General features: G+C 33.4%; 3 protein-coding genes and 1 pseudogene across 3 annotated transcripts in view; 1 reads left to right on the plus strand and 3 right to left on the minus strand.

The window, feature by feature from the left end:
* Window positions 1-28,948: 28,948 nt before the first annotated feature.
* Window positions 28,949-30,251, minus strand: LOC132309897 (germin-like protein subfamily 1 member 10). Its single transcript, XM_059808157.1, has 2 exons — window positions 29,813-30,251; window positions 28,949-29,496 (listed from the first exon to the last, which is right to left on the minus strand). The coding sequence occupies exons 1-2, from the start codon at window positions 29,931-29,933 to the stop codon at window positions 28,949-28,951; spliced, it is 669 nt and encodes a 222-aa protein (XP_059664140.1). The 5' UTR covers window positions 29,934-30,251.
* Window positions 30,252-35,121: 4,870 nt separating this feature from the next.
* LOC132309898 (germin-like protein subfamily 1 member 13) lies at window positions 35,122-36,957 on the minus strand (annotated as a pseudogene).
* Window positions 36,958-69,689: 32,732 nt separating this feature from the next.
* Window positions 69,690-70,786, plus strand: LOC132309899 (calcineurin B-like protein 4). Its single transcript, XM_059808158.1, has 5 exons — window positions 69,690-69,910; window positions 70,080-70,139; window positions 70,279-70,380; window positions 70,448-70,501; window positions 70,730-70,786. Exons 1-5 carry the CDS (start codon window positions 69,818-69,820, stop codon window positions 70,784-70,786), a joined length of 366 nt encoding a protein of 121 aa, XP_059664141.1. The 5' UTR covers window positions 69,690-69,817.
* Window positions 70,787-71,859: 1,073 nt separating this feature from the next.
* LOC132310449 (germin-like protein subfamily 1 member 11) overlaps window positions 71,860-72,089 on the minus strand; it is a 1,166-nt gene continuing 936 nt past the window's right edge. The window contains exon 2 of the mRNA XM_059808620.1: window positions 71,860-72,089. This exon is cut by the window's right edge and continues 318 nt beyond it. Within this exon, the coding sequence (XP_059664603.1) occupies window positions 71,860-72,089 (230 nt within the window).

Here is a 72,089-nt window from a genome sequence, read left to right on the forward strand (position 1 = left end):
AAAATGCACAAATGCAATTGGGCTCTGCTACAATCCTTGCACGCAAGACGTGAAAAGACTAAAATGCCCTTGCGGCGACAGTATCTCCGAAAAAATAAAAAATGCCGAAAATCGAAAACGTTACAATCTACCCTCCTTAAAGAGATTTCGTCCTCCAAATCTACCCTCCTTAAAGAAAAAGGCATAACCACATACCTTTTCCCCAAAGACTCTTCACAAATAAGACAAGGGACTTAACATCCATATTGCCTTTGACGCCGTCGCCAACAGGCAATCACACTCTGCCGCCAGAAGACCCAATGATCACCACCCTATAAGGGTACTCACCACTCACAACATTATACACAAACCCGCTGAATTCAATACTTGACTTAAAAATAACACCGGTCCTCTCTACATCGCTATATCAAGCTTGAAAGAAAAATGGTCACAAGACCCCTGAACATGACAACATTCTTTCTCAATTCAAACCTTTAAATGACACACAAGTCCTAGACAAGGAGTCATATCAACCACACAATCTGACTCAAACTTAGACTCACACCTCTCATTTAAATCAACACTTGACATCCAATATACGGCTATACGACTACATGATCATACAATGACCACTAATCACGCCAACCGGTAATTATCATACGGATAAACCTCAAGATAAGTAAATGATGAATCTCCCAACAATCATGCAATCATGAGTCACCAAAATAATAAAATGTACTATCTTGTATTCTGAACACAAATCCCCAAAACGAGATTCTTAATAATCAATGATTGTATCACCAACCCGTTATCAAACACCCAATACCTCCTAACACCTTTTGTAACCCAAGATAAATCATGTAAGTTCACATTGTCATACCAACACAACGCACAGTACCATACTCCCACTATCACTAATGATGAGCGCTGAAAAGTACACATTTAAACCCCTTAAGCTTGAGTATTCTAGGACCTTTATCTATCTTATTTACCCGTTTTAGTACTTATTTGTGTTTTTGTCTATTTCAGGTCAATAATGTTAAAATGGGCTAAAAATGAGTTCTTAAGGCCTTTTTGGAGTCAAACTAAGTCTTAGCGATGATCCGAAGCAAAAAGAGGCTGATTTGGAGCAAAAAGAAACTGATACTGAAAAGCTGAAAAGTTGGATGGATCGCTGAAAAAGTTGGATCGATCGAACTTTAGTTGGATCGATCAGAAAAGTTGGATCGATCGAAAAATAAGTTCGATCGATCGAAAAAAGTTGGATCGATCGAAAATAAGTTGGATCGATCGAACTGGACATGCTGGCAGCAAGCTGTCACTTTTTTCGTGTGCGCCCAAAAGTTCACCTACCAAAAAGTTATGGGATTAGATATTTTTGGGCATATATTTTAGACTTAGTGACTAAGAAAAGGACCTTATATATAAAGGGAAGCAACCCATTTGTAAAAGGGGATTTTTTAGGCTTTTTATCATTTTATTTTCTACATTGTAATTTTTATTTCTCTCTCTAGAAAAGTTAGAGATTAGGGTTAGAAGAAAAGAGAGAAGTGGAGGCACATCTCAAGAACACATCTCTAAATCCACTATCTCTCCATCTCTAGCGCTTCAAAGAAGAAGAAGAAGAAGAGGAAGAAGAAGATGGAGCCATGTTTGGAGCTTGATTCCATGATTACATCCACCTCCTCCATGATTGACTAGATCTACACTTAGGGCTTGGATGAGCCCTAAGTCTTGTGTAATCTAAACCCTTGTATTTCTATTTTTGGGGATTTTTATATTTATTGTTGTGATTAGTGTTCTAGCCTTGTGAATTTCATGAATCTTGGTATATTTCTATGATTTCTATGGTCTAATTCTTTCTATTAATTCTCTAGTTTATTTACATGTCTATGTGTGATTAAATTAGGAATTATGTCTCACATGATTCATATGGGTTAATTCTTCCATTGATTCTCTATTTTAATTACATGTTGTCTTATGTGTGATTATTTGGGGAATTGATCTCTACACTAGTTTTTCTATATTAATTGCATGTCTATGTGTGGTTGATTGAGAATCTAGTGATGGCTAGACATTAGTGCTTAATGGAATGCTCTTGTTATGTCTTTTGATGGTTCATACTTATTCCTTGATGGATTGTACCTCTCCCTTAGTTTATTTTCATGCTAGTAGTGTAGTTGTAGTGTAGTGTTAGATGGGGGAGACAATTCATGCTTGTTCTTTGATGTTCCATGCTTTTGAATGCAAGAAGCATATGCTCTAATATTGTGGTGTAATGGAATTTTGAGCTTAATGAAGGATTAATGACTAGTTATGATATGTTGTATCTTTCACATGTGTTTAGACAATTTATTCCTCTCCCAATAGATATATTGTGGCCTCTCACATGATGTTTAGACAATACATGTTTAACTAAGTCATCCTTGTGAATTATTTGGACTATGAGCTTAATGAAATGTTTAATGACTTGATTTGATATTTTGTTCTCTTCATATGTTGTCTAGACAATATATTCCTTTTCCAATAGATATATTGTGGCCTTTCACATGTTGTTTAGACATTATACACTTGTTGAGTCACCTTTGCTAGTCGAACCAATTTTGTTCACAACAATGTATTCCCCATTAATGGAAAGCAAGTGGTTAATTACACAAACTTAATGGTGATTCCAACACCCTAAATCCTCTCTTCTCATCTCTTAAATCCCTATCTCTACTTAGTTTTATTTTAATTAATTCTTTTCTAGAAGTAATCAACCAACCCAATTCTCTTTTGCAATCATTTGGTACGCTAGAGTCGAAATTGAAATTCCAACACGTATAATCCATTGGGACGATCCCTACTCACCCTATCTATATTTTATATAGAGAAATATAGTAGTGGCTTTCTATAAATGTAAAACTTGGCCACCTCCTAAATTCTCACAACTCTTCAAGCTTGACTTGGTATCGCGACCCTTGTAAAGGACCGGTCAGTTTTTGGCGCCGTTGCCGGGGATTAACGGTTTTGTTAGAATTAAACTAGAGACAATAGTGTTCATTAGATTGCTTCTATTTTTATTTTATTTTCCATTGTATATTCTTTTCTCTTGATTCTCATTATTATTTGTTCAATTAGGTACTTGACTACAAGGAAGGCGAACTTTGGAACTTAAAGCAATCATTGGAGCTTAAAAGCTAAATTTGAAGTTGAAGTGTTAAAGGACCGTTGTGAGCAATTCTTGGAACTCTTGTATTTTAATTGTTTCACTTGTTTGTATGCGTGTGATAGCCTTTGTTGAGGCTCATTTTATTGCTAAATTTTTGTCTAAGCATAGGCCCTTGTTGAGGCCAATTTTTTCTTGCATTTGGGTTTTAATTGTGAATGGAGGAATTGTTTGATCCAAGTTTGGGGGGGAATTACATCCCTTCACCTTATGCTCCTCCATCACATTTTAATCCTTATGAGATTGAGTCCAATTCATTTCATGCATCATCTTATTATGGACTTGATCACTCATTTAATCCTTCTTATGACTATTGCCCTCTACCACCATTTTATGATCAATCAATTCCACCACCTTCTAAGTACTCACCCGGATTTAAAGAAAAAGTGTTAGCTTTACTTGATGTGCATATTTCACACACTTCACTTATTAATTCTCATTCTCAAACTTTAGCCAACTTAGAAGCTCAAGTTGAGCAAATTACAAATACTCTTTCTCATCAAGAGGAGGAGGAAGAGGAAAATGAAAAAATGGCAAGAACTTCAATGCATATAGATGAGGATGATGAGAGTGAGGAGAATGAAACAAGTGAGCTAATGCCTAGCACTCTATCTTGTATAGAGGAGGAAGTGGCAAGTGAGTTAGTGGCTAATCCAATAGAACATAACATGATTAATAAGAACTTTCCTTGTTTTGATTATGATTTTATCTCGGAGATGGCTACTCTAGAGAGTAAGGAGATGTTGACCACACTTGAGGTAGGAGAGAAGGAGGAGGAACTTGTTGAAGAGGGCCTTCTTTCTATTATCTCTAATGACCCTCTTGAGGAGTGTCTTTTGGAAATGTATAAAAATTGTGGTTTTGACTTTAAAAGCTCTAAAAATGAAATAAACTCTCTAATGGACTCCTTAGCTTACTTAGAAGGTGAGGAAATGGTAATTTATAAGGAGGAGAAGAGGGATAAAGAGAGGGTGTTTCTTATTAATCCAAATGAGTCTTTAAAAGACAATGCCTCACCAATTATCAATATGGATGATCATTTGAATGTGTTTCAAGAACACAACAAAGAGACAAGCCTAACCATGATTGATTTTGTTTTCAAGACCGTGGATGAAAGGAACAATATCATCTCTTTTATTTCTTTTCAAGTCATTCTTTTGGAGGATGATTTTATTGTCATAAGTGGGACATTAAATGAGAAAAGTGAAAAGAGGGTCAATTAGGATGTTTCATATCCAGTTTTTGATTCATTTGATTAGTAAGTTGACCTAACGTCCTGCTAGAGACGTTAAACACTAGTATTCGTAGAGTTTCACAACTCTATTCCTCCCTCATTTCTTTTTATTTTTCATTCTTGTGTACATTCTTCCATCTATTTTTCAAATTTTCATTCTTGTTACCATCATTGGGGCTTAACATAGGATTTTCTACACTTTCAGTTCAAAATTAGGCATTTGGTGCCAGTTCGATCGATCACAAGAGCACCTTCGATCGATCGAATTGTTCTTCGATCGATCTAACTATGGATTCGATCGATCGAACTCCACTTGAGTCCCAACACTTAGAAAAAATTTTGAGCTTTCATCAATTTTGAAAGTGCATGCTCTCGGGATCTCCAGGATTTTCACTGTTCGATCGATCCAACTACAATTTCGATCGATCAAAGAACATTCGATCGATCCAACTTTATAGTTCGATCGATCTCGAGCTTCAATACTTAGAAAAATTTTGGACATGTTTCAATTCTGAAAATGCATGCTCTCGGGATCTCCAAAATTTTACATGTTCGATCGATCGAATTTCATCTCGGATCGATCATAGCTATGTTCAATCGATCGAACTTCATCTTCGATCGATCACAACTTTGTCCCTTTGACCCTTTCACTTTTTGACTTTTTCCTATTTCTATTTTTATTTTATTTTATTTTATTTTATTTCATTTAATTACCTCTCTCTCTTGACTAAAAAAAAAAAGAAGTTTTTGGAAATTTGTTAAAAATACAAAAATATTTTTGTTAATTTTATTTTATTTTCAAAAATTCCAAAAAGATTTTTATTTTATTTTCATTTTTACTTTTATTTCCAAGCTTTATTTTTATTTTTATTTCAAATATTTAAAATTAAAAAAAAAAATCAAATCCCAAAAACATTTTTCTTTTATTTTATTTTATTTCCTTTTATCTTATTTCCAAAAATCCAAAAATATTTTGTTTAACTTTAATTTTTAATTCTTCTAACTTATCAAAAAAAAAAAAAAAATCTTTGCATTCCTTATTTTCTTACATTTTTATTTACTTGCCTTTTTATTTTTATTTGTGTACATATTGTTTTGTCTAAAAAAATAAAAAATAAAAAAATGAGACGATTTTTCAAAGAAGCATTCCGTCTTGCTAGAGACGTTAAACTTAGCACCCATTTTGCATATTTCTTACATTTTTCATTTTTCTTTGCATGTTTTCACATATATATTAAAAAAAAAAAAAATGAAAAACAAAAAGTAAGAAAATTTTGTATATACTTGCATTGTACATATTCTTTCCATTTTTTTTTTTTTTTTTTGCATTGTACATGTTCCTTTTCATTTCTTGCATTGCACATATTGTTTTTCATTTCTTACATTGAACATATTCTTTCATTACATTTTGCCTTATTTAATTTTCTTTTTATATTTTGTTCATACATTTTATTCTTTGTTTTTCTTGCATTTTGTATATACTTGCTTTCATTAAATGAAAAATATAAAAAGATTCATCATTGTGCCCTTATGTGTAGTCATGCATACTTTATGCTTTAGTTAGGGCTTGATCTTATATCTCTCTTGCATCATGTGTTACATTGCCTTAGAATGCTTGATTTGATTATTCTTATCCCATTTGATATTTGATGTGAGTTTGCTAGCGTGGTTATTCAAGTAGGTTGTTGATTCCAAGTTTGGGGGAGACGTCTTTCGAATTGGATCATGACCGGGCTTTATGTCTACACCACCACGGTATACTCTTTCCACTTTTTTTTTTTCCATTGTTCTCATTGCACATTGAGGACAATGTGCGGTTTAAGTTTGGGGGTAAGGTGTCTTGTTGCATTCTACTTAAGATTTGAGCTTTAAATGCATGATTGAGATTTGAGATTGATGTTAGCTATGATTTTGATCTTTTGAGGACTATATTGTTTAAAATTTAAAAATTGCTTGACTTGAGAGTCCAATACTCCTTGTATGCCTCGAGGATGCCATTTAGGAGTAAATTTTTCAAAAGATTGATATCTTGCTTGCATTTGTGGTCCACATCATCCTGAATTTGTGATTGTTTTGAGATTCATTCTAGGATTCTACACTAGCACCGACGCACGCTAGCATTCAATTGTGGGGCACATGCTTTGTTGATTATTGAATTGGTTATATCCCAATTGGGCTAGTAGTGCATTGAAAGCTTTCATTCTTGATAAAGGCGGATAACAACCCCTTTTCATTGAGTAGCCGGGATTCTTGCCTCATTAAGCAGTGAACTTCTCGCGCCGAAAGGTGGAGGGCCCAAACTCTAGGTTAATAATTGATTTAAAAAAAAAAAAAAAAAAAAAAAGAAGTTGCAAAAGTAATAAAAGTGAGGACTTCTCCCAAAAGGCGAGAAGTGGGAAATGATTAGATGGTTGTTGTCTTGATTTGTAGCCTAATTGATTTGAGTTTGTAAGTCCGTTGGGGTGTCTTAACACCTAATGCCCTAAAGCCATCTGGTTTGGGAGTCATTGACCTAACGCTCGCTACATGAATCTTCTAGAAAGCTTAAGAGATCAACACATTGCACAATATTTCCATCTTTGATCCTCAATAAAATAAAATAAAATAAAAATAGAGTGAAAAGAATAAGCGCACCTAGAAGAATAAAGCTTTAATAAAAGGTCCACTCTCTTATCTAGATGATCGGTACTAGATTTGTGTGCTAGTTTGAGGGTAAGGATGTGATTACTTCTCTAGTTGGCTAAGATAGCAACACACTTGATGCCGGACCTCTCACATGGATTCTAGACTTGTTTCGATTTTCATGATCATTTTCTTGATGTGTGGAGGACCATGCTTGCTTGTTTGATGTTGAGATTTTGGGAGATTGCTTGGAAATGGTTGAAAAATTACATACTTGAGGTAGTTTTCTCCCAATGCTTGTTTGTAATATTGGTGCCTCTTTTGAAAGAATGAGCTTAATGTTTGTGGGTATCATTTCTGGAAACCCTCATGAGACTTCACTCGTCCACTAGGGGTAACCTAGGGGTTTAAAAGACTTGTTGCATATGTGAAATGCAATTGTGTTCCCTACAAAAGTGGCGCTATCATTTTATTGCTTTTTAGCTCATAGTTGTTTAGTTGTTCATTTCATTCCTTACTTCGTAGTTCATTGCTAGGGACTAGCAATATTTAAGTTTGGGGGTGTGATGAGCGCTGAAAAGTACACATTTAAACCCCTTAAGCTTGAGTATTCTATGACCTTTATCTATCTTATTTACCCGTTTTAGTACTTATTTGTGTTTTTGTCTATTTCAGGTCAATAATGTTAAAATGGGCTAAAAATGAGTTCTTAAGGCCTTTTTGGAGTCAAACTAAGTCTTAGCGATGATCCGGAGTAAAAAGAGGCTGATTTGGAGCAAAAAGAAGCTGATACTGAAAAGCTAAAAAGTTGAATGGATCGCAGAAAAAGTTGGATCGATCGAACTTTTAGTTTGATCGATCAGAAAAGTTGGATCGATCGAAAAATAAGTTGGATCGATCAAAAAAAGTTGGATCGATCGAAAATAAGTTGGATCGATCGAACTGGACATGCTGGCAGCAAGCTGTCACTTTTTCAGTGCGCGCCCAAAATTTCACCTACCAAAAAGTTACCGGATTAGATATTTTTGGGCATATATTCTAGACTTAGTGACTAAGAAAATGACCTTATATATAAAGGGAAGCAACCCATTTGTAAAAGGGGATTTTTTAGGCTTTTTATCATTTTATTTTCTACATTGTAATTTTTATTTCTCTCTCTAGAAAAGTTAGAGATTAGGGTTAGAAGAAAAGAGAGAAGTGGAGGCACATCTCAAGAACACATCTCTAAATCCACTATCTCTCCATCTCTAGCGCTTCAAAGAAGAAGAAGAAGAAGAGGAAGAAGAAGATGGAGCCATGTTTGGAGCTTGATTCCATGATTACATCCACCTCCTCCATGATTGACTAGATCTACACTTAGGGCTTGGATGAGCCCTAAGTCTTGTGTAATCTAAACCCTTGTATTTCTATTTTTGGGGATTTTTATATTTATTGTTGTGATTAGTGTTCTAGCCTTGTGAATTTCATGAATCTTGGTATATTTCTATGATTTCTATGGTCTAATTCTTTCTATTAATTCTCTAGTTTATTTACATGTCTATGTGTGATTAAATTAGGAATTATGTCTCACATGATTCATATAGGTTAATTCTTCCATTGATTCTCTATTTTAATTACATGTTGTCTTATGTGTGATTATTTGGGGAATTGATCTCTACACTAGTTTTTCTATATTAATTGCATGTCTATGTGTGGTTGATTGAGAATCTAGTGATGGCTAGATATTAGTGCTTAATGGAATGCTCTTGTTATGTCTTTTGATGGTTCATACTTATTCCTTGATGGATTGTACCTCTCCCTTAGTTTATTTTCATGCTAGTAGTGTAGTTGTAGTGTAGTGTTAGATGGGGGAGACAATTCATGCTTGTTCTTTGATGTTCCATGCTTTTGAATGCAAGAAGCATATGCTCTAATATTGTGGTGTAATGGAATTTTGAGCTTAATGAAGGATTAATGACTAGTTATGATATGTTGTATCTTTCACATGTGTTTAGACAATTTATTCCTCTCCCAATAGATATATTGTGGCCTCTCACATGATGTTTAGACAATACATGTTTAACTAAGTCATCCTTGTGAATTATTTGGATTATGAGCTTAATGAAATGTTTAATGACTTGATTTGATATTTTGTTCTCTTCACATGTTGTTTAGACAATATATTCCTCTTCCAATAAATATGTTGTGGCCTTTCACATGTTGTTTAGACATTATACACTTGTTAAGTCACCTTTGCTAGTCGAACCAATTTTGTTCACAACAATGTATTCCCCATTAATGGAAAGCAAGTGGTTAATTACACAAGCTTAGTGGTGATTCCAACACCCTAAGTCCTCTCTTCTCATCTCTTAAATCCCTATATCTACTTAGTTTTATTTTAATTGTATTTTAATTAATTCTTTTCTAAAAGTAATCAACCAATCCAATTCTCTTTTGCAATCATTTGGTACGCTAGAGTCGAAGTTGAAATTCCAACACGTATAATCCCTTGGGACGATCCCTACTCACCCTATCTATATTTTATATAGAGAAAGGTAGTAGTGGCTTTCTATAAATGTAAAACTTGGCCACCTCCTAAATTCTCACAACTCTTCAAGCTTGACTTGGTATCGCGACCCTTATAAAGGACTGGTCAACTAACAAGTCAGAACGATCATTGACCTTTGACCCAACATCGTGTCAAAGAGGAATTGACTCAAGAGAAATGGTTGGCCAGGCCATTCTTATCCTCAATCCGATCTCGACACCAACATCGTTCTTGTCCTCAGGTCTAAACCTCAAGCTCAACCCTATACAGTCCACAAAACAACCATAAGATCCACTCCCCAATCAATCTATCGCTCTACATAACCTCAATAACCATATAGTCACTAAATAATATACTAAAAGCAACACGATAATCATTCCTCGATCACACAATCCTAACAAACCAAAGTAACACATCGCCAATACCACAATCATCAATCAACCTAATAGCCTTTCAGTCACCTCATAACACCCACAACACGTAATCAACTTCATAACCTTATTCGATTCGATTCTGACCTCTTTAAAACACTCAATACGATCATTTCATGCTGAAAACCTCAAGACCAAAGTCAATCATTCTTATTATTCCTTGATGAGATCACACATTCTCCCTTTAGCTACTTAGCATTCAAACGATACCCACATTAGTCCTCAAGTCACTGCTCAATTTAAACATCAATAAAAGCATCAAGATATACAACTCAAACCACATCGCCTAATCATCCTCAAACTACCATTCACAACACATTCTCTAGCCATCACCGATAGTACTAAACATCGGAAACACAACTCTTACTTGACAACCCGTGCCTGTCATTCCACCAGTCGGAACCACTCTCAAAACAAGCACTACAAAACTTAAAGACTCCACCTCCATTTGTAGGAGTGAGTCGACCCATTCAACAAGTACCTCTACCGATGAACCCCAACAGCACAACAAATCACTCACAAGTCTGACCACCACGGACGTGCACAACCTTTTAACAAAGACAAAACTCACAACAACGATGTCCTTGCAAGACTAAAACAACGAAAAGGGCAATAAGCCCTGCTCTCACAAGAGACTAACGACTCACGCTTATGTGCACCTAACCACCTATCACATGCTATTCATTAATTGTCCAACCATGGACACCCCATCTCACTTAAGATGAATTGAACTCCTTATATACAAAGAGAATGACCAACTAGGAAGCACATACAGAACTACGTCCGCAACTCTAGGCGACCTCGCCACAAACGGACCGTCATACACAGTCAACATCGGAACCTTGCATACACTACCCCGCAACACCTATGCTTACCAAAACCAATCAAATAAGAGCACCAACGCTCACATCACAGGGACACAAGGAGCAAGACTCGTGACACCAGTCACATCAACCCACGACTCACCAAAGAAAAAGTGCCTACCTGGTAACAACGCCCTCACTAGATCGAGAGACTAAACTATTCCCAATTTCTTTCAACTAACACACAACCCATCACCTATCTGACAACACACAAAAAATGACTCACAATCCCTAGTCCATCTTCGGATCATACCTGAAACCATCATACTCATCAGCACTAAACATCACACCATGACATCATAACACCTCCACTGTCATTCATTCCAACAACCATTCAAACCTATTATCCCATCAAACCATCAAGTCACTACTAAAAGATTTTTTTTTTTCCAAACATCCTCGAGATAATATCATTGTAAACAAAGAATAAGCATAACGCTCACTGCTTCCCATAACAACCACTATTTATCACTAGAAAGGATTATCCACACGTCAATGCCATGCCAACAAATCCTCAAACAAAATGAGCATAAGAATCTAAAATGCTCAACACCCAACTGTCTCCTTAGAACCATCAAAAATGCAATCACCCCTAAACTGACTTACTTTTCAATACAAGAACCTCAAGTTTCAACACCTCATGATCATCCCTCCAAAGATAACTGTACAACTCTAATCCCTTGGAAACAACAAGTTTCCACTATTAACCGCTCCTTCGGAAGTGGCGCTAACTCGACATGAAAACACACATCATTCATGATACCTGACATTATAGTCAACAACCTGTTACAAGAAAAAGAATCATACGTGGCACACTACAGAAACAGTAACTAAGAGGAAAACAAACACTACGCTAATTGGTCAATCACATAAACCATAATAGATGACGACTACAAAACAATGACCTCACGTTGGTATCTAACTGGATACTCAAGTCATACCTACAATTGATCCATCCAACCAAACAAATGGGTATACAACTGTTACACCCCAAACACTATCATTACCCTGCCAATCGGTACAATTACTATCCAACACAATGGAATGCCCACGTCGATTTCATCTGAGTTGTGTGCCCGTAGCTCACTCAGTGTGGTAGCTTTCTGGTGCCACCTGCACGCGCTCACACACACCCGCCCACAAGGCCACAAAACAAATAAATCAAATAGAACATGCCACCAAGCCCAAGAGGTCGCTCCTCATCCTGGCTCAACACAATCTGTGACCAATACTCTATGGTCACCAAATAACATCACACTTAGTTTCTGCCTCCTTCATTGGGAATCATAACAAAAGGTGCAACTTACTCATCCCGTCACCAACTCAAGATCAACCTCAACTTTTACTCCCAAAACGGTAATCTAAGAGACAAATTTGCAATCTTAAACATTAATGAACTTCTAAATAAATATCCATCCCAATAGTCCATTCGCTACACCGAAGAAGCACAACACAAACCCTCACCCGTGCAAGAAAATGAGGACTTCCGTCCAGGAAGACATCTAAGATCAAACCCTTTCACCGTTACTAGTTTCTAGGAAGAAGACTCCCAATGGAACAACGTATTCAGGTCAAACCGGACTCAGAAGATTGTGCTATTCACATCATCCTTGCTCACAATGCTGATACCCACCCCAATCATAGGTGATAATCCACAGAATTAATATAACACAGAAGTGCGTATGCTAAACAATTACCTACTAAAAACATAACACCTACACGTGGATCATTTAAATCTGTGCTACACACATATAACATATAAGTATGTAATCACGCAAACAAATTTACACGTGGGCAATTAAACAGGTAAACAAATAAACAAGTAGACATGCTGTTCAAAAATTTAAACACTTTAGCATGTAACACATAGACAAGTAAACGATTTAGCATGCTCCTTCAAATATCTAAACACGTAACAAATAATCTCACATGCAATTACAAACAACTTCCCATGCAATCCCACATTGGCCTCTACCCGTCGTTCTAAGGTTTTCGAACCATTGCTCTGATACCATTCTGTAACGACCCAAATCCTCATGGATTAGGATCATTAAATGGGTCCTTACCCGACCCAAAATCATCTGAGGGTAAAACGGTCTTTTCACATTAAATTTAAATATCAAGGTCCAAAAAGGGCAAGATGGTAATTTGCCATATTTCAATAAATTTAGACCTAAAGGACATAATAGTCATTTACTTGCATCACGTAATAATTAAAATAAGGTTCGGGGCAATATAGTCCTTTCGGTGGTCAAAACATAATTATTGCATTTTATTGGGTCATAAAATAATTACTTACAACATCAATGGGTGCCAAAGTGTAATTTTGGGAAATTAAAATAGAGTTTAATTAAAAGGCAGAAACCGGTCGACGTATGTACACTATACGTCAACTGGTTTGGGTTATGAACAGTGAAAAAACCCACCGCCGAGATACCGTTCGACGTATGGGAAGCCATACGTCGACTGGTTTGGAACGTAAGTTATAATGGATACCAATCGACGTATGGGAAGCCATACGTCGACTGGTTTGGGACATTATACCAGTCGACGTATGGGAAGCCATACGTCGACTGGTTTGCAACGTGAGTTACAATGACCCACACTGTGAAGATACCGGTCGACGTATGGGAAGCCGTCGACCGGTTCTGGGAAACTCTCACTTCTTTTTTTTTTTTTTTTTTTTTTCCACTGTCCAATGATAACCCAAATACACAACATTGGAAATTCAACCACCCACGCCACTACACTCACGTTACTACACGTTAACATCTAACAAAAACACAACAACCATCAATAACATAAATTACCACACGTTACTTAAATACTTAAACTGATTTTCAGTGAGTAAAACTTAATTACATTTTCTCAATAGCCATGAATACAAGTTTAATTACATTCTCAAAACTATAATCATACATGTAATGGCTAATTACAAAATAGCAAAAAAAAAGTCATCTTCCAACAATTGTCAAGCTTGCGGTGGATTTTCATCCGCCATTTCCATGCCATGGCCTAAAAAAAATGTAATAATATAGTGGGGTGAGCAATTTGCTCAGTAGGTGACGCTCAAGACACGCCTCTAGTGTCCCCGTGAATCCAAACATCGAATAGGTCAATGGGAATGGGGATCATACAATATCGGGGTAATACAACATTCTAACCAAACTCTAATACAAACAATGCAATGCTATGGGAATGCAAATGCATGCCAATGTCGCTCCCCATTTTCTTTTCTCAAAACCATCTCTTTCAAACTGTTAATGTAACCCCCTTTTGTGACTCCGCAGCGCCGAGAGAAGGATTGGCTACTGTCCCTGACCTTTGGTGACTCCGCAGCGTCATTATGGGGCCCAGATAGCTCAACCACGCTAGGGCAATCTCCCTAGTTCCCTCTAGGTTACATTAACCTACCGGCCCGTTGGTGACTCCGCAGCGACCGGGTTTTATCAAAACACTTTCATCAATACATTATTTCCCAAAACTTCCTATTTTCTTTTCAAAATCAATTCTTCCCATTTCTCACCCAATGTAAATGCATAGATGCATTTATGTCATGCCAATGTTCATCATCTCACAATTAGCTCAAATTTAATTAGCTAACACGATTCATAAAAACATCTAAGGAAGCTACAATATGCTTTTACACAATAAAAATAGCATAATGGAATTATAAATTCAACACTTAGGCATGTCCTTCATACATCATTTATAATATATTAGCAATACAATGAACACAAAACTCAACATATAGCATGCTTCTATATACAATCAAGTTAACACATATTCATACAAATTCACATATCCTCAATTAAGTCATTTTAAACTAAAATCAAAGCAACTAAGCATGCTAAGGCACAATTCAAGTAGATTAATTTACTAAAGTGCAAGAACTTCGTGGATTGAGAACCCCTACCTCTAGATTACACAAAACCCTTAAAATGGTCTCCAAATTCGAATGCACAAGGAGGCACCAAAACTGAAATTGTTGGTACACACACATAGAGCTCGTCGTGCTCTCCGATTTGCCTCAAACGGCACCCAAAATCTCTAAGTAATGAGAGAGGAATCCAAACTTAAAGTTTGGTACAAAAATGAAAAAGAAAAATGAAAAAGAGAAGAGAGGAAGGGAGGGTTACGGGAGAGAGAAAGTGAGAAAGCCAAAATTGGGTTTCTAGACCACTTATGTGGTTAGTGGTGGGTCCCACCAATTTTATTTTCTTTTCCCTTTTTCTTTTACTTTCATTTTACATCTCATACACATAAATGCACCACATATAAATACCACTTAACCCACATAAATTAAAATGCACAAATGCAATTGGGCTCTGCTACAATCCCTGCACGCAAGACGTGAAAAGACGAAAATGCCTTTGCGGCGACAGTATCTCCAGAAAAATAAAAAATGCCGAAAATCGGAAACGTTATAGTGAGGCAGGCGAACGGCGGCGGCAACCTATGTTGATGAAGGAGGACTTTTTTTTACAAAATATATATTTTTATATATATTATAAAATGTGTTGCTAAGGGCATTTTAGTCCAATTTTTATAAATAGGACCTATTTGCACAAATGTCATAGTTTAAGAGTATTTTTGGCACGAGAGGGGTGTAATATGCTCTGTAAGATTATTATAAGAGTGTTTTTTTGCACTTACACTGTAGCAGCATTATATTCGTGATATTAGATTGAGATTGATACGAAATTACCCATTGTCTTTGTGGAAGTGTGAGAAAAGCAAAGAAAGAACCAGGCAATTCTAGAATTCACTAGATGCTTTGATTGCACATGGAACCACGAAACACAAGGTAAAACAATAGATTACCCACCGGGTCCAGCTTGATGCAATTTAAGGTCTAAAATAAAATTGTTAAATTAGGTATTCTCACATGATTATAATAATATTAATTTTTATTAAAAAATTATTACTTTTACACTTGTAATAAGTTGAAGAAAATATAAAAATATTATTTATGTTTTTAATTTAATAGAGAGTGATTTTTTTGTGTTGAAAATCTGCTAAAAAGAGAGTCAATAATTAGGAATTACAAAATTTTGATCTAGCATCATGTAAGAGAATTTTAAAATTAGAAGCGCAAAAGTAAAACATGCCCTGACGCTATAAAAGCAGAATACATAAATATTACTAAACAGACTCCTTAATTATCAAGACATAATTTGTAGTTACAAGATCCGGCAAAATCAACACATAATTTATAGCTACAAGATTTGGCAAAATTAACACCGAATGTGTGTGAGAGGGGGCCCACAAACGCTGTATTGTGGGATGCCCACCATTCCCACACTCACACTCGGTGTCTATTTTCTAGTCCAATTTTCAAAATACTATTTTCTTGTGTAGAAAAAATAAATCAACTTATAATGATATTAGTGACAATGTAATATTCTCTCATCTCAAGTAAGCAGTCTTTTTATTCTTTTTCTTTTTCTTACCACGCCCTAAAGAAGATAAGTCTAAAATGAAAATCAATTGGGGTTAAGATATCAGGAGTGAACTTTGATTTTTTGATATGTTTTCACCATATATAAAATGAAATAAATCAAAAAGTAATGTAATTTTTAGTGTGCCGGAAAGGGTTGAAATTAACCATCAACATATGTGGTCTGTATTATTATTGAATTAATCTCATCCTCCGTGATGTAATGGTGTAATAGGAAAAAAGTTCAAGTGGTAATAATTTTATTAAAGATGGCCAGTTAGTATGAGATTCTAACCTACTGTTACCCTTGTCACTTGGAATCGATTAATATAATATGGATCAAAATCCTTTCCCTTGCAAAGTAGGTTCCAATACTCGGGATCTAAATTAACCACACACAAAGCATTGTCACATTCCCTGTTTATTAAAATGAAATTGTTTTGTACAATAAAATAATACGATTTTAGTTTTTGTTTGTTTTGATGTAAAATAATTTTTGAATTTTTTTTAATTTTAGTTTTCCTAAAATGTTTATAAAGAAAAAAATATAAAAATTTAACCAAAATAATTTACCCATTAATTTTTGACAAGTTATTTTACATGTTCCTCCCGATTGACTCGACCTTAACCAACACCGAAAAAATAAAAATAAATATATATATTTTACTTTATGAAAAAAATATTTTATATCGAAACAAAAGGATCGGTGAAATTCATCAAAAACTTGTGAAAATTTTATCAATACAGTGGTCAAATTTGTGAAATTTCAAAATAAAAATAGTAAAAAAATAGTAAAGTGTGCGCCATGTGAAAAAGTCTGCTTCAGGATTTGTTTGGAAGGCAACTGGTCCTCTTGCTATATATGTATTGGTTCTACAGGGATGAGGACGATGCACCAACAACACCGGATTGGCTCTTCAGAAGATATTGGGCTTTTGGGCCTAATGCCTTAGGGCTTGTTTGGAAGGCAACTGGTCCTCTTGCTATATATGTATTGTTAAACTATGGATTGGGCTTTTAGCCGATCTTTTGTTTATGTTAGGCTTTTCAGCCCATTCCACTCATTGTGGCCCACTGTAAAATTCTTCTTACATATATATTGTTTAACCTTACAAAAAAAAAAAAAAAAAAAAAGGGTCTGCTTGGGACTCCAGGGAAATTTGTATCCATATATATGAAACACGTCAATTTCTTGTTCCTTGGTTTATGCTTGACACCTTCAAACCTTCAAAAATAAAGTTTCAGGTGCTTTTGATTCCGCAAGGAACTTCAAATCACAAGGCAAAATAAGGGATAAATCTTATTATAGAGGAAATTTTTTTATTTTTTTATTATTTTTTATTTTTTTATTTTTAACTAATGTGCTATGTAATTTAATATTTTAGTAGTTGGAACTGCAAAAACGACAAAATTAAATTACAAGTAGTGAGAATTTTAGTAAGAGCGCGCGCGGAGCGTGAGAGGTGAAACGCGCTCGAAGCGTGAGAGTGACACCCGTTGCGAAAGACAATTGTGAAAAATTATGTAACTTATTGAAAGATGTCATCCTGATTAACATTGCAAGCGATTGAGCATTTCACATGAATTATTGTGGGGCTTGTTGAATTATATGCTTTCAATTATTCAACGTGTTCCTTTATTATTATTATTATTATTGGATTACGAATGTTGGTTCATATGGATAGAAAAATCTATGGTGAGAGCATTTCACATGAACTCTCACCTCTTCGACAATGGACTGAAAGCCCTCACCTTATGCGGATCCATTAATTGATTTAGAAAGCGATGGAGCTCACCTCGTAGACTTAATCTTATTCATTGAATCCTCATATAATTTCCATATAAATTTACACCGCGAATACTACAACTATTATTAAATATATGATTTTATTTGGTAAATTATTTAACTATAGGCACAATCTTTTATTTATATGAAATTTTGAATTTTTATTTATTATTTTATGGAACAAAATTCATGATATTTTTAAAAAATAGAGTTAACCAAAATGCTAATGTGGATTAGGGGTGGGCAAATAATCCACAAATCCAAGAATTCAAATCGATCAGATTATTACACCCACGGATCGGTGCCAGATTAAAAAAAAAAATTGAATCTGTATCTCACGAATCAAATTGCGGATTGAAATATTAAAAATCCGATTCGATCCGTGAGTCCAACCCAATCTGTGATATATATATATATATATATATATATATATATATATATATAGTCAAAGAATGTATTAATTAATTTAATTAGTTGATGATTATTTAATGGACTCTAAGAATGCATTAGTTAATGATCATTTAAATATATGAATTAACGGTGATAAATTAAAATTTTATCTATGGGGTTATGGTTAAAAAATAAATAATATTGAACTATTTAAGAAAAATTTCAATATGTGGATCTAATTCGATCCGTTCTGTCATTCAATGGATCCGATTATGGAATAACGGATCAGTGGCGGATTTAGATATTTCCAATCCATTGGGATCGGATCGGATTAGGATTGATGCCTAATCAGATCCGATTCAAGGCTACTCCTAATTACCTTTTGTCCAAATTACCCATTTTATTTCAAGGTACCACTCTTATACACCAAAGTACCACTTTTATGCAAGCATGTACGTTGTTGTTGTTGTTGTTTTGTTTTTTTTTTTTTTTTTTTTTAACCATGACTCTTTTGTGCAGACCATTGTGATAACATGATTTGGACAAAAAAAAAATGACCTATGGACATGAGGATACCACTCTTTTGTGCAAACCATTGTGATAACATGATTTGGACAAAAAAAATTACCTATGGACACGAGGATACGTGGTATTTTATATATAAGAGTGATACTTACATAAACAAAAGCAATATTTAAAAAGGTAATTTGATCTAACTCCATTTTATGGAAACGTAATTATTTTGACTTCATAAAATGATAAAATAAAATTTCAAAACTCTATGCTTAAACTTTAAACTATCCCAACAGTTTTCTATTTGGAGTCTTATGTCACAGACGGATTCCTAAGACGCTTGAAGTAAAGAAGACACACATTGTAATACCCCTAATTTTCAAAAGGATAGTCTCGATAATTTGTTTAATTGTTTTCTGTTCATTAATTGTTTTTGGTTCATTAATTGTTTTGAATTATGTTTTAATTGACTTTTTAATGATTTGATTTACTTACTTATTTGTGTTATTTGAATTAATTAGTTAGTTTATTTGTTTTCTTTGGTTTAATTAATTATTTGAATTATTTACATTAATTGTGATAATTGTGATTATTTAAGTTAATTGTTTTAATTATTTATTTGGCTTTAATTCTCTGTAAATTGTATGTTATTTTCTGTTTTACGGTTAACTTGGAATTTTTATTGTTTCTTTAATTGAATTAGTAATTACATGTTTTAATTTAGGACTAGGTATAAAAGTGTGGTTAGGGTTTTAGTTCTGTTTAGGTTTAATTTAATGAGCCGACAGGGTTTATAAACTAGGTTGTGTTTATGGGCCCCGTTTCAGACTTTAGATATAATTGGACTTAGGGTTTTGGTTGCCTATAAATATATAAGATAAGTCTGCTTAGGGAAAAAAATAATAAAACCAAAACACGTCTGTGGAATTAGAAACGAGGAACAGAGGAAGTTGTAGTAGGAATCGCCGGAGATCGTAGAAGACAACGTAGAGATTTTTAACAAAAATCTCAAAAGGCAAGTTCTAACCTTACTCTCTCCCTTATACTCGTGTTCTTTGCATACTCAATAGTTCCAGGATGAATTACATGTTTAAAAAAAAAAAGTAAAAACGTTAGCTGTTTCATGTTCAGAGTTTCACTGAAACTGAAATTGTTTTAAAATTGTAAACTGTTTAAACTTTGAACTTTCCTGTTTAATTCTTGGTTTAATCCATATTAGTAGCATAATAAGGACTGAATTAAGGGTTGGAATCTTCTGGGATTAAGTTAAACTCTCTGAAAACCTATACTGTGAAGTATCGGAGGCGTAAACGGCGACCGGAGAGGAGAACACGAAGAAGAGGAGGGAGAGAGCCGGCTCCTATTGGATTGGAGCCGGCTCTCCTTGGACTGGAGGCGGCTCCAATGGTCTAGGAGCCAGCTCCAGGGCCATTGGAGGCGGCTCCAATATTCTGGAGCCAGCTCCAGGTTGTTTATTCGTGGGTTTTTGGGTCTGTTGGTTGTTTTTCCAATTTTCAGTGATTAGGTTTCCTAGTGATTGTTTTAATATGTTTTAGTGGAGAATAAATACTGTAATGGATCGTTTAGGAGTGGTCTAGAGTAAACATAAATATGCAAAGATCGGATTAACATATAATTGGACACAAAGCATTAATCGTTAGGATTACATGGAGTTAATTACGAATGTCTTGCAGACTTGTGTGGGTTTGGAGTTTCTAACTTCCAGATTATAATGTAAAATTTCTTGTGAGAGTTTGTGCACTGCTAATTGCAAATTCTTAGAGTATACCTACATACAAGGAATCTGTATTTTTGCTAAAGATTAATTGATGATTAAACTTAACATTTAATTCGTCAATTGTGTTGAACAGGAGCTTAATAGTATGATAAATTGTCTAGATTTATTATGCATGCCATGGAAATAAATATTATAACATTTGTTTAAGCTCTGTTAATTATGGATACCGGGAATAAACTTATATTTACCGACCCAGTTCTGTGGGTGATCAGGTAACGGCTTATTGTTGGATTAATTAAGCATGTTTTTCTAGTATACTTTAATGTGCTTAGTTTGGAACTGTGGGTTTTGACACTGATACTGTTAGTACTTAATCAGTGGTTGGATTTATTAAAGCATGACGGTTAATCTATTCTAACATGGTTAGGTTGGAATTGTTGGTTTTGGCATTTATAAATTATTTAAATGCGTGGAATAGAGTAATTAATATTCATATTTATGTTTCCAATATTAATCAATTTGTTGGGACTATTCAAGAATGGTTGTTAATACATTCTGATATGCTTGATATGGACTCGTTGATATTGTTATGTACTTGTATATGCTTTATCAACTATTGGACGGATTGGATTGTATGTACCGGTATGGGACGGTGACATACTAGGTTTGGATTAGCTTAAATTGCTAAGTCCTACCTATTTTGGAGTAAGGGCACGGGTTATAAAATACAATCCTCCTTATATATATAAGTCGGTACGGTTGAATACGCCGAGTGACTTACTGGATTTCTTGTGGATGGTTAGAAACGGAGTTTAGATATATTTTTATGTTACCGTGTCATGAGCTTGAGTCTCAGTGTCGACGGTTAGGGTGCGTATATGCAGTTGGATGTGTAGCTGACTGTGAAGGTTGAGGTATACCCTGTTTAGGTTTAGGTACTCATGCCCACTCAGGTGCGTATTGTGTGATGCCTTCTATCCAGGTTGAGACCCCCTTCATGGCCTAGCGAGAGTCCAGTAGTGTGGATATATTTATGTACGGATTATTAGTTATTGTTGAACTATTTAGTATGTACATGCGTATCGAGTCTCTGCTTGGATTGTAGTAGGTTAGAACTTGTTCGTGGGCCTGACCCACTCCTATTTTTCAGGTGTACGTCAGTTCCAGGCTTGAGCTTGTTCGTGCTGAGCAGAGACGATCTTCTATTCTACCGACGATGTAGGGTTTCTTTCTAGATCTTGGATTTGGATTTTATCTTTCATTTTACTTTCATTCAGTGTGAGATTTTTATTAGGGGTCTACTAGAGATAGATTCCCGAGTTGTTCAAATTATGGATATTTGGTTTATCAAATTTAAGTATTTAATTATTTAAGGATTATCTTTTAGTTCTCTTTTCAGCTTTAAACTTTCATTTCGTAATTCATTTTGTATTCCGTGTTCGTTATAAAATATTAATTGTTTGATATTCCCTCGGGTTTGGGCCTGGGCCTGATCAACCCGTGTCTCGGATCCGAGGGGTATCACACATATGCTGGTTAGCGAAGAGCAGAGTTTGATTGAAAATGGTTCCAAGGAAGAGGCGTGCATAACTACTAAATAGTACCTTTTTAGAGTTCAGACAGGTTGATTAGATTCAATTCGAGGAGCTTGTCGCTGGTCGTGGACTTGACGATAAAAAAGGGAATTGGTCATCCCTGCACAAACTGTTCGGGAGCTGGAGTCATTCCCCTGAAGAGGCCAAGGTAGGCTGAAACCAGTCAGCATGTATCTTTAGGAGGGCAGGTCGTGGTGGCTAACCAGAGCGCTTACGCGAGAAGAAGTAACGCCTTAGTGCCGTATGCCGCTACACCAATCTCTAGGTCCGTGACACTTAGGAGATATTGACTTCAAAGAGTCAAAGCAACTGCACAGTAGTTTGTAAGAACCAATACTGCGATGGATCATTTAGATGCATTTTAGCAAGTAGAGTTCTACTTCCAAATTTTCAACAAGAAAGTCTACGATTTGGTTAAACTTTGGTTTTATTAATTTTATGTAAGGAGTACGCCAAGGAGTGACGGACCTCACCATTTCAAAATCTTACGGCCTAAACCTTGTAGAAAATTGAAACTTGCAAGGACATGGCATGCAGTTCTATACTGCCTCTGATCCATCTTTCCAAATACTAGTAGTATCATTGTATATATATACACACATGTATCCATATAAACAGAAATCATATGCATCTCCGGTGAAATTATAGATAAGACCTCATTGTTCGTTTGTGACAATTACAAGCACCTCCAATTTTCTTTAAATTAATTGCGAGAGAGAGAGAGAGTGTGTAAGATTATTTATTTAATTGTGGCCCATATGATTTGGACATGTGACATATAACTTGGTGGATAAGTAAATAGATATCAATTAATATTATTTATTTTTTGTCAACTTATAATTACCTTTTTGGTAATTACTTATTGGAGAAGTGTTTTCTTTTCTTATTCCTTACTTTGATGGAAAGTAGAATTATGTTACTATAAGAAAAACTGGTCCTCTTTCTGCCTTTATAAAAGTGCATATACTCCATCAATTATGTATAATTAATGATACAACACGTAAAAGTTTTATGTGTACAAAAGGCCAAGAGAGAGAAACCAGTTTCCACATTTGCCTGTTGATCAGAGTTGCAAATTAGTTCGTGGTTAAAGGATCTAGAAGTTGGATTTAATCTCAACAAGGTTTGTTATCATGAATCGAGGTATTTATATCTAACTATTTATTTATGCATTATAGATATGTGAAAATCATGAAGTTCTAAGATTATGGGATTCATGTTTATTTGTGATGAATGGTTTAACACGAATAATTATAGTTTACATGTGGTATCAAAGCTAACGGTTTAGGAACTCATTATTTTTCATTAAAGTTGCATAAATAATATGTATAATTTTAAAATTAAATGATTGTATAATCCATTCTTTTAGAATCGTATGTTTAGATCAATCCATGTGGTTTTTGGGTTTAGGTACCTCAATTTCTGAGCCAAAATTAAATTATGAAAGTTGGTTATTGATACATAGTTTACATATAAAATAAAAAGATATTTTCTATGAAATTTCAAACTACTAAGTTTTTGAGATCGAATTTGCTTAAACTTTAATCGACAATTATGAGTATGTGTGTATAATGTTAAATGGGTAAATTAATAATTAATTAATTACTAGTTAATTTAATATTCATATTATGTGTGGGTTAGTAGCTACCAAAGTGGCCTAACCATAATGGTCGATGAATATTAATTTTAGTGGTAAATATAACTTAATGATGAATTAATTACTGTCTAATTTAATATTCATATTATGTGAAGATTGGTAGTTACTAAAGTGGCCCAATCATAATGATTGATGGATATTAATTTTTGTAATAGATATAATTAATCATAAATTAGTTACTATCTAATTTAATATTCATATTATGTAAAGGTTGGTAGCTACCAAAGTGGCCTAACCATAATAGTTGATGAATATTAATTTTAGTAGTTAACATAATTGCAATATTTCATGAATTATGATGCTTATAATTTTTTGTGATATTCATGAATATTGATTTTATTTAATTATGAGAAATAATTCCTCAAAGGGAATTGATTTTCAAGTGATTAAATAAAAATTAAAGGGTCGTATGTATTTTTTTTTATTAGGTAAATATAGGATATCCAAAGGTAACTTATTTGTTTAATTAAATAATGCATCACCAATAAAGGTACACATATAAATACATATAAGCATCATTATTAGTATTTTATAGTTGCCACCCAAAGGGGTACTATAGTTATACATTGTATTTATATTTTTAAGTTATACATACGTGTTGTTAACTCAAAGCATTATTGTTGTTAAGATTTTATCTTATTATATTTGTTTTATTACATCCCTTAATGCGCATGCTACATCTGTTCTGATTCTCAATATGACTAACTTCTCATAATGAAATGAGTAAGTTGAGTTCAAAATTTAGATGTGTTAAATCCTAATTTAACATTTTAAATTGAGAAACTTACTGTTATTACTGATAAAAATAGTGAGGAAGAAAAGATTCTCCATAAAGCTTGGGAGAGATCGAACAGATTAAGCATTATGGTTATGCGAATAATTGTTCCTCATAGTGATAGTGCTAAGAAATATTTGATTATAAAAATATTTTCGCGTTGTAGATAAATATCAAAAACGAAAATTATTAATTGATATAACTACTATGGATTTTTTGTTATACTCGTACCATGTATGATCGTATTTTTAGATAACTAATGTTGCTGCAAAATTGAGAACCTTATGGATGATTGTGAATGGGAATTTTCTTATTCAATTTATTCTCAATTTCTTGTCTATTCAGTATGGATCATTTCGAATTAACACTATTAAGACAAGTGGAAAGTGATTTAATTGACCATTATGTTAATTTATGAGGAGACAAAACTTAAGTAGCAAGGTAATCATTATGTTCATCTGACGACTCAAGAAGTTAAAAAGAAATTTGGGAATAAGTCAGAAAAGGTAATAAGTGAGCAACACCCAAAATTAAAATATTTAGGTCAATATACTAAAAGAAAGTAATGTAATAATGAAAAAGTATCATTAATGTATTGAACACTTTTAGAAAGATTACATGACATATAAAGAATGATTCGAAAAAGAAAAGTACGCTTTTGGCTTTTGTATATTGCGAATTACTTGTTGAAATTCTTTTTAATACATGATAGGTTGACTTAAGTACTAATATTTATGTTTCTAATAGATGCAAGAGTTTTTTATGGCCTAAACCACAAATTCAAATAAGAATTTCTTATTTATGATAATTGGGAAAAAGTTTTGTTGAAACCATTGTGACACTATGTTTAATGTTAGACAATGGATTTTATTTAAATTGTTTTAAAATTTTTATGTTTATTCAATTTCCCATAATTTGATTTTATTTCAAAAACTTTATGTTAATGGTTTTTCATTTAAATTTGGTAATGATATTTATTTAAGAAATTATAATTTGTGAGTTATGGCATTATTGTTGATGATTTCTGTAAATTCAAATTTGATGGTTTATTTATTAAAATCCTTTTGATCTTGTATCATAATGTTAGAATTAAGCGTAACTCAATTAATAGAAAATTTATCTTTGGCATAAAAGACTAGGTCAATATCTAGTGAAATGTTAGGAAAATTAGTAAAAGATGTGATTCTTCTGAATCTAAACTTTACTGATTTTGATGTGTGTGTAGATTGTATTAAGGGTAGACAAACGAAACGCACAAAGAAATGAGCCACAATAAGTACATAGCTTCTTGAAATTATTTGTAGACTTTCTGATGTTCCATCTTTTGGAAGAGAAAAGTATTTTATCGCCTTTATAGTTAATTTTTCATGTTATGGATATATCTATTTTTTGTATGAATAATCTCAAGCAGTGGGTACTCTTGAAGTATACATAAATGAGGTTGAAAAACAACTAGATAGAAAGTGAAAATCATAAGGTCATATAGAGGTAGTGAATATTATGTAAAGTATGATGAAACAGGTTAATACTCTAACCGTTTGTTAAACTCCTTGAAATGTATGCCATTTGTGTTCAATACACTTTGCTATACATGCCACAGCAGAAGCGTGTAGCTGTAAGGCGTAATCGTACTCTTATGGAATTGATTAGGAGTATATTAAGTAATTCCTCGTTACCCATAATGTTGTGGATATTAAGTAATCTAAATTGTACAAGTTTTACTATCCGAAACATAGTACGATAATTATTGAAACCGGTAATGTCAGATTCATTAAGAATGGTAAAATCAGTGGGAGTGATAAAAATAAGAATTTGATCATTTCAGAAGTTTGGGTACAAATATATTTACCCATAACTTATAAGGAACACGAAGAACAATTAAATGATCAATAACTCTATAATGAGATTGTCACCAATGAATAGATTGTAGAAGAATTATAAGGAATAACATTAAGACGATCTCAAAGAGAAAGGAGATCTGCTATTCCGGATGACTATGTGATATATCTGTAAGAATCTGTTTTTGATATATAGTGAGATATATACGGATCCGATTACATATTCACAAGCCATTAACAGTAATGATTTTATTAAATGGATTAGTGTGATGAATGAAGAGATTATAAAGAAATCTTCTCTCTAGTATTTAAGAAGGAATTTTTTAAAATATCATAGCATTAGTAGCTTATTATGATTTAGAGTTACATCAAATGGATGTGAATACAATTTTTATGAATAGGAATTTATAAGAGGAAGTCCATATGAAACAACTTGAAGACTTCATATTAGAGGGTAAAGAATTCATGGTCTGTAAACTTAAGATGTCAATATATGAATTTAAACAAACTTCCTAACAATGGTATATTAAGTTTAATGATACCATTATTTCTTTTGATTTTAAGAAAAACATTGTTGATCAGTGTATATACTAGAAGGTTAGTGGAAGTAAGTTTATATTTCTGATTCTATATATTGATGATATTTTATTTGTTAGTAGTTATCTTAGTTTATTATATGAAACTAAAAGTTATCTCTAAGAACTTTGAAATGAAATATATGGATGAGGCATCCTATGTGATAGGAATAGAAATATTTCATTATAGATCACATTGATTTGTTTTTAGAATTGTCTCATAAAGCATATATTAAAAGAGTTCTAAAAGATTTGATTGGATGAACAATATTATGAAAAAGTGCAAAGTAATTTATGATTACTTTGTCTATTATGAAATTTTAATTTGTAGCATGCTTTGAGATTATAATTTATGGTTGCAGAATTTATTTCATGACTTGAAGTTATGGGTACCGTTTTCAGATTGCTGAAAATTTATGCTGCAATTGTTGATCTTCTTGTATGAAAAATGATAGGTATTCTAAAGTTGAAATACTTTATCATTAAAGAAAATATTTAGAAACAACGAATATCTATAGAAATTATAAGTACATAACTTATGATTGCAATCCATTAATGAATGGACTACCATTCAAGACATTTATAGAACATGTTGAAAGAATGGGTCTTAAATGTAGTCAATGATGATTATTTTTTAAATGTGGATTGCTTAAATAGTGCTTATATATTTGATATTTTGCGCTGATTAAATGTGTTTATGATATTTCCTATTAATTAATGTACATGTACGTATTGCTTTAATAAGTGGTAATAGGAATAGTCTTGGAAAAGACATTATTGTTAGATCATTATTGATATTTCTCATTTTATAGACTATGTTGAATAGATTACTAGTGTTATAGTACATGGAAGGGACTGTGTCATTTAAGGATATATAACCGCCATGACTCGCATTGGTAATTTATTTACCATGGTATTTATGATGACCAATTTAATAAGTTAATCTGATTTATGGTGCACATTAATGACTATTTTACTAAACCACTACAGAAATTATCATATGTGCCAAGTGGGAGAATGTAAGATTATTTATTTAATTGTGGCCCACATGATTTGGACATATGACATATTACTTGGTGGATAAGTAAATAGATATCAATTAATATTATTTATTTTTGGTCAACTTATAATTACCTTTTTGGTAATTACTTATTGGAGAAATGTTTTCCTTTCTTATTCCTTACTTTGATGGAAAGTAGAATTATGTTACTATAAGGAAAACTGGTCCTCTCTCTCCAAAATTTATTTTGGTTCGAATCACCTTTATAAAAGTGCATATACTCCATCAATTATGTACAATTAATGATACAACACGTAAAAGTTTTATGTGAACAAAAGGCCAAGAGAGAGAAACCAGTTTCCACCTTTACCTGTTGATCAGAGTTGCAGATTAGTTTGTGGTTAAATGATCTAGAAGTTGGATTTAATCTCAACAAGGTTTGTTATCATGAATCGAGGTATTTATATTTAACTATTTAGATATGTGAAAATTATGAAGTTCTAAAATTATGGGATTCATGTTTATTTGTGATGAATGGTTTAACACGAATAATTATAGTTTACAGAGAAAACCTGGAGGAGAGTTCACAAACTCATGCAGAGGTTTGTATATTGAAAGAGAGACATTTGCAACAACAACAAAAAAAGGACATCTCCAACCCACTTATTTATGCTATATAGATTAGGACTCTGAGCAGATGATACATCTGTTTATTTTTAGCTGGCAAACCATTTGGTGGGTTCGATTTGGTTGGTACAGAAATGCCCACATTTTTTTCTAATTGTAATACCAGAACTGGGATTGAAGATAGTCAGTAACGTTCTTGTCCACTCGGAATGCCTTGGTTAGAACATCCGGAGAAATGGGTGGTTTTGACCCAAAGACCGCGTTAGCAATGGTGATAACTCCCGGGTTTTGGCTGCTCAGGGCGGCAAAAGCTACTGCATTAGTCTTTCCAACATTGAATTGGAAGTGAATGAGACCAATTGGGAACACAAAAACATCACCAGGATTCAAGACCTTAGTGAAGAGAGTGTTGTTAGGGTTGGAGGTGACGAACCCAACGTAGATGGTACCTTCTAAGACAACAAAGATTTCAGATCCGCGTGGATGCGTGTGGGGTGGGTTTAGGCCATTTACTCCGAAGTCAATTCGGGCTGCGGATATGCCAAGAGTGTTGAGTCCTGCTATTTGATCAACAGTTACTGGAGTCACTGCTGACCCAACTGGATTCGATGTGTTTTTAGCAATTTGCAACCCTGGAAAGAAGAAATCATTGGCTGTGGCCAGCTTCGGGTTCCTGCAAAACTTCCCATTCACGAACACTGCGCAACCAAAGTAAAAGTAAACTTTATCAATAAAATGGACCGAGATATATCCTCTATTATACAACAATAAAGGTTGTGATTGAAACACACATACACGAAGGACTACTATGTATTTCAATCATATATGACCCAACTCCATTAGAATATAGAACATGCCAATTGGAAAATAACGAAATGAAAACCAATTAATGTGGACTACTACACCCTTTCACATAGAAAAACAAGAGCATTCATGCATGTGAAAAGGCAAAAACAAATTAAGACTAATTAGGTCTAATGGGATAATATATGCATATATGTATATCATACATACCAGCTGAATTGGGGTCATTAATGGCAACACAAAAGTCCTGAAGAGGGGCGGGGTCAGAGGCATATGCTAGTGAGAATGCAAAAGCAAAGATAGCTGCGGCTACAAGGAAGTGATTGCTCATTTTCAACTTCTTTGTAGGGTTGCTTGGATAAATCTAGCATAGGGAGGTGACTATTTATAGATATAGGGTACTCTGTTAGTTATTAAGTTTTTTTGTTTACTTTTTTTATTTTATTTTTTCTGGGAAAATCAGTTGGTTACGAAGTTATCCAAATTAAAGCTACATTTGTCATAGGTTAACTCTTTTTTTTAATCTCAGGTCTACTCGTTCTTCAACAACTAGCACCCACCTACCATTTATTTTTCCTAATCTTGCATCAACAGGTTTTATCTCCAAAACAATGACTATTTCAATGTATTGAAGTGGTCTTTTTTTTCCTCATATATTGTTTCAGCTTCTTTCTTTGAGGATTTATATTAGGAACGTAATTGATAGCCGAAACTTTAACCTACTTATATTTTTCTAAAACATCCACTTTTGTATATCAATTATAATTAGTTGGTTAAATTGAATTTAAAGTTGTACCATTGGTTTTGATTCCATATATTAATAATCATGACTTTAATTAATTTACTTCGACAAATAGATAATTAAACATCTTTAAATCATTTTTCATATATTGTTCAAGTCAATGCTCAAAGAATATTCTTTCAAAAGAACAAAAAGGCTAAAGGAATATGATTGCGAGTTTTAATTAACGAACTCAGACAATTATGTTATGTGAAAACCATTGTAGCAAAAAGTACTTAACCAATCCTATGTTTTTTAGTGCAGAATGGGATATTGCTTATTTAAGCAAACCAACCATTTAGTGGGTACATTCTACCTAAAGCCTACGACAATAAAAAATATAAAAATTTATTTAAGTATATATAAAAAATTATTTTTTAATCAATTTTTTAAAATATTATGAATCTAAATGTATTCATTAATATAATATAGGAATTCGTTTCATAAAATATAAAATAAGTATTTGATATATTTTTAACTTTTTTTTTACCAATTATATTATTATATTCTTGTTAAAAAATATATATTTTAAGTTCAAAACTTATTTAAAAATGCGTTTTGAAATATCTTTAAAATATTTGAGAAGCATTGCAAACATGGTCAAAGCATCTGAGATATATAGATACATGTTAAAAATTAAAAAAAAAATAATTTAAAATTATAGATATGTTTAAGGAGTATCGGACACATATTCGTAAGTATTCAAAGAGTGTCGGTATCCGATACGGACACGATAGGAGTAATTTGACCTTGTAGAAGTATCATTGCTTCCTAGATGACTATGCCCAAATTTGAACTCCTATTTTTCAATTGACAATGTAAACATTTTATAAGTGTGTAAATCACTCCCCCTACATTTTTCCTATTAAATTGAGTGAAAAAAAAAAAAAAAAAAAAAAAGAGTGGTTGTAGCCATGTCCTTAGCTAAGTCACATAAAACGGGAGTAGAAGCGAGAACGAATTCAAGAACGAGAGGATGAGAGCGGTTGAATTAAGTCATAAACAGTGAGAAATCTAATAAGAGCTTGTGCGGAGTGGAAGCGCGCTCGAAACATAAAAATGACACCTACTGAAAAGGATCGTGTAACTTAGCTCCTTTATGTAGTCCCGTTTATCTAATTGCTTGTCTTTCTTTTTATTATACTCCTATACATACATATGTCAGGAAAAGAGGTACGATGTTGCTCTCAACTCATTAGTCAATAATTCCCATCGTAAAATATATATAGGTTATTATTCCATTTATAAATATTAGCATATAGACTTATTATTAAAATATTAAGCAGGTTCCATCGAGGAGGGGTTAGAAAAATTCGCCAAATAATGCGTTATGTTGAATTATTTTACACATCCTAAACAAGTCTGAACTGGCCAAATTAATAATCTTAGTTCCAAGTTTATTGAGAGATTCAAAGTCAAATCCACCATTATATGTAGGTAGAGTTTGATTTATTCATAAGCATGCATTTTGATTTATTGGCAATGCGACTGATTCCTTTAATTAGATTGGAACTCAATATTTTATATGATCAATTCCGTTGCTTTTTTTTTTTTCAGAAAATTCAATACTTAATTGATTATTAGTACTAATTGATCTGGATCATTACTCATTAGTCCCCTACATACATCAAACATTCAAATAGAAAAATATTGATGATATGCAAAAAGCAATGGTGCTTCTTAATGAAAAATTGCATATGTTAACACAACTAATCCAACTGGTAGATAACAAGGATACGAAAGATCAAATCAACCAGATGATTTTTGATATAACCAGATGATTTTTGATATAATCTCTTTAAAGGTTTCACTCACTTACTAACATTTGTGGATATATGTAAGTAAAGAAATTTATTCCTTTTGTCCCGAATTAGATGTTGCATTTGGTATTGTTATTAATCACAAATACTAAATGCAACATCTAATTCGGGACGGAGGTAATACTACTTTTATTTTTATTTTTATTTTTATTATTTTTTACGTGACAAAAAAAACACATACATATTTTAGTCCAGAATGTGCATCAAGCTACATATCATCTATTTTTCTTTCTGGTAAATAAATTGACTAATACTATCTAACCATCATTTATTGTAAACTTAAGAGTGTGTGTGTGTGTACATACTGTAGCAGCATTATCTTTTTGATATTAGATTGAGAGATTGATACCAAATTACCAAATGTCTTTGTGGAAGTGAAAAGAAAAAAAAAAAGAAAAAAAGAAACGAGGAAAGAAGCGGAGCAATTCTAGAATTCACCAGATGCCTTCGATTCCACAAGGAACCTCGAAAGGCTCGAATCACAAGGTAAAACAATAATAGTACCCGCCGGGTCAGCTTGATGCCATTTGAGGTCTTAAATTAGGAATTCGTACATAATTATATTAATATAGTATTAATATAATTTTTATTGAAAAACTATTCTCTTTACTTAATTTGCAATAAGTTCAAAAATATATAGTAAAAACTATTTATGTTTTTAACTTAATAGATAGTGATTTTTTTTTATTTTTAAAGAGGGTCAGTAAATTAGGAAGTACAAAATTCTGAACCCGCATTGCTATACAACAGAATTTAAAAATAGAAGTATAAAAGTATGAAAATGTTGAGACAAAAAAAAAAAAAAAAAAAGAAGTAATTATAAGATAAAACTAAAAGAGACATGTTTTTGTTTTTTTGTTTTTTGTTTTTTTTGAAACGTACCTTCCTATTTGAAGAGTAAGAGCCGGTATCAATGGGCCATTTGGCCCTTTGGTAAAAAGATAAAAGATATTTGTATTAACAAATGGAAGATTTAACATCTGTATTTATATATATATATAAAATTTTTAATTAACTTTTAAAATATTATATATCTAAATGCATTCACTAATATAACATAGGAGATCGTTTCACAAAATATAAAACAAGTATCCTAATGATATATTTTTAATTTTTCTTACCAATTATACTATAATATTGTTGTTTAAAAAGTTATATTTTAAGTTCAAAACTTATTTAAAAGTGTGTTTTGAATTTTCTGAAAAATATTTGATATGTAATCAAAATATCTGAGAAGTATCGGATACATGATCGAAGCATAAGTGTTAAAAAATTTAAAAATATAATTAACTATACGTGAGAAGTATCAGATTCGATCCTCGAAAAGTATCAAATACATGGTCGAAGCATACACGAGAAGTATCGGATCCGATCCGTGATATATATATATATATATCCAAAGAATATATTAATTAGTTAAATTAGTTGATGATCATTCAATAGACTCTAATAATGTATTAGTTAATGATCATTTAAATATATGAATTAAAGGTGATAAATTGAAGTTTTATCTGTTAGGTTATGGTTAAAAAATAAATAATATTGGACAATTAATTAAGAAGCACCTCAATATCAAATCCATCATTCATCGGATCTATGGTATAACGGATCGATGGCGGATTCAGATATTTCCAAACTGTTAGGATTGGATCGGATTAGGATTGATGCCTAATCCGATCCGAGGTCACTCCTAATGTGGGTGTGAAAAAACATTGTTCATTTTTTCAAATTATCCTTTTTATTTTGAGGTACCACTCTTGTACACCGAAGTACCACTCTTATGCCCACATGTATCTTTCTTTCTTTTCTTTTTTTTCTTTTTTTTCAGACCATCCTGATAACATGATTTGGACAAAAAATGATACCTAAATAAGAGTGATATCTATATAAACAAAAGTGATATTTAAAAATAATAATGTAATTTGGTCTAACTCCATCTTATGGAAACATAATTATTTTGACTCCATAAAATGATAAATAAAATTTCAAAACTCTATGTTTAAACCTTAAAGTATCCCAACAGTTATTATTATTTTTTTTTTGGCACAAACTTTTAGGGCCCCCAACAACTCGACTAATTTCCGAGAACTTAGAAGGACCCCTCCCTACTCAGGTCGGGTAAGTCACTGTAGGATAATGGAGACTAGACACAAAGAACATCCAGCGGGATTCAAACCCCAAACCTTAGACTTGTTAAACTTCAAAACTCAGCGAGTAAATCGTTGGGCATATCGGAAGTGGATACATGTATCCCAACAATTTTCTGGTCGGAGTCTTATCAGAAATTGGCTTCAAAGAGTCAAAGCAACAGCACAGTAGTTTGTAAGAACCAATACTGATATGGATCATTTAGGTGCATTTTAGCAAGTAGAGTTCTACTTCCAAATTTTCAACAAGAAAGTCTTTGATTTGGTTTTATTAATTTTATGTAAGGAGTACGCCAAGGAGGGACGGACCTCACCCTTTCAAAATCTTACTGCCTAAACCTTGTAGAAAATTGAAACTTGCAAGGACATGACATGCAGTTCTATACTGCCTCTGATCCATCTTTCCAAATAGTAGTATCATTGTATATATATATACACATGTATATGCATCTTCGATGAAATTATAGATGAGACCTCATGTTCGTTTGTGACAATTACGAGCACCATTTTCTTTAAATTAATTGCGAGAGAGAGAGAGCCTGGACGAGAGTTCACAAACTCATGCAGCGACTAGTATATTGAAAGAGAAACATTTGCAACCAAAAAAAATAAATAAATAAATAATAAAGGACATCATCAACGTACCCACTTATTTATGCTATATAGATTAGGATTCTGAGCAGATGATGATACATCTCTGTTTATTTTTAACAAACCAACCAATTTGGTGGGTTTGATTTGGTTGGTACAGAAATGCCCACATTTTTTTTTCTAATTGTAATACCATAACTGGGATTGATCGAAGATAGTCAATAACCTTCTCGTCCACTTGGAATGCCTTGGTTAGAACATCAGCAGAAATGGGTGGTTTCGACCCAAAGACCGCGTTAGCAATGCTGATATTTCCCGGGCTTTGGCAGCTTAGGGCAGAAAAAGCTACTGCATTAGTCTTTCCAACATTGAATTGGAAGTGAATGAGACCAATTGGGAACACAAAAGCATCTCCGGGATATTAGACCTTAGTGAAGAGAGTGTTGTTAGTATTGGAGGTGACGAATCCAACGTAGATGGTACCTTCCAAGACAACAAAGATTTCAGATGCGCGTGGGTGTGTGTGGGGTGGGTTTAGGCCATATGGTCCGAAGTCAATTCGGGCTACGGTTAAGCCAAGAGCGTTGAGTCCTGCTATTTGATTAACAGATACTGGAGTCACTGTTGACTCAACTGGATTCGATGTGTTTTTAGCAATTTGCAACCCTGAAAAGAAGAAATCATCGGCCGTGGCCAGCTTCGGGTCCTTGCAAAACTTCCCTTCAAGAACACTGCACAACCAAAGTAAAAGTAAATGTTTGTACACAAATTTGCAATAAAAACAAAATTGGGAGCAAATAGAATATTTTTTTAATTTATAAAGATGAAGTACAATTCTCTGTAATAATATTCCAAAGAATAAGGTCCTCTTTCTCCTTTTTGGTTGGTTGGATCTAAGGGCTGCACCAATTTGATCTTGAATCACTATAGAGTTTGGATGAAGAACAACACGTTCGTTCTTTGGCTGTGGTTGTTGTTAATCACCGTGAAAAGAATGGCACGATTTGATGTACTTGTTCTTCGTTTTCAGAGAGGTTTTGTTGAATTTGGTGAAGAACGACTTTGTGTCCCTTCTGAATTTCTTGACCTTTTGGATTTCTGAATTTGTGTCTTCTCTTCTTCCTCCAGGGCACTACTTCACGTATAATCTCCTGATAAGGATAAAATTAAAAGTGGGCCGGGCTAGTTATATTATAATAATTATTCTTAAAAATAATTATTTCAAATATATTTTATTAGGAATAATTATCTATTTATTTAACCATCTGGGTTGGGCTAATTAAATAATTTAAGTGGACCAATCTTGGACTAATTAAATAACTTAATTAAACATTAAGCCCATATTTAATTGGTTCATTTGTCAAAACCAAAACCTACTCAAATTTTAGTGTCTACAACGTTATCAATAAAATGGACTCTGATGTACAGCAATTAAAGGGTGTGATTGAAACACACATGGACGAAGGACTACTATGTGTTTCAATCATATGTAACCCAACTCCATTAGAATATAGAAGATGCCAATTGGAAAATAACGAAATGAAAACCAATGTGGACTACTATACCCTTTCACAAAGAAAACACAAGAGCATGCATGCATATGAAAAAGCAAAAACAAATTAAGACTAATTAGGTCTAATGGGATAATAAATGCATATATGTATATCATACCAGCTGAATTGGGGTCATTAATGGCAATACAAAAGTCCTGAAGAGGGGCCGGGTCAAAGGCATATGCTAGTGAGAATGCAAAAGCAGAGATAGCTAATCTTGCATCAACAGGTTTTATATCCTAAACAGTGACTATTTCAATGTATTGAAGTGGTCTTTTTTTTTTAAATCTCAAGATCAAGTCATTTTTCATAGGTTATTTTTTTTAATCTCAAGTCTTCTTTTTCCTTTTTTTTTTTTTTTTTTTTCATATATTGTTTCTGCTTTTTTTTTTTTAGGATTTATGTTTGGAACATAATTGATAGCCGAAACTTTAACCTACTTATATTTTTCTAACAAGTCCATTTTTGTATATCAATTATAATTAATTGGTTAAATTGAAATTTGAAGTTGTACCTTTTGGTTTTGATTACCATATATTAATAATCATGATTTTAATTAACTCATTTTGACAAATAGTCAATTAGACGTCTTTAAATCATTTTTCATATATTGTTCAAGTCAATGCTCAAAGAATATTCTTTTAAAAGAACAAAAAGGGTAGAGGAACATGATTGCGAGTGTTAATTAACGAACTCAGACAATTATGTTATGTGAAAACCATTGTAGCAAAAAGTACATAATTAACCAATCCACTTATTTTAGTGCAGAATGGGATATTGCTTTTTTTAGCAAACCAACTATTTAGGGCCTGTTCGGAGGCCCATATCTGATATTGTTTTGGTGTTTTGATTTTAGTTTTGGGCCAATATCATGTTTGGAGTGGGCTGATATGGTATTTAACAGTGCCAAAACATTATCATTTTTGGGCCAAAACCCATATCAACATTTTGGTGATATATGGCACTGTCGGTGAATTGTTCTGAAACCAAAACCAAACCAATCCTCGTTTATACTGTAGCGGTGATATCATGTATATAAGGTCACATATCAGATTTTAGGTCATTTTTCAGCATCGTTTCTCTCTCTTCGCGTAGCTCCCTGAAAGGCGACTTCAGTGGCGATCCAACCTTTTCCACCACCGATCTGGCAGAGCTCCTCCACCAGGTACGTCATTTTGTGTCTCTGTTTGTATCTATAGATCACATATATCTTCGCTTTCGAGATTTACATTTGGGAGGTCCTCGTGTTCACTTTCTCTCTCTAATATTGTGACAATCAGAGTCTATATTGCGTTTCCAAGTTCTGATCTTTATTCCAATCATGTTGTGAGTGTTGTAATTTAGGGCATTTGTGTCCAGATCTCAAGTTTCTCCACCACCGATCTGGCAGAGCTCCTCCACCAGGTACGTCATTTTGTGTCTCTGTTTGTATCTATAGATCACATATATCTTCGCTTTTGAGATTTACATTTGGGAGGTCCTCGTGTTCACTTTCTCTCTCTAATATTGTGACAATCAGAATCTTTATTGCGTTTCCAAGTTCTGATCTTTATTCGAATCATGTTGTGAGTGTTGTAATTTAGGGCATTTGTGTCCAGATCACAAGTTTCATGAGAGGGTTTGATTTTAGCCCTGTTTCTGGGTTGTTTCTTCTATCAACCATTGTTCTGATATAAGGGTTTATATGTCATCCATCGATTGTGTGTGTTGCAATGTGGAAGCAATTAGAATGTTGACTGAGTTAATTATAACTATCGATTTTAGCGATATTTTCAAGATCTGTTCTTGGTCCAAATTACAATTTTGCAAAGGATCTGTATTATGTATAAATCAACCTAACAGGCTCTTATATCATATCAGGCTTGATCGTACATTAAAAAGCAAAATTAAAATTGATACTAATTCTACATTTTTAGTTTCTATTAAAATTTGAATTAAAATTACAATTAAATTCGTGTCCTACTACTATTATCATTATTTTTATTTTTATTTTGAATACTAATTCTACATTTTTAGTTTCTATTAAAATTTGATATTTTTTTTATTCTAAATATGTTTTTTAAAAAATTTATTTTTAGAATCTTTCACGTTTGTGTGAAGATTGTGAAGTATAAAAGAATTAGAAAATGGTGAAATATTAGAGAGCTTGCAGTAATTGATAATGTTTTAAAAATAGATAGATGTAAATATGTAAGTAAAGAATGTGGAATGTTTTGGAGAGTAAATGTCAATAGTTGTTAGCTATCTATTAAGAAGAAATATGTCTATAAATATGTCACCTTACGCTTTATGTATTCATGTGATAATAACTCTTAACTTTGGTACATTTATGTTACTGAAGTACACAAGATGGTCCAACATTGAATGTCAACTATTTTTTTTAGTCACATAATATAGAATAGATATTCAATAACTTATACACCAGAAACTTAATAACACTTAGCATATACCAAAATGCATCTTATCTACCAGCCAAAAAAACTTTAAATTCCTGTGCCACTATTATTATTATTATTATTATTTTGAACACTAATTCTATATTATAGTTTCTAAATATGTTTAAAAATATTCTATTATAATCTTATTGATATTTAGTTAAAAAAAAAAAAAAAAAAAAAAAAACAGATTTTATAAAAACTAATTGGGTATTTTGGGGGTATAATAAATTTTTTGAAATGAAAAAGATAAATTCTTTAAATTTTTTTATATTGAAAAGTGAAAAGATAAATTCTAATGAACTTGAAAATGAAACTCATAGATAATTCTTTTTAAAAATAATTTTAAAATACCAAATGAGTAATAGCCAAGTTGGTACAAACTTGTCTTTCTCAAAGGAGAGGTCACTGTTCAAGCTTTAGCAGAAGGTGTGAGTTTGTTTTATCATTCAAAAAGTTAAGGTTGTTAGCGTGATATTTGTGATTACATATATCCTCAAAGTAGTAAAAAAAAAAAAAAAAAAAAAAAAAAAAAAAAAAAAAAAAAAAAATTGAATATCCTCAGATTTAGTCTTACCTTTTCTTCTTCTTGTCTTTCTTTTCTCGATCCCTAGGTCTCTTTGGACATTCCAGGTGACCTTTTCATTTTTTTTTTTTTTAAAATTTTTCCCACAGTTAATACAGCAAGTGGCTTCTTTGTTCCTACAGTGTTCTCTATCCTTAGAATTGCCTTTCTTACTAGATTTTGAGTTGAATTTAGATTTCTACAGATTTTTTTTATTATTAATTTTTTTATAGTACTAAGCAGGGCAATATTGTCCTCTGTTTTACTTCTAGAACTATTACTTGGTAGACTCTTCCCTTGGAGCTTTCTGGTAATTGTAATAATATCCTTTGAACAAGGTACATATGGAACCATTTTTCTTAAGACCTTTCATTTTTTTTTATCATGATAAATTAGAGTGAGGGAGATTCAAAAGAGGGCAAAACCATTCAGATCGCTCTACCAACTAAATTGTTTGAATGATCAATTTGTTGTATTATATTATTTAAGGACAAATGGGAGGACAAAAGATTCGACAAAAGGATAAAATTTAAACATTCATCAACTTTTAAATTCTCAAACTTAGGATGATGAAATCTACAGCCAATATATATATATATTTTTTTAATTTGTGCATTATATTGGCTAGGCCCCGCCAATATTTTAATGTATGCTTCACAGTTCTGTAAACATTCAAACCAGTATAATTTAGACGACTTGAAAAAGAAGAATAAATACAAGTAAATCCTAGAATAAAATTTAAACTAGGGAATTCAAATATCAACAGAAAATGGAGTTTCACTATTATCTTTCCACAAGACCATAACCAACAAAAACAGACCCTAAATGTAAAAAACAGTGGTGTTTTATAGACAGTACATTTTTTACTTATCATTGACGTGTTGAATTATGAGTCAAAACACAATTCAATATACTAAACTGTTCAATTACTTATTAATAATCAGATGGACATGAACAATGACAATGTTGAGCAATACCCATCAAGAGACATTCATTCTCTTGATGGTGACAATGGTGAGGATGTTGTAGTTGTTGAACAGGCCGATGCCGCTGTTTGGTGTAATGCCCATCAAGAGAAATTCATGCTCTTGATGGAGGAAGAGGTTGGAAAAGGAAATCGTACAGGCACGACTTTTAATCCAAATGGGTGGACACATATTGTGGACGCAATGTTATTAGAAACTGGAAAGAAGTACACGAAGGACCAATGTAGACAAAAATTCAATAATATAAGAGCATTGTACAAAGATTGCAAACAAATATTATCTGAGACTGGTGTAGGGTACAACAGTGAAACTGGAATGATTAACTTGGAAGCTGAAAGATGGGTTCGATTGTGCAAGGTTAGTATTTCAATACGTGTCTATTTACCATACATACAGTAAGTAATTAGTGATTTAGTATTAAAATGGTTTGATGAACAATAATTGTAAGTTGATAACGTGTAGGTTCTCAAGCATGGAAAAAAAATAAAAAAACAGGGGTGTAAGAATTATGAGCAGATGGTAAGGATTTTTGGGAATACACATGCTACTGGCAAGCATGTTCATCCTTCTACAAAGCCACCCAGACCTCACCAAGTGCTAACAATGCCTCAAGTGGCAACACATGAAGCTCAAATTCATAACATTGAGGGCAATGTGGGCATGACTGATGTAGAACGACCTAATGTAGAAGGACCTATTGACCTCAGTCCTACTCCCAAACCTATAGCTAAGAAACAGAAGAAAGAAACTTTTTCAGAAACAATGTCTTTAGTGATGGAATGTTTGACTAATATTGGGAACGCAAAAGCTGAAAAAATTGCAAAAGCCATAGCAGAATCATCTTCTAGTTGTCAACCATCTCGATTTACCGAAATGCCTGAAGTGACATCTCCCAGTAAAAAAGAAAAAGAAATGGATCCCCAGCTTGAAGAGTGCGTCAAGATCGTCAACACATTAGTGGGGATTGATGATACCCATTATGCTAAGATCATAAGGATGTTTGGTGAGGACAAGGTGTGGAGGGATATATTTCTTCGCATTCCTGATGAAAGGAAGGTTGGGTGGGTGATGAATCAGCCTCTATGATTTCTTCGGTATCTTACTTTTATGTGCTTTTGGATGACTGTTTTATAACTGCTTTTACATTACTGTTGGATGACTGTAATGAATTTTTCTTATCTACTGCTTTTACATTATTGTTGGAAGACTATATTTAATTCCTCTATCTACTGCTTTTAAATTAATGCTGGAAAACTATTTATGTTCTACATCTATTGCTTTTACATTGTTGCTGGATAATTGTATGATTTGGTATGTCTTTTCCATTTTGCTTCATTTTTGTTACAATAACTGCTTCTGTTTATTCTTAAATAGGATAGTAGCTATGGATATAAGGACAATATTAACCATTTATGATGATGATGATGAGGAGGAAATTCTTGTATTGATCGCAGCCGTATATGAGTACTATTATAAACATTTTGATAAACAACGTTGTAGGGATTCCATGTTACAAGGGGAAGATTACATATTCGAGGTCTTAAATGGACATGAAGATAGGTGTTATGAAAATTTTCGGATGTACCCCAACACCTTTAGGGCATTGTGTCGTGAGTTGAAATTGTTAGGATTGAAAGATTCAACATTTCTAACGGTGGAAGAACAAGTTGCAATTTTCCTACTTACCGTGTCTCACAATGAAAGGAATCGTGTCGTTGCTGAAAGATTCCAACACTCTACATCCACAATTTCATATCACTTTCATACTGTATTAAAGTTAATTTGTGAGTTAGGGACTAAGATTATTGTTCCCCCGGATTTGAATGAAATTCCTAAAGAGATAAAGAACAATCCAAAGTTTTACCCATACTTTAAGAATTGTGTAGGAGCCATAGATGGTACTCATATCCATGCTGTAGTGCCAGTTGACCAACAAATACCCTTTCGTGGTCGAAAGGGTGATACGACTCAAAATGTCATGGCCGTGTGTTCATTTGATATGAAATTCACATACATTCTAGCAGGGTGGGAAGGGTCTGCTAATGATTCGAAGATTTTAAATGAGTGCATTCAGAATGAGGATTTCAATTTTCCATCACCACCCGAAGGTAAAAATATTAAGTTTTCATATTTGTGCATTTTACATTACAAATACGTTAACTTTAATACTTAACATACTTAATATGACAGGTAAGTTTTATTTAGTCGACTCTGGGTACGCCAATCAACCGGGGTTTTTGGCCCCTTACCGAGGTCAACGTTACCATATGCAGGAATATCGTAGACATACTAGAGGACCACATGGTAGAGAAGAGGTGTACAATTTTAGGCACTCGTCATTGAGGAATATCATAGAGCGATGTTTTGGGTTGGTAAAGATGAGATTCGCTATATTGAAGCAAATGCCCCCTTATCACTTTGACACTCAAGTTCTTATTGTCATTGCCTGTTGTACATTGCATAATTTCGTAAGATCCCAAGGTGAATCTGATGAAATTTTTGATTCTGAAACCCCTCAATCTTCACAAAATGAACTTGATGTGGATGACGATGTTCAGGTGGTCAGTGCTACTAATACACAGATACGACAGATGGATATTTATCGTGATGGTATTGCCAACCTAATTTGGGAGCACTGTAATCACTAATTATAAAACTGTCTAATAGTGTGTAGAATTAAAATATGGATGCCTGTAATAACTAATTATATTACGTAAATTAAACTCAGATGCTCCTTATTTATGGATAACTGTAATAACTAATTATATTAGGATATCAAATATTAAATGCTTTAGTACTTGTAGGCGCACTTATGTATAGGCTTGAAGGTGAGCGACCACAATGTGCATGTGGTAGAGGTCCTATGCATCTGTATAGGGCTCGAACTCCAAAAAATGATGGTCGACAATTCTATAGGTGTCCGGCTCGGGAGGTATGGTCAATTACTTTTAGGTGCTATTTCTGTTACTGTTTCCTAATTGTATAATTTATATTTCTTGTAGTCACATATGAATGCATTTATGTGGGTGGATGAGTTGCACCAAGGTGCACAAGTTGAAGAACAGGTTCAATCTGACTTGGACAGAGTCATTGCAATGATTCAAAATGAACAATGTAGACAGAAGTACATGCTCTTCCTAGGTTGTGGATGTCTTGCAATCACAATCATATTTATTGTGATTGTCCTCTTGTTGCTCATTATCGTTGTTATTGAAAGATGAAGTTAGATAAATTTCCATCTTTTGTAATATATGACATGTAATATGTATTTAGTTAATTTCCTGTGTTTCATTTGGTATGTAATATATACTTAAATGGTATATTTTGAACTACGTATTAGTTGTTGTTGTGTTATCTTCTCTGTCATTTTGGGAGTGAGCTTTAGGGTATTTGTAAAATTTGCTACTGAGGTTATTTACACTCTATTTGCGACATTAGAGAAAAAAAAAAGGTTAGATATATCTTGATTACTACTTCTAATTATTTCATTCCTACCGTGTGTTATTTTGTTTTTCTCTAATGTTGTTCATGTCTTTTGTTTTGCATGAGGTCATTTACACTTTAAATTTACAACTAAGCTTGAAAAAAGGTTAGATATATCTTATTTATTACTTCTAATTATTTCATTCCTACCGGGTGTTATTTTGTTTTTCTCTAATGTTGTTCATGTCTTTTGTTTTGCATGAGGTCATTTACACTTTAAATTTACAACTAAGCCTGAAAAAAGGTTAGATATATCTTATTTACTACTTCTAATTATTTCATTCCTACCGGGTGTTATTTTGTTTTTCTCTAATGTTGTTCATGTCTTTTGTTTTGCATGAGGTCATTTACACTTTAAATTTACAACTAAGCCTGAAAAAAGGTTAGATATATCTTATTTACTACTTCTAATTATTTCATTCCTACCGGGTGTTATTTTGTTTTTCTCTAATGTTGTTCATGTCTTTTGTTTTGCATGAGGTCATTTACACTTTAAATTTACAACTAAGCCTGGAAAAAGGTTAGATATATCTTATTTACTACTTCTAATTATTTCATTCCTACCGTGTGTTATTTTGTTTTTCTCTAATGTTATTCATGTGTTTGGTTTTGCATGATGTCATTTACACTTTAAATTTACAACTAAGCCTGAAAAAAGGTTAGATATATTTGTTTACTACTTCTGATTATTTCATTCCTACCGTGTGTTATTTTGTTTTTATCTAATGTTGTTCATGTGGTTTGTTTTGCATGAGGTCATTTACACTCCAAATTTGCAGTTTAGCCTGAAAAAAGGTTAGATATATCTTATTTACTACTTCTAATTATTTCATTCCTACCGTGTGTTATTTTGTTTTTCTCTAATGTTCTTCATGTGTTTTGTTTTGCATGAGGTCATTTACACTCCAAATTTGCAGCTTAGCCTGAAAGAAGGTTAGATATATCTTGCTTGAATTAAATTTGTGGACGGTGTCCCTTGTTAGTTGAATTTTGTGGGCGGTGTCCCTTATTGAAATAATTTTGTGGGCGGTGTCCCTTATTAAATGAATTTTGTGGGCGGTGTCCCTTATTGAAATAATTTTGTGGGCGGTGTCCCTTGTTAAATGAATTTTGTGGGCGGTGTCCCTTATTGAATTAATTTTGTGGGCGGTGTCCCTTGGGTTTATTGTGTTTTGAAATTTTGGAAATGTCCATTTTTAAGGGGAAGTCATGCCGGATTTTTTTTAAAAAAAATAATAAAAATTTAATTTAACTCTGCTTTATATTTTGCTACTATAGGTAATGTCTTGTTTTACATTCAAATTAATTTTTTGCTACTACATTGAAGGACATGGCAGTAAGTTGTAGGCAGTGGCACCAGCGGGATTGATAGGAAGCATTCTCTAGTTGCTGCAACTCCAGAAAGCTAGTGATCTCTAAGTTAATCAAATGGAGGCCTATGCAAGTATAAAAAAGTGGGTGTACATTTTATGGAATGAATATTAGTGATCTCCAATTATGTGTATATTTTTTGTAAGTGTAATGAAGTGTGTGTGTACTTTCAAATATTTTAAAGGAATGTCTAGCTTCTTATATGTGGAAGTATATATGTGAATGATGCAACACTCAAGTTCTTAAGATTGTGATGTATAAAGCAAAACTATACGTGGAAGTATATATGTGAATGTCGTTCAGTCTTGTAAGAGGGATCTTCCTTGATTGCTTACTTTTAATCTTTATTCATATTTATCAATTCTGCTTATGGTTGGATATTGTATGAAATATTCACAAGTCCGTTATCAAAATAAATACTCAACAAAAGGGGAAATGGTCTTATGACTAAACAAAAAAAAATATTACCAATTTGAAGGACCTCCACTGCAAAATTTCAAACTAATCTAAGTGAAGTAAAACTATTTACAAGCTTCAATGTTCACCAAATTTCAACTCTGACCAATTCAAGACGATTAACGTTTTGGCTTTGTTTCTTGTTAGTTTTAACTACAAGGATCTCTCTCTCTCTCACATTCTTCATGAATATATATATATATATATATATATATATGAAACAAAACAAAGTTAAATGGAATGCAAGCCAAAAGAAAAAGATAAATGGAGTGCAAAGATCTACTCTCATTAAAAGATTATTACAAAGTTAGATTTGTAATTTGGTTGCCATTAATCATGTTTATGCAGATTTATTCATTATTACAAAGTAGTTTGGTTGCCATTATACTTGTAAATTTAACAAAAAAAAAATTTCCCAACTCTAATGCAGATTATCATTTTTTTTTTTTTTTTTCCATAAATTATTTCAAATCATAAAGAAAAATGGACTATTTTACATATAAACTTATAATTGTATTCATATATATAATTTTTCAAAACAAAACAAAACAGTCTTTACCAAACAGGTATTCTGTTATTGATTCAGAATTTTTAATAACAAAACACTATTCTCAAACGTGTTTTGTTTTTGAATTTCTTAAAACGCATGACAATACCAAACGCGTTATCATGTTTCTGATATACAATTATTAAAAACAAAACAATCGTTACCAAACATGGATCCGATTTCTACTAAAAACATACCAATACCAAAACAGTTGTTTTCATACCGTACCAAACCATAACATATAACGTTATCGCCATCCAAACGGACCCTTAGTGGCTACATTCTGCTTAAAGCCACCATCTAGAAAGTAGGATACGACAATTAAAAAAAATAAAATTTTATTTCAATATATATAAAAAATTATTTTTTGGTCAATTTTTTAAAATATTATGAATCTAAATGCATTCACTAATATAATATAATATAAGAGTTCATTTCACAAAACATAAAACAAGTATCCTTAATGATATATTTTTAACTTTTTTTTACCAATTATACAATTATATTATTGTTGAAAAAAATATATTTTAAGTTCAAAACTTGTTTAAAAATTTATTAAATTGAGTGAAAAAAAAAAAAAAAAAAAAGAAACAGAAAAGAAAGAAAGAAAGAAAGAAAAGAAGGTGGCTGCAGCCGGCTCCTTTGTGTAGTCTAATTGTTTCTGTCTTTCTTTTTATTATGCTCCTTTACATAATACATAGGTATGTCATGAATAATGTTTCTCTCAACTCATTAATCAATAATTTCCATCGTAAAATATATATAGGTTATTATTCCATTTATTAAAAAATTAAGCAGGTTCCATCGAGGAGGGATTAGAAAAATTCGCCACATAAAATTCACCAAATAATGGGTTATGTTGAATTATTTTACAAATCCTAGACAAGTCTAAACTGGGCAAATTAATAATCTTAGTTCTAGGGTGGCAAATGGTCGGGTTGGGTCGGGTTTGGGTTGGGTTAAAAATAGACGGGTCAATATGGGTCAAGATTTATATTTAACCCGTTCAAAACGAATTAAAAATAAGTGAATTGAAAATGAACAGGGTCAACCCATTATAACCCGTGAACTCATTAATTATTATTTTTAATTATTTTTAAAAATTGTTAATACGTGTCGGACATTTATAAATATATGAAATTATTTTTTTAAAATTGATTGGGTTTATATATATATATATATATATATATATATATATATATATATATATTGGGTTTCTGAAGTTGGGTTTTCAAAAGCAAGTTGTCCCTATCATGCATTCAGATTTCAGAATCTCTCTCTCACACACACACACACACACACACACACACACACACACACATACATACATACATACATATATATATATATATATATATAATTGTATATGTAACCACAGTTCTATATATATAATAAATAAATAATTATTTTTAAAAACGAGAGAAAGGGGACGCAATTGGTGAAAACGAGAGAGAATTGATTCGAATCGATGACTTTGAAGCTGATATTGATTCGATCGGTGCCATTGAGCTGGTTGAATGCGAAGAGTTGTTTGACGACATCGAAATCGATAGGGCAAGCGATTTCGCCGTCCTGGAGTTGATCGACGACGTGAATCCAGGATTATCGGGTGCAAAGGAAGAAGCCGACCTTGTCAAGGTTGGTGCGGATGTGAGGGTTAGGGTTTGAGAGGGAGATTTGGGAGACGTTGAGGTCAAGGCGATCGTTGTGGGTGAACCCGAATTCGTTGAAGGGGATGGTGGATCGGTCATCGGAGCAGATCTCTTTGAATCGAATCTCGGTGACAGTGGTGATGGTGAAGAAGAGAGCGACGGTACGTAAGGGTGAGGAGAGAGAAAAATCGTCCGGAATTGGCTGCCATTGTTAGCGGTCTCTCACTTTCTCTCTCTAAAATGCTCAAATGTTATGGACCATGGAATTTTTTTTTCTTTTTAAATTTTTATTTTTATTTTTTAAAATTATTTATAATTATTATTTAATTTTTTTAAATATTTAAAATTATTTTTTTTTAGAAGAAATTTTTAGAGAGAGAAACTTAGAGAGAGGGAATTGATGAGAGACAAATTTAGAGAGAGATGGTTATGAGTTAGAGAATTTTAGAGAGAGAAATGAGTTGAGTGCAATATAGAATAGATATGTGTTGTGTGTTTATTATGTGATAGGTGAAATAGGGGTTGAATATGATTAATCATATTCAACCCATATTGACCCTCAAATTAAGTGGTTAAAAATTACTCAACCTATCTTGACCCTCAATTAAATATAGTTGACCCATAACCATTAAAAAAACGAGCGAATATGGGCGAGTTGATGGTTCCTGACCCATTTTACTACCCTTATTTAGTTCTAAGTTTATTGAGAGATTCAAAGTCAAAAGCTCATTATATGCAAAGTAGAGTTTGATTTATTCATAAGCATGCACTTAGATTTATTGGCAATGCGACTGATTCCTTTGATTAGATTGGAATTCAATATTTTTTATGATCGACTTCGCCCCCCAATTTTTTTTTTTTTAAACAAAATTCAATACTTAATTGATTATTGTTACTAATAGGTCTGGATCATTAGTCCAGTTGGTGTAATCTCTTTACAATTTCAATCACTTATTAACATATGTGGAAATATGTAAATTAAAAAAAATTATTATTATTATTTTTATTATTATTATTATTCACGTAGACCAAAAATACACATACATATTTTTGTCCAGGATGAGGAGGTTGTGCATTAAGGCTACATATTATCTATTTTTCTTTTCGGTAAATAGATTAACTAATACTATCTAACCACCATTTATTGTAAACTTGTGTGTTTGTGTGTGTTGTGTATATATATATATATATATATATATATATATATATATATATTTTGTAGCAGCATTATCTTCGTGATATTAGATTGAGATTGAGCCCAAAGGGAAAAGAAAGATACAAGACCAATAGGAGGTCCAACCCAACAGAACTATACAAGACCAATAGGAGGTCCAACCCAACAGAACTATACAAGCCCAAAAGGCATAGTAACCCCAAAAGCCCAAAAGGTTCAATAACCTAGAAGTCAAACAACTGTAAGTAAGTTGTTCAACCTCATTATCTCCGGTGAACAAGCCATGACTGGCAACAACAGCCTCACGACTGCTCTGGAGGCTCATCAGGTGGGCGAGGAGGTGGACGGATGAAGGAAAAGGGCAGGTCCCAAACATTACGGGTACGCCGAGCAGCCTCCCCATCCTTGAATGACAAAGGCAAGAGTTTTTCTCTGATGGAATTAGTGATTTTCACTAAAACAGAGTTTTGAGTGCTTGATATGTCCTTGAAGATTCTTGAATTTCTCTCTGCCCAAATGTGATAGATGAATGCTGAGAGTGCCAATTTGTTTACTGCATTTGCAACACTTTTTGAGGACCAATGATGTGAAGCCCAAAAAATAAAATCATTCCACTGTGATCTGGTGTAAAATCCACATGTATTCTGTAAATGGGACCAAATTGGGGCAGTAAAGGAGTATAAGAAGAAGATGTGATTCAGAGATTCTCCAGATGAGAGGCACAGTACACAGTGGTTCGGAATATGCTTGTAGGCCATGGAATGGCTATCAATTGTAGGGAGTTTATTAAGAACTGCTAACCACAAGATGACTCTGTGTCTTGGGATTGACAATGAATTCCATACTAACTGATACCATGGGGGCAAGGGTTGCAGGTAGAGCTAATGCTTCAATTGTGTGCTTGAAAAGTACTTGCCTGTTGGTGATGGCCTCCAAGTGAATGAGTCAATACCTGAACCAGCACAAGAAAGGTGTTACAGGCTTGGCAACAGTGAGATAATGTCCCTTGGGAAATTCCATGTTTGCGCTGACATGTAGCTGTTCAACCTAGCATTGAGAGGAATTCCAAAAATATCAATTTGGGTATGAGAGAATCTACTGCAAAGAGGACTTTCGTCTAACCAATTATGATGCCAAAAGGTAATTCTCTCCCCATTCCTAATATTTACTTTGATCAATCTAATAAAAGCAGGCCTAAGTTGCGGTAGGGATCGATCTCCAATTATAGGAGCATTTTTGTGGAATAATCAATTCCCAAAGGCATTTATCTCTCAGTTGATGTTATCCACTGAGCCCAAGAGCTTTCTTTGCAATCAGTGAAATTTTCCACAAGTGTCTCATCATTGAAGCCTTGTTGATGAGTTCAACATTTGGGATACCAAGGCCACCCAACCCTTTAGGTCTGCACACATAGAGCCAAGCCACTTTTGCTTTGAGGACTAAAGTATAATTGTTAAATTAGGAATTCTTACATAATTATATTAATATAGTATTAATAATTTTTATTAAAAATTTATTCTCTTTACTTAACTTGCAATAAGTTCAAAAAAATATAAAAACACTATTTATGTTTTTAATTTAATAGATAGTGATTTTATTGTATTTTGTTTTTCTTTTCTGAAAGCAACCTTCCTATTTGGAGAGTAAGTATAAGATAAAATTAAAAAGACTTGTATTTTTTTTTTTTTTTTTCTGAAAGGCACCTTCCTATTTGGAGAGTAAGAGTCCATACCGTTAGGCCATTTAACCCTTTGGTAAAAAGATATTTGTATTAAGGAATCGAAAAAAATATGTATTTATATCGGAGTAGTAATTAATACAATAGACAAAAAAAAATTTAATTAATATAAATATATAACCGATATAAAGGAAACTTTATTGACAAATACAAGAACAATTACATTTATTTGATAATTAATATAATACAAGAAATATAATTTAATTTATTAAAGGAATATATAACTAATATAATGAGATATGGGGCCTCTTCTCCTATTGGGCCTTAGACTATCACCTTAATTACCTTATGATTGAGCTGACTCTAATAAGATGTTTTAAATAATTGTATAATAGATGTGGGATTTTGCTATTGGAAGCCTTAGACGACAGTCAATTGCCTTATGATTGAGTTGTCCCATGACCATTTTTTTTTTGGGTAAAGTACAGCCACACCCACTGAGGTTTGGCAAAAGGACACTTAGATGTAACTTACCTATTTTTTGGACAAAGACACCCCCTGAAGATTCAAAAATGGACAAAGATACCCCTTTACTTGAAAAAATGACCAAATTACCCTTTGACCGTTTAGGAGACTTTTTTAACTTTATAATTTAATAAATTGGACCAATCTGCCCTCATGAACAATTTATAATTTAATAAATTCCTTTAAGGAGGGTAGGTTGTAACGACCCGGTCATTTACCTCCCTTTCCTTTTTCCTGAAATTTTACGAATGAATTTTTTTTATTTAATTTTCCTTTCTGAATTCTGTTTCTTGTCGCTTAGTGTCATCTCGAGTGCTTGGAAATGATTTCTGAGACTCTTTTTCGTAGATCGACAACTTTCTTTGAGGACCGAGTCATCTCTGCATTTTCACTTTTCGGACACTATGCGCTATTTCGTCATTTTCCCCATTCTGTCTTATCTCCATTTGTTAGTTTTTGACACAACCTCACTTTTCGTGCTCGGAGTTAGTTTTTGACTTCACGTGCCTTCATCTAGAGTGGTTTTCTCGAAATATGTATTTTTACTTTTGCAAGAAAGTACTCTGGTTGCTCCCGGTGTCCATAGGGGCATGGATGCACAATTCTTCAGAATCTTTTTCATTTCTTGGGGTATTTTTTGTAAATATCTTTTGAAGATATTTTATTTCAGGGTTATCTAAGAAAATATTTTAGGAAGATATTTTCATTCTGGGGCATTAGTGCAGTTAACCTTTTTTAGAGGGGCCATTGTGCAATTAACAAAAGTTATTGCAAAAATATCTCGTCTGGAGCCTGGATCCTCGTACGGGACTTATTTTCACACTTCGTCGAGTCGTGTACTCTTAGAATTCCATTTTGATCGTTTTTCTCCAGTTTCAGAGTTTCTGACCCCGGTTGCCGCCGAACTTGTTCGGGACATATCTCTCTGCTCGATACTCGATTTTCGACACCGTTTCTTCCGTTATTCATGTTTTCTCATTTAGAATCTTTTTTGTTCACGGAGTTTTGCCATTTGAGCGCGTTTGCTCAAAATCCACTTTTCCAGACCTGACGGGGCCCTTTTGGGGCATTTTTTTAGATTTTTTATAAACAGGGGGTCTTAAGAAGAGAATTTAGAATTTTCTTCATCTTCTTCCTCTCCTTGGCCGGCAGCCACGGGAGCTCCTTGGCTGCCACCCTTTGACCTTCTCCTTCACTTGTATTCCTAAGTGAAAATCCTTCGGCCTTAACATTTGTTGTTCGCCTGGTCGTGCTCTACCATTACCCCTTATTAGAAACCATTTCTGACCAAATTTTGAGTTTGGGATTGAGGACAAGTTTGGATTTTCATGGGGCTTCCTGAGGATTCATATAGATCGTGTTGTCCTCGACAAAACTTAGGAGTTTCGTCCGATTCGGAGCCGTTTCAATTCGGTGGTGATTTGGGATTTTCATCTCAAATTGAGGTAGGGGGTGTTATAATTTACTTTCTTACTCTATTACATGCTTGTGATGCTTATTCAACTCAATTGCATGCTTGGATATTAAATCTAGAATTTTTGATTATTTATTTTCTAGTATGAAATTTAATTTTCCCGGTGAGTTATAACATGTTTTAAGCTTGTGGCTTGACATTATATTACACCTTGATATGTTGATTAACATATATTAAAATTGGAGTATTTGGATAAGAAATGGAGATTTTATTTAATATTTATCTTGAATAAAATATTAATTCATGTGGCCTTAACTAGCTTGAAATCGATGTGTGATCGCATATTATATTTGGCCATAGCATGCTCTTCAACATAATTGAATTTGAAAGTAATTGGAGGTGTTTTGAAAATTAGTAATTTTTAATTAATTTGCCCCGAGTGCACTATTCACTCTATTTGAATTTCAACTTGATATTCTTGATCTACATGCCATATAGCTTCACATATATTTGATTTAGAATATTTGGTGAAGTTTTGAAACCTTTCATTTAATTAATTTCCTTATTTAAGATTTAATCCTCATGGTGATATACAACTTGGAATTGAATTGTGACATGCTAGAAAATTAAGTTTTAGTATGGTTGTTCACATATATTAAATTGGGATTAATTGCATGAGAATTGTAACCTTTATTTTATATTTAACTTTAGTGAAAGTTTAATTCACATAGGTGTAACTTGCATGAAATAAGCTTGTAATATGATATTACATTAGTCTTTGGCATATTTTCTACGATATGTTAAATTGAGAGCATTTGGTTAAGTTTGAAAATCTAGAGATTTTAATTAAAAGAATTAATTAAAATCTATTTTGTGGTCCCATTAACTTAATTAAGATTTTAACTTGATATTTGTATTGGCCATGACTTGTTTACTAATATATATTAATTGCGGACCATTTGAAGTTGCTTTAGAACCTTGGTAATTTAATTAGCATGATTTAATTAGAGTTCTACCTTGTTGTTCTTTAATATGTATTAATTTGAGGTTATTTGGAATTGAATTAGAATCTAGGGAATTTAATTATTTTTATTTAATTAAATTCTATCTAATTGAGCCATGGATTTAATTGTGTTTGAAAGTCGTTTCTATATCAAAATCCTGGACATGGACTTGTTATATATTCATTTGGTTATGTTTTAAGCATTGGATAACATAGTTGCTATGTTTATACTCATGAGAATATGTTTTCCTTATTGAATATATTGTTGCCTTGTGTAATGATTTGCATACTTCGTATTTAATATCTTTCATGCATAGCGTGTAATGAATCGCACACTGAAGATTCGACATTCATCATATCATATTAGTTGTGGACTTAGAGCATGTATTGTATATGTTCTAAATTTGGTTGTGCATGGTAGATAGTTGATTATTTTGTATATACATGCTGATATATACGTTGTTGCACAACTTGTTGATTTTGAAAACTTGGGGATGTCGTTGTTTGGCTACGGCTAGGACGTGGTTCTAGTACGAGGGATAGTCCCTCTATGTAGTCTAGTGTGCACATAGGGAGGTTTAACATGGGCTAGTAATTCTAAAGTAACCAAGGTGTTGGCCTGATCCGACTGATGTCCGAGTATCCATTTTGTTTGATTTCGCATTTCATTTTCAAGTTGATAACTAGATGATGTTGTAACTTGTTGTTCCTTATTTATTTTTCTATTTTAAGTTACATGATGTTAACTTTGCGAAATTGTGCTTTATGCGTTGCATTAGAAGTTCCAATGTGGTTAAATTGCATAAGTATTGTAAATTGTGTTTTGATGTTCTAATATAGCTTAGGAGTGATCCTATAGATACATTGTGAACATAGACATTAGGTGGCATGACCCACTTTCGTTAATTTCATGCTTCAGATTTTAAGTTGAAGGGTTTAAGAGTTTATACTTTGTTGCATTATATAACTTGCTCTTAGGTTGTTGAATTGCATGGATAATGTGATTCTTGTTAACTTGTATTCAAATATGCTTTTGTTATGTTTTATGGATTACTCTAGACCTAGTTCAGTTACATTGTTGTATTAATTGGATTATTTCAATGTTAATTTGTTTCACATATGTATATACATTATGATTCTTGTTGTTTATACTCCATGATAGCTGAGGATGATCCCTGAGTCTCACTTTGACATAGACGTTAGGTGGCATGATCCCTTTAAACTATATCATGTTAGTTCTAAAAATCTTCAAGAAATCGAGTCGATGCATGCTCATTCTCTTTGAGTAAACTTGTTTACTCACCCCGAAGTTACTGGGGGATTTGTTCAGGTACGAAGACTTGGTTCGTGATGCTTGTCAATCATTCCGTGAATGACTTGTAGCTTTTAAGTTTTTATTTCATGCAAATGTTAGCATGAGATGCCTTTTGTAGTTTTATTTGACAAAATGTATATATTTGACTCTATATATGTAATGTGTACATAAGTACACCCTTTGTATTGTATTTGACATATATGAGATGAGGCCGGAGGCCAATGACATGTAATTTGTATTCCATGTAATTCTCGACTTCACGAAATTTTATGAAAATATTGAAAAATGCCAAGTTATTGTTTTGTCATGGTTGCATCGGGTGTGGGAATTCCGTTTTCCTTCTTTCATAGGGTCTCATTAATCATGTATGAAGTGTGGCCAAGGGCCAAACAGTCATTTGAGACCATTTCAAAATTTTGGTTTTCAAAATTCCCATTTCAAATTTATTTTCGCCTTTTTGGCCGCTGGGTGGTCGAATTTTGACTCGGCCATTTTCGGGAGCCGTAGACCGTTCCCGCATACTCAAAATCATCATGTACATTTGCATGAATGATCGTTTCCATGAAAAACCCTTTCGTTTGTATTTTGAGCCTCCAATGGACTCATTTCACCTTTTTGTTGAAAAACTCGGCCCAAGGGCATTTTGGGGATTTCTTTTGGGAATTAAATTCCATTCTTGACTCCAGCACATAGAAAATGTGATTTTAAAGGGAGTTTCTTCACGACATTTTTTCGAAAAATGTCATCTTGATCTCGAAAATCGTGCTCCAAACTCATTTTTCTGCTAAAACACTGTTTCTGCTGCATTTTTAGCATTCTGTTCAAGTTGAACCGGTTCAAGATGTCATTTTGGTTCAGCTTGGGCATATTGCCAAAGTTGAACCGGTTCAAGAATGTTGAACCGGTTCAAGTCTTCCAGAGTTTTTAGTTTTGAATTTCGAACTCAAACTGATGTAACTTCTTCGTTTTAACTCCAAATTGGTCTGTTCTTGAGTCTAAAATGACCGCGTCGAAGTCAGCTTTCTAATGATACCAATTTTAGTTTTAGATTCCTTTTTTAGCTCAATATATCCTCGTTTTAGTGAGAGGGTGTCAATTTTAGTTCGAACCGTGATAGGGTTCTTTTGAGATTTCTCTTCCTTTGGCCTTGGGACTTCATGTGAAGTTACCAAAGGTTGTTTTTGAATGTTTTTTTTTATCTCATTTGACTTGTTGGAAGTCAAATTCCTTCCATTTAAGGTAAAATGACCATTTTACCCTTGGTCATTCCTTCGGTAGGGTTTTTATACCCTTGTCCTTGTTTTGTTTCCGCACTTTGTTCGTTTGAGTTCCGTGACCTCATGGAAGGTTATCAAAGGGTCTTAGAGGTATGTTATGCCTTAGGAGATCATTGTCTTGTTTCTTGCTTCCGCATCTAGATCTGTTAACGGGTCAATCTTCTGTTCATCACTGACCCACCGAGTTGAATCAAAACCCGAGTCGTTACAAGTGGTATTAGAGCCTCCGGGTTCAAATACCTTGGACGACGGGTTTTGGGTACATATCATGCTCACGTTGTTTTGCTTTGATGTGTCATTTATATCTTGATAACATGCTTTGTTTGATAACTTGTCTTGTATGATAACATATTCACATGCTTAGGTGTTTTGAGACATCTATTATTTGTTAAGCATACTTTATGTGTATAAATGCTCTTGATAACATGTTTTGATTTGATAACATGTCTGTTTGCTTATGTGGCACCTTGAGTAGATAATCCATTGCTATATTGCATGCTAGCTGTTTACTTTTTATATCTGGTTTTAACAGTGTCTCGTAGGATCTGTCGTATCCCTTGGATGCATTCTTGTTTCACGAGTTTCTTCCTTGGATAGAAGAAATTCATTCTGTAAGGACCTATGTCGGGAACTTTTTTTGTCTGTCTTCTTGTCTGTTCTGTCGATTGATACGAGTAAGGCTAATATGAGCATAGAGGACTGCGATTCATTTCTTTTCCTTATCTGGTGGAATGAGACGTAGGTCAGGGAGGCATCATTTCATTTCCTTTTCCTTCGTGGCTTCTAGATCTAAGGCCTTAAGCGTAATGGTGCCAGTGTCATTGTTGTCAGAGTTTTGGGATTAGCTACCCCAACTCTCGCAGATGCCTGGTTCCCGTGGTGCTTTTGGTAGTGATCATTTTCGACATTGATGTCATCTGTATCAATAGGGTTCTCAGAGTTGACCTGGTTTGGGGCATGTTATCAACTAGTACCTTATACTGTCATGCTACCTTGCTGACGAGTAAGTGTGGGTGGGTTTTGGTTACTGTTCGTACTGGCTTGTCACTCTCTTCTTCTATCATGTTTTAACGTTTCGTTGCCTTGGGATTCTCTCGGTAGTTGACGTTGAGTTAACGTGCCGATTCGTATGAGGTGTTGTCTCGATTCGTGGTTTCGCGTTCCTTCAGTTGATCTTGAGACTTCTGTACTTGTTCTTCAGTGCTTTATGAGCTGTTTTTCATTTGACCTTTTGTTTGGTCCTTGTCCTGTTCTTCTTCTAGTGTGTTCTAAATTTCGGGGACGAAATTCCTTTAAGAAGGGTAGGTTGTAACAACCCGGTCATTTACCTCCCTTTCCTTTTTCCTAAAATTTTACGAATGAATTTTTTTCGTTTAATTTTCCTTTCTGAATTCTATTTCTTGTCGCTTAGTGTCGTCTCGAGTGCTTGGAAATGATTTCTAAGACTCTTTTTCGTGGATTGACAACTTCCTTTGAGGACCGAGTCATTTTTGCATTTTCACTTTTCGGACACTATGCGCTATTTCATCCTTTTCCTTATTCTATCTTATCTCCGTTTGTCAATTTTTGGCACAACCTCACTTTTCATGCTCAAAGTTAGTTTTTGACTTCACGTGCCTTCATCTTCAGTGGTTTTCTCGAAATATGTATCTTTACTTTTACAAAAAAGTACTCTGGTTGCTCCTGGTGTCCATAGGGGCGTAGATGCACAATTTTTCAGAATCTTTTTCATTTCTTGGGGTATTTTTCGTAAATAACTTTTGAAGATATTTTATTTTAGGGGTATCTAAGAAAATATTTTTGAAAGATATTTTCATTCTGGGGCATTAGTGCAGTTAACCCTTTTTGGAGGGGCCTTTGTGTAATTAACAAAAGTTATTGCAAAAATATCTCGTCTAGAGCCTGGATCCTCGTACGAGACTCATTTTCACATTTCGTCGAGTCGTGTACTCTTAGAATTCCGTTCTGGTCGTTTTTCTCCAGTTTTAGAGTTTTTGACCCCGGTTGCCGCCGAACTTGTTCGGGGCATATCTCTCTGCTCGGTACTTGGTTTTCAACGCTGTTTCTTTCGTTATTTATGTTTTATCATTTAGAATCTTTTTTGTTCATGGAGTTTTGCCGTTTGAGCGCGTTTGCTCAAAATCCACTTTTCCAGACTAGGTGGGGCCCTTTCGGGGCACTTTTTGAGATTTTCTATAAATCAGGGGTCTTAAGAAGAGAAATTAGAATTTTCTTCATCTTCTTCCTCTCCTTGGCCGGCAGCCAAGGGAGCTCCTTGACTTCCACCCTTTGACCTTCTCCTCCAATTGTAGTCCTAAGTGAAAATCCTTCGGCCTTAACATTTGTTGTTCGCCTCGTCGTGCTCTACCATTACCCCTTATTAGAAACCATTTCTGACCAAATTTCGAGTTCGGGATTGAGGTCAAGTTTGGATTTTCATGGGGCTTCTTGGGGATTCATATAGATCGTGTTGTCCCCGACAAAACCTAGGAGTTTCGTCCGATTCAGAGCCGTTTCAATTCGGTGGGGATTTGGGATTTTCATCTCAAATTGAGGTAAGGGTGTTATAATTTACTTTCTTGCTCTATTACATGCTTGTGATGCTTATTCAACTCAAGTGCATGCTTGGATATTAAATCTAGAATTTTTGATTATTTATTTTCTAGTATGAAATTTAATTTTCCCGTTGAGTTATAACATGTTTTAAACTTGTGGCTTGACATTATATTACACCTTGATATGTTGATTAACATATATTAAAATTGGAGCATTTGGATAAGAAATGAAGATTTTATTTAATATTTACCTTGAATAAAATATTAATTCATGTGGCCTTAACTAATTTGAAATCAATGTGTGATCGCATATTATATTTGGCCTTAGCATACTCTTCAATATAGTTGAATTTGAAAGTAATTGGTGGTGTTTTGAAAATTAATAATTTTTAATTAATTTGATTAATTAATTTGCCCCGAGTGCACTATTCACTCCATTTGAATTTCGACTTGATATTCTTGATCTACATGCCATATAGTTTCACATATATTTGATTTAGAATATTCGGTGAGGTTTTGAAACCTTTCATTTAATTAATTTCCTTGTTTAAGACTTAATCCTCATGGTGATATACAACTTTGAATTGAATTGTGATATGCTAGAAAATTAAGCTTTGGTATGGTTGTTCACATATATAAAATTGGGATTAATTGCATAAGAATTGCAACCTTTATTTTATATTTAACTTTAGTGAAAGTTTAATTTACATAGGTGTAATTTGCATGAAATAAGCTTGTGATGTGATATTACATTAGTCCTTGGCATGTTCTCTAAGATATGTTAAATTGAGAGCATTTGGTTAAGTTTGAAAATCTAGAGATTTTAATTAAAAGAATTAATTAAAATCTATTTTGTGGTCCCATTAACTTAATTAAGATTTTAACTTGATATTTGTATTGGCCATGACTTGTTTACTAATATATATTAATTGTGGACCATTTGAAGTTGCTTTAGAACCTTGGTAATTTAATTAGCATGATTTAATTAAAGTTCTACTTTGTTATTCCAATAACCTAATTGAGTTTTAGAATGTATGTAGGTGACGACTATGCCATGTTCTTTAATATGTATTAATTTGAGGTTATTTGGAATTGAATTAGAATCTAGGGAATTTAATTATTTTTATTTAATTAAATTCTATCTAATTGAGTCATGGATTTAATTGTGTTTGAAAGTCGTTTCTATATCAAAACCCTGGACATGGACTTGTTGTATATTCATTTGGTTATGTTTTGAGCATTGAATAACATAGTTGCTATGTTTATACTCATGAGAATATGTTTTCCTTATTGAATATATTGTTGCCTTGTGTAATGATTTGCACACTTCGTATTTAACATCTTTCATGCATAGCGTGTAATGAATCGCACACTGAAGATTCGACATTCATCATATCATATTAGTTGCGGACTTAGAGTATATATTGTATATGTTTCCAAATTTGGTTGTGCATGGTAGATAATTGATTATCTTATATATACATGCTGATATATACGTTATTGCACAACTTGTTGATTTTGGAAACTTGGGGATGTCGTTATTTGGCTACGGCTAGGACGTGGTTCTAGCACGGGGGATAGGCTCTCTATGTAGTCTAGTGTGCACATAGGGAGGTTTACCATGGGCTAGTAACCCTAAAGTAACCAAGGTGTCGGCCTGATCCGACTGATGTCCGAGTATCCACTTTGTTTGATTTCGCATTTCATTTTCAAGTTGATAACTAGATGATGTTGTAACTTGTTGTTCCTTATTTGTCTTTCCATTTTAAGTTACATGATGTTAACTTTGCGAAATTGTGCTTTATGCGTTGCATTAGAAGTTCCAATGTTGGTTAAATTGCATAAGTATTGTAAATTGTGTTTTGATGTTCTAATATAACTTAGGAGTGATATAGATACATTATGAACGTAGACATTAGGTGGCATGACCCACTTCCGTTAATTTCATGCTTTAGATTTTAAGTTGAAAACTTTAAGAGTTTATACTTTGTTGCATTGTATAACTTGCTCTTAGGTTGTTGAATTGCATAGATAATGTGATTCTTGTTAACTTGTATTCAAATATACTTTTGTCATGTTGTATGAATTACTCTAGACCTAGTTCAGTTATATTGTTATATTAATTGGATTATTCCAATCTTAATTTGTTTCACATATGTATATACATTATGATTCTTGTTGTTTATACTCCATGATAGCTTAGTATGATCCTTAAGTCTCACTTTAACATAGACGTTAGGTGGCATGATCCCTTTGAACTATATCATGTTAGTCCTAAAAATCTTCAAGAAATCGAGTCGATACATGCTCATTCTCTATGAGTAAACTTGTTTACTCACCTTGAAGTTACTGGGGGATTTGTTCAGGTACGAAGACTTGGTTCGTGATGCTTGTCGATTATTCCTTGGATGACTTGTAACTTTTAAGTTTTCATTTCATGCAAATGTTAGCATGAGATGTCTTTTGTAGTTTTATTTGACAAAATGTGTATATTTGATTCCATATATGTAATTTGTATATAAGTACACCCTCTGTATTGTATTTGACATGTATGAGATGAGGCCGGAGGCCAATGACATGTTTTGTATCCCATGTAATTTTTGACTTCACGAAATTTTATGAAAATATTGAAAAGTGCCAAGTTATTGTTTTACCATGGTTGCATCGGGTGTGGGAATTCCGTTTTCCGTCTTTCATAGGGTCTCATTAATCATGTATGAAGTGTGGCCAAGGGCCAAATAGTCATTTGAGACCATTTCATAATTTTGGTTTTCAAAATTCCCATTTCAAGTTCATTTTCGCCTTTTTGGCCGTTGGGGGGTCGGATTTTGACTCGGCCTTTTTTGGGAGCCGTGGACCATTCCCACATACTCAAAATCATCATTTACGTTTGCGTGAATGATCGTTTCCATGAAAAACCCTTTCGTTTATGTTTTGAGCTCCAATGGACTCATTTCACCTTTTTGTTAAAAAACTCGGCCCAAGGGCATTTTGGGAATTTTATTTGGGAAATAAATTCCGTTCTCGACTCCCTCACATAGAAAATGTGATTTTAAGGGAAGTTTCTTCACGATATTTTTTCGAAAAATGTCATATTAACCTCGAAAATCGTGCTCCAAACTCATTTTTCTGCTAAAACACTGTTTCTGTTGTATTTTTAGCATTCTGTTCAATTTGAACCGGTTCAAGAATAGTTGAACCAGTTCAAGGTGTCATTTTGGTTCAGCTTAGGCGTACTGCCAAAGTTGAACTGGTTCAAGAATGTTGAACCGGTTCAAGTCTTCCAGAGTTTTCAGTTTTGGATTTCGAATTTCAAACTGATGTAACTTCTTCGTTTTAACTCCGAATTGGTCTGTTCTTGAGTCTAAACTGACTGCGTCAAAGTCAGCTTTCCAATGGTACCAATTTTAGTTTCAGATTTCTTTCCTAGCTCAAGATATCCTTATTTTAGTGAGAGGGTGTTAGTTTTAGTTTAAATCGTGATATGGTTCTTTTGAGATTTCTCTTCCTTTGGCCTTGGGACTTCGTGTGAAGTTACCAAAGGTTATTTTTGAATGTTTTTGATCTCATTTGACTTGTTGGAAGTCAAATTCCTTCCTCTTAGGATAAAATGACCATTTCACCCTTGGTCCTTCCTTCGGTAAGGTTTTCATACCCTTGTCCTTGTTTTGCTTCCGCACTTTGTTCCTTCGGGTTTCGTGACCTTATAGAAGGTTATTAAAGGGTCTTAGAGGTATGTTATGCGTTGGGAGATCATTGTCTTGTTTCTTACTTCCGCATCTAGATCCTTTAACGAGTCAATTTTCAGTTCATCACTGACCCAACGGGTTGAATCAAAACCCGGGTCGTTACATAGAATGTCCAACATTGTTCATATTCCTTCCTATAATGGTGTTCTTACCATTTTCTTCAAAAACTCTTCAAATATGGAAAGTACAAACCTCTTCCCAATTCTGTAGTCACTGTCGATCTCAATAACTTGTAAAACAAGTATTACAACTCAACTTGGACCAGTTTGTCTACGATAATTGCCAAAATATAAATTAATATTTTACAATCTCCCTCTTTGGCAATTTCGTGACAAAACCCTAAAAACAATTTTGCAATCTACCCAAAGCAAAAAGGTAAGTTACATTGTTTGTTTAAAGGAAAACAAATGAAAACACTATTCTTCTTGGATGCAACGCTTGACCTGTTTCCTACACTCTATCAAGCAATACTACCAGTGAAGTTTAATAAATAAAATTTTTATTTTATAAGAACTCCCCCTGAAGTAAAAATCTATCTCCCCCTTAACATCACATGTGGGCTCCCCCTTTTTGGAACAAATTGACAAAGGAGTAAAAAAATAATAGAACAGTAAAGTCCAATTCAAATAAGTTAACTAAAGCACAATTCGGATAAGCATAATGAAGTCTAGGAAAACATATTCTAAGAATATCCAAAAACATAGACAAGTTGTGCAATAATTAAACAACACATGATGTCATGATGCATAATAAATAATCAATAAAAGCAGCACCATGTCTCCTCAACAACTCAGAGATAAGAAACATCATCCCTAATCTCCACCACTTGCTTCTTCATCCCCATCCTCCTCATCTTCATCAGTATACTCAGCCCCATCTTCATCATCTCCCTCATCTTCAACTTGTAGAGACGGATCTGGAGGCACAGGCCTGTAGACATCCTCCTCCGGAATCCCAAATAGCTATCCTCTCAACTAAGCTACCTGTAATTTGAGATCTCGAATCTCAACCATCATCTTCTCAAATAATGATTCTGATGCTGAAGTAGATGGGAATACATGAGATTGGCATCAGCTTTCATGAAAACTCCTTTTGAAGCAAACAGTTGAGAAGTTTTTGAAAATTATGACGGTCCCTCATCAACAGATCTCCTCATCTTTCTAGCATTCTCCTGAGCAGTTTTTGATTTGTTCAAAGCATGAAGGTCTAACTCAGTCATGATAGGCTTATGATTAGCCCTTGGAGGAATCGACACATTCTTCTTTTTCAGAATTTCCATGATTATCATCGGAAATGGAGAAAAGTACTTGTATGAATTTTTCTTGTAATGAGCAATGATAAGCTGCAGAATAGAGTGGTCAAGCAAAATATTTTGATTATTGGCAAAAAAATACAGTACTTGTGCCCGCTCCAAAGTCAATTCATCCTTTTTCCCGAAGTAACCCATATTTACCATAGCAAACAAGCTGAAGAATGCAGTTTTATCTGTCAGAAATCAGGCTGGGATCGTATCATGGTTCACAGAGGAGTTAGGCACATAGATCTTTGGTATAATTCGGGAAAAATCAGGGCCTGTAACTGTCAAAGGCAAAGTATGTCCTGTTAATTGACGATTTTCCGGAAGACCAAGAATAGAAGCGATATCCTGCTCATTAACTGTATAATCAATCCCAAACAAAGATACAACGAAGTGGGATTCATGAACTTCACGGATATTAGCATAGAAATAGCTAATAATATCCGGACAATAAATGCCTTTGCCAAGTCTAGTGAAGTAAAGCCAATGATGAGCTTTGATGTAGTTCACTAAAGCTTATCCCGCAGTGTCTTGAAGCTTCTGAAGATTAACACTTCTCTCTGTCTTGATTGGCCCATCCTTGTAAATAGAGTTATACACTGTCCAAGCCTCTTCATTGTAAAAATTTAATGCTGTAAATTCAATCCTTCCAGTGCTAGAAACTGAAGGATATCTAATAGGAGCCATGCTTAGAGCTTGAAAACCACTTTGAGGTTCTTGAATGGTGATGCCAGTTCTAGACCTCTTTGGTGGTCTAGGTGTTTCAATCCTTTTTCCTTTAGCTTCTCTAGACAGTTTAGGAGGCATGTTCTTTACAAAATTGATTGCTTTGAAGCTTTGAAACTCATTCAGAAATTTTATTGAACACCTGGTGTGCAACCCCAAAAGTGTTAAAGAGAAAAACCTATTTTGATCTTCAATCCTCCCCAAAATCAACAACACAATGCAAATATACTTTCCCCAAGTATAATCAAGCTTCAATCTCTTCAATCAAATCAAATGATTAACCAATCCTCGAAGGTTTTAATTCCAAACTTCATGAACTTCATTGAAACCCATTTTGCAATTTTCAACTTTCAATCTTCTTACAACTTTTACAATCTTTGTTGTTAATCTCTAATGATCACTAACCAATCAATGTTATGGTATGGAATAATGATAAAGATGTAAGATATATGATGTTTATATATGTGTATATATGAAAAAGTGAGAGAGTGCAAGAGAGATGGAGTGTGGTATGCACAAATGAGGCCTGAAACATGATTTAAATCCCAAATCTCGTGTTCTTGAACCGGTTTAGCCCTCTTGAATCGGTTCAAGAAAAGGTTTGAACCGGTTCAAGAAGGGCAGTGCACAAGACTTGAACTGATTCCACAATCTTGAACCGGTTCAAGATGGACAGTTTCTTGATCATGGCCAAATGACAAGCTTGAACCGGTTCATGTTCCATTGAACTGGTTCAAGACCTCCAGCCTTGAAACTACAGTGTATTTTTGAAAAAAAAACTTTTCCAATTACTTTCCAGAAATTTTAACACATCGGTGATAAAAACAAACAACAAAAACAAACTAAAACCTAAAAATCAAAATCTTTTTGAATTTTCCAAAATCAATTTTTTTAAAAATCAACTAAAAACAAAATCACCAATCATTAAAATCATCCAGTCAACACATGATACAAAACCCTTTCAGAGAATTTTAAGATTATCTTAGAGAACAAATATTTGACTCCACATATTTTTCAACTAATTTCAAATCTCAGAAAGTAATCACAACATAAAATCAAACTCGTAAAATTTACTAAAAAGTTTAGAAATTAATCTAGCAAGTTCAAGTGTGTGTGTGAAATCCAATCTAATCCATCTTCAGTCGAATTTCAACAAATCATTGTCTAAACCTTATTGATCGAAAAGCATCAAGATAAAATTATTTTGAGCAAATTTTTATTTTTATTTTTTTTATTTTTATTTTTTTTAAGCAAGGCAGCTTTCACTCTAAAAACTAGTCAGCAATTCCCCAACTCAACTTATCTCCACTTTGCGCTTCAATTCACAGTTTAATGGGAGCTTTTGATTAAATCTCAATATGTAACTTTTTCCTTAGCAACTTATTCAACATATTTTATTTTATTTTTTTTTCTTCTTCAAGCTGAAATTTTTTCCTTTTGTTTTTTAGCTCCTATTTTGTTTAAACAATAACCTTTATAGCTTTTGTAAACAATAAAACCTAGTCAACACATCAGAAGATTTTCAACCAAATTTATCAAAGTTGGACAAGTGCACAAATGTTTATAAACTTAAGAAATTCAAATCTAAACATCCCCTAAACAATGCAAATTATCTTTCAATGTATAGATTATAGAATAAGAATCTATTTTTATTCAAATTATCATGTGTCTCAATTTGCATTCAAAGATAGATCATAAATTCTTCAAAAGAATTTTCACATGCATATCAAGAAGATTATGATCAGTAAATCAAACCCTAACAAGTGATCCAATGGCTAAAAATGTTTTTTTCTACACAAACCATGATCACTATATTTTGTAGAACTCAGTTTGAGGGTGAAGTCCTCTTGGACACTTGTTCCAAGGACTCAACAGGCACATAATTAATCAAATAAGACTTTTTGATCCATACAATTCTCACTTTCACTTCCTGAAATTCTTTTTCCCTCTTTACCTCTCTCTCAGGCAAAATTTTAGTTCTGGAAACCTTAGGTGCCAATTTCTTTTTCCCTTTAGAAAGCACCTTGTTCTTTACATGCAAATTTTGAGAATCAATTTTAGAAACATCTTTTTTTTTTCCTGTGAAGACATGAGTTATACATATGTCCATTTTTTTCACAAAAAGTGTAATGCAACAATTTAGGCACATAAGACATATCAGAATGTGATACAACAGACAAATATGATTTAGGCATAGTAGCAAGTCTAACAAACTTTGTTTTACCTTGATTACTAGAAGAACTTTTAACAAATCCTAACCCTGTTTTATCATTCACATCATTACCCATGTTAATTATCTTATTCAAACTATTTTAACTCATATTAAACCCTTTCAGTTTATCTTTTTCAGATTTCAATTCAATTTCAAGATAATCATTATTCAAAGCAAGACATTCCTTTAATAAGTTAGTAACACTTACCTTATCCTCAAGAATGATAATTTGTTTCTTAAGCTCAGTGATGACAGACTTGTTTTCAACAGCCTTCCTTTTGCTTTCAGCAATCTATTTCTTGAGATCTTCATTCTCTCCTTTTGCTTGGATGAGCTCTTTTGCCAGCTTATTAATTGCCTGTTTTAGTCTCAATAGTTTCTTTGACTATCTTCTTCAGTCTTTCATCGTCCTTTTCAGCCTCTTCAACCTGTCCATCATGGACTTCATTATCTGAACTGTCAGAATCACATAAATGAACAACATGAGGACCCTTATTAAGAAAAGCGACATAAGAAAAATTATTAGTATCATCTTGAGGATAATCACTATCGCTCAAAGTAATATTTTCAGACATAGAAACTTTTATTATTTTTCCTTTAATCCTATTCTTTTGTTCTTTCTTAGGACTAGGACAAACATTGGATGCATGACCTTTACCACCACAATTCCAACAAATGAATTCAGTTTCTTTTTATCCTTCTACTTTCTTTTCATTAAACCTAATCTTTGACGTCTTGTCAAAATTTTGAGGATTAGCCATATTACTAATCCTTCTCCTATGTTGCCTTTGCAAAATCTGACTGAATTGCCTTGACAAGAATGCAAAATCATCATCAAAGTTGTCATCCACATAATTCTCAACCTGTGTAGATTTCAAAGCAAGATTTTTCTTTTTCTGACTTAAATTAAAATTCTGTATCTCAAAAGTTTTTAATGAACCTACCATCTCATCAACTTGACAAGTAGCCAAATCCCAATGTTCAGAGATGGTTTCAACCCTAATCTGAAATCTTTTAGGTAAAGACCTTAAGATTTTCTCATAGATTTTTTTATCACTAACTTTTTTCCCTAAGTGACGCAGTTCAGAAATTATTTCAAGAAGACTTGAATAAAAGTCAGAAAATGATTCATCTTCTTTCATCACAATGTTGCCAAATTTAGGAGAAAATAACTAAATTTTGGACAACTTCACTTTTGAAATTCCTTCATGAGTAACCTGCAAAATATCCCAAGCTTCTTTAACAGTTTTACAATAAAAAATTCTAACATATTCAGATGGAACAACATAATTAATAATTGAATATAATGTTTTGCCATTAGCATCATTACGCTTAGTTTCAATAGCAGTAAAAGCAAAAGTGTCTTTTAACTCTTTGACTATTTTACCGTCCATAGTTGTATCTATTGTAGGTAGTGTATAGCCAGTTTCAACTATTGCCCAAGTTGTACCACCAAAATTTTACAAATAAGCTCTCATCTTTGATTTCCAAAAATTGTAATTATCTCCTTCAAATAAAGGACCATGTTGATTAGAACTGCCTTCTTTCAACGCATAAGACATGATTAAAACAATTTTTGAAAAAAAAAAAACTAAACTTTCCAACAAAGATCAACTCAATGTATAGAGATTGACTTTGATACCAATCTGTGAGTCGTACGCAGCGGAATGTATACAGGAAAGTTTTAGGTTTTGTAAAACAAATCTGTGTCGTTGCCAACTTTACTTATTTTAGTAGTTAGATAATTAATTGCATGCAGTAAAATAAAGCAAAGTATAAAGTAAGAGATGACACTAGGATTTTAGCGAGGAAATCCCAATTGATAAAATACGTCAACTGTAATGGGAAAAATCTCGTGGACTTGTGCAATCCAAAAATCAATCCACTATGCTTGAAACAAAGTATACCGAACTTTGACTCTAGCTCACACCCTATCATTCTACACCACACCAACCGCTGACGATCCTCTGGCTTTGCGACTCCCCGTCCAACAGCAACTCGACGTCAAACTTACACTTAATATTCGTAGAAGAGTAACAGGTAGATCAGACAGCACTCCACGAATGCTCCAACCTTTTCAAAGTGTGACTGTGTTTACTTCTATTCTTCAATCGTTTGAATGATATCGAAGAAGATCTGTTTCATCTGATCGATGTTAATACGCCTATATGATCACGATCAAGATTTGAACACCACAACTCTAAACTCTGTGTTTATGTATATGTGTTCTAGAAAGATATCAGAAAAATCAACTCTGATTTTCTGCAAAAATAATCTTTCTAAGGCTTTTAATAATATTTGAATAATAATGTAAAAGCCGTCCATAAACCAATGTATATGACATGGTTTATATAGAGTATAGAATGACCTAATCCCTCTGAAAATAAGGTAAATTTCGTGCATAGGATTTGGTACAATTCTAGACCAACTGGGAAATACTTCAGAAAAAGGAAACTGAAGTTGTATTGCAAACAAGACATCTTGAACCGGTTCAAGGAAGCTAAACCGGTTCAAGTTTGGCTGAACTGGTTCAAAGTTGGCAGACATAAATATTCAAATTCTTTCATCCTTGTTTCATTTTACGGAAATTTCAGACCAACATAGTAACCGTAGAATGTCCAATCTTGTTCATATTCCTTCCTATAATGGTGTTCTTACCCTTTTCTTCAAAAACTCTTCAAATATGGTAAGTTCAAACCTCTTCCCAATTCTGTAGTCCCTGTCGATCTCGATGACTTGTAAAACAAGTATTACAACTCAACTTGGACCGGTTTGTCTACGATAATTGCCAAAATATAAATTAATATTTCACAAGAACTTCCTTTTTCGACTTTGTTAATTTGTCAAACGAATATTGATACAAATATTTTCTTGTCATTGACTTTTTTTTTTTTAATTTGTTCATGCTTGCAGTCAATGTGACAGAAGTTAAAGCTTTGCATGAGCTCTTCAGGAAATTAAGCAGTTCTTTAGTTGATGATGGTTTTATCAGCAAAGTAAATTCCATCTCTTATTCTTAGTTTCAATAAAGCTAATGAGAGTTGGTGGACTAGTTCATTACATAATTGTAGTTCTCAATTCTTGGATATATCTCAATCATTCAAGGTTGAACATTTGCATTTGCATTTAGAGGTTCTAGTTATGACCAGAGATTTGGGTTTGCAGGAAGAGTTTCAGCTTGGATTATTCAGGAATAACAAGAAGCAGTCTCTCTTTGCAGATAGGGTCAGATTATTTCTTCTATCTGCTTTTTTTTTTTTTTTTTTTCTTTTTTTTTTCCTTCATATATATATATTTTGAATTTGTATATGTTCTTGCACTTTATTTGATGATATCTATATTTTGATTTCTTCTGTTCTTGTAGACCTTCAATTTGTTCGACTCCAAAAAAGATGGTTTGATAGAGTTTGGCGAGTTTGTCAGATGTTTGAGTATCTTACACCCTGATGCACCCCATGAAGAAAAAGTTTCTTGTATGGAAAATTTGCACATTTTATCTATCCTATGCTATGCACTTGTATCTGATGGTGCAGTTATATTTCCAACTATATGATATATGGCAAACAGGCTATATTGAATGTGGAGAGGTAAAGAGTGGACCTAAAAACTCTAGTAACAGAGTATAATTTTGTTTCCTCACAAAGAAAAAGTGATCAACAATCGAATTATGTTTTCAGTTCATCTTGTCGATTGTTGGTACTTTTTTTTTATCAAAGCACGTATTTTTTCAGTAATTTTGATATCTTGCAAAAGATATAGCTCATTCAACTTTCTTCAACCATTTGACTGGATATCTGGAACTAAAATGGTTAAAGGTCAAGGAGATGATTTTGGCTTTCGTACGTGAGTCTATTGGGATCGGATCGGATTAGAATTGATGCATAATCCGATCTGATTTGAGGCCACTCCTAATATGAATGTTAAAAAACATTATTTATTTGTCTAAATTACCCTTTTATTTCAAGGTGCCACTCTTGTACACCGACGTACCACTCTTATGCCTGCATGTACCCTTTTTTTCTTTGGCAGACCAAGACTTTTTTTGTGCAGACCATCCTGATAACCTGATTTGGACAAAAAAAAATGATACCTAAGGGCACTAGGATAGGTGGTATTTTATACAAAAGAGTGATACTTACATAAACAAAAGTGATATTTAAAAATAATAAGATAATTTGTTCTAACTATATTTTATGAAAACATAATTATTTTGACTTCATAAAATGATAAGTAAAATTTCAAAACTCTATGTTTAAACTTTAAACTATCCCAACAGTTTTCGGTTTGGAGTCTTGGGAGACATCGACTTCAAAGAGTCAAAGCAACGACACAGTAGTAAGAACCAATACTGCTATGGATCATTTAGGTGCATTTTAGCAAGTAGAGTTCTACTTCCAAATTTTCAACAAGAAAGTCTATGATTTGGTTAAACTTTGGTTTTATTAATTTTATGTAAGGAGTACGCCAAAGAGTGACGGACCTCACCCTTTCAAAATCTTACTGCCTAAACCTTGTAGAAAATTGAAACTTGCAAGGACATGACATGCAGTTCTGTACTACCTCTGATCCAACTTTCCAAATAGTAGTATCATTGTATTTTATACACTGTCATGTAACCATATAAACCGAAATCATATGCATCTTCGATGAAATTATAGATGAGATCGACCTCTTGTTGGTTTGTGACAATTACAAGCATCATTTTCTTTAAATTAATTGCGAGAGATAGAGAGCTTGGAGGAGAGTTGACAAACTCATGCAGCTATTAGTATATTGAAAGAGAAACATTTGCAACTAAAGAAAAAAGAGGAGGACATCTTCAACCCACTTATTTATGCTAAATAGATTATGATTCTGAGCAGATGATGATACATCTGTTTATTTTTAGCAGACAAACCATTTGGTGGGTTCGATTTGGTTGGTACAGAAATGCCCACATTTTTTTCTAATTGTAATACCAGAACTGGGATTGAAGATAGTCAATAACGTTCTTGTCCAGTCGGAATGCCTTGATTAGAACATCCGGAGAAATGGGTGGTTTCGATCCAAAGACCGCGTTTGCAATGGTGATGACTCCCGGGTTTTGGCTGCTCAGGGCGGCCAAAGCTACTGCATTAGTCTTTCCAACATTGAGTTGGAAGTGAATGAGACCAATTGGGAACACAAAAACATCAC

The sequence above is a fragment of the Cornus florida genome, unplaced genomic scaffold (assembly GCF_030987335.1).
Source record: "Cornus florida cultivar Cherokee Brave unplaced genomic scaffold, ASM3098733v1 CherokeeBrave_3.0.0_Hap2_Chr05, whole genome shotgun sequence".
In the NCBI taxonomy this organism is placed as follows: Eukaryota; Viridiplantae; Streptophyta; class Magnoliopsida; order Cornales; family Cornaceae; genus Cornus; species Cornus florida.

Coding starts and splice junctions, on each gene's coding strand:
- LOC132309899 (XM_059808158.1), top strand. CDS start 69,818: ATGCTTGCAGTCAATGTGACAGAAGTTAAAGCTTTGCATGAGCTCTTC. Junction 69,911..70,079: donor ATGATGGTTTTATCAGCAAA/GTAAATTCCATC, acceptor TTGGGTTTGCAG/GAAGAGTTTCAGCTTGGATT. Junction 70,381..70,447: donor ATGCACCCCATGAAGAAAAA/GTTTCTTGTATG, acceptor CTGATGGTGCAG/TTATATTTCCAACTATATGA.
- LOC132309897 (XM_059808157.1), bottom strand. CDS start 29,933: ATGAGCAATCACTTCCTTGTAGCCGCAGCTATCTTTGCTTTTGCATTC. Junction 29,497..29,812: donor TAATGACCCCAATTCAGCTG/GTATGTATGATA, acceptor TTGGTTGCGCAG/TGTTCGTGAATGGGAAGTTT.